The sequence below is a fragment of the Tasmannia lanceolata genome, unplaced genomic scaffold (genome assembly GCF_043159265.1).
Source record: "Tasmannia lanceolata isolate RefF3 unplaced genomic scaffold, GAP_Taslan_0.1 ptg000016l, whole genome shotgun sequence".
Lineage (NCBI taxonomy): Eukaryota > Viridiplantae > Streptophyta > Magnoliopsida > Canellales > Winteraceae > Tasmannia > Tasmannia lanceolata.
Genome location: NW_027518693.1, coordinates 3,471,355 through 3,525,799, shown reverse-complemented (window position 1 = coordinate 3,525,799; position 54,445 = coordinate 3,471,355). Strand labels below are relative to the sequence as shown.

The 54,445-nt window shown below is 38.6% G+C and overlaps 1 protein-coding gene across 2 annotated transcripts; it reads left to right on the top strand.

The window, feature by feature from the left end:
• The first annotated feature begins 15,134 nt into the window (after positions 1-15,134).
• Positions 15,135-46,487, top strand: RUG1 (Regulator of chromosome condensation (RCC1) family protein). 2 transcript variants are annotated; one of them, XM_077357026.1, is made up of 15 exons: positions 15,135-15,490; positions 19,069-19,145; positions 20,068-20,146; positions 24,724-24,783; positions 25,614-25,715; positions 25,864-25,957; positions 28,212-28,254; positions 28,374-28,419; positions 28,522-28,568; positions 28,717-28,819; positions 38,487-38,541; positions 38,663-38,729; positions 38,856-38,892; positions 39,075-39,171; positions 46,101-46,487. In XM_077357026.1, exons 1-15 carry the CDS (start codon positions 15,208-15,210, stop codon positions 46,138-46,140), a joined length of 1,230 nt encoding a protein of 409 aa, XP_077213141.1. In that variant the 5' UTR covers positions 15,135-15,207; the 3' UTR covers positions 46,141-46,487. The 2 variants fall into 2 exon arrangements, with proteins under 2 accessions (XP_077213141.1, XP_077213140.1); XM_077357025.1 differs by having other exon boundaries at positions 15,137-15,490; positions 39,075-39,154.
• Positions 46,488-54,445: the final 7,958 nt, after the last annotated feature.

Sequence of the window (54,445 nt, the reverse complement as noted above, 5' to 3'; positions counted from 1 at the left end):
ACTGCAGAGGGGCTGATGTACTTCACGTCAGAAGGATTCAATGGGGCTGATTGTGATGTACACTGCGGCTGGGTGTCCCAAGTACTCAAAAGGGGCGGATATGTCACTTCCCCTCTTCAGATTCTAAGCAGAAGGAATTGAAGCATGTTGGTTGGTCATGTACTACTTTCTATCTAATTTCAGCACAGATAGATAGGTATTATTTTTCTTTTCAGAACCATAGTCGTCTATATGACTATTTAAAAAGGAAAAAAAAACCCATAGCCTATGCTAGGGCAAAAGTGAAATGGGTCCATGAAAATAACAGCACATCGAATAAAACAAATTGTATTCATGGATTGAAGTACAAAGACTTGATCAGTATCTGTCATGTCTATTATATTTGATTCATTACATTGTTTCTTGAGACGAGGAAGAAGGAAAAAAGGAAAAAAGGAAAAAAAGAAAGACCAATCAGAGGTAGCAACAACATAAGGTAAAGAGCAGGCTGCTTTGCTCGCAATTTTTAGCATCCGCAGATTGGATAACAGGAGCAGATTTTTGGGTGCCTCATACTTGCCTGAGAACAATATAGCAGAACAAAGGGATCAGGTTTAATCTTCCTCCCCTTACAATCAAGCCTCTCCAAAGAAGATGAACTAGAAGTAGAAGATGAAGATGAAGATGATGAAGTCTTGGGAGTTTCTAACAATCCCAAATCGTGTTTAGTCTCATGGATGAGACAACGAATTGTGACCAAATCATGCATATCTTTCTCAGTACCAGTCATCCATTGTGCTTCCCTTATAAGCACCCTATGCATCACCGATTTGTATTTCATCCTCAAAAACCTTAACTCTGATAGTCTCTTCATACGCCATGAATCTTGATTGCAATGCCTATGAGAACGATGCTTACTGAATTCACGATAGCTATCATAACTTTTTCCACAGCAAATCCATCCCTTTGCTATTCCCATCTCCGTAAATCAATCAAAGCCCACAAAACTTTATTACCAAACACATACCATTAGTCCATTATTTATAGACCTCCAACGTCCACTGTTTGGAACCATCTCAAACTCCTGCTTTCACTCAAATTCCAATCGTTATCCAAAGAACTTTCTAATTTAGGAATCCTTACTCAACTATAACTCATTGGTGAACTTTCTAATTTAGGGCTCAAAGAACTTTCCAAACAACTTTCTAATTTGGTGCTCAAAGAATTTTCCGAGAAAAGCATTTTGAAGTTTGAACTATCGTCGATTTTGGAGGAATGATAGACTTAAGGGCGCCCTTCCCAAATCCAGCAACAAGGGTGCTCTGACCAATGGGAACGCCCTTATAGCTGCCTTTTTGCAAGGGCACCCTTCAATTTATCATTCCTCTTATTTTTTACAATGAAAACAATACGGCACGAACCCACTGCCACACTTGTACAGTGATATGTCCCTCACCTATTTTCTTTAGTCCCACCCTCATCAGATTAATCTAAACCTTTGATCAAGACGTATTTGAAAAAGAGTTTTTATATGATGCCCGGCCGTCAAATTTACAAGGGCAGGTGGCAAAACCCTGCCCACCATTTTCTATCTGGTCAAACCACCACCTTTTTTTAATTCTCTTGTAAATAAAAATCAAATGGGCAGGGTTTTGCCACCTGCCCTTGTAAATTTGACGGTCGGCCACCATATAAATTCTTTAAGTTGTTTTTTGTCCTTTTTTTTTGCACATACCTGAATCTTTCCTCTGTCCCGTACTCCCTTCCTTGTCAGATTCATCTAAACGGGGACTTGCAGGAAAAAGGTGTGCCTCTACTAAGGCTGTGTTTGGATTGCCCGTTATTTAAAGGGATATCATTATAATTAAAGCCTGTCTTGATAAAACTTGAATTGCAGTGGTTCAAATTACTTTCTTTTCATGCCTTAAACGAACAATATAAAAGTAAGAAGGGATTTGCTAGCTTCCATCATAGAAGGCATTTCTCCGATGGCCAATTGCATGTGAGAGCAGCCACCTCATGAATGAACACAAAATCTGCTGAAAAGTGAGCCCATGTGGCTGCTCTCACATGCAACCGGTAATCCGTGAAATGCCTTATGCGATGGATGCTAGCAAGATATTCTGCAAAAGTTTTTCTCTTTTGAACTTTCCCAAAAAAAATTATTGCAATCCAAATAGGGCTTAAAGGGAGTGCAGATATAAATTTCCATTTTAAAAAATTGTCCTACTCCTCTCTAAAATAGAATGAGGGCTGCTAGCAATGGATTTCATTTGGAAAATAAAGATGAAACTTGTATCGTGACACATGTGCAAGAAGACAAGTGAGTGAGCTCGAATCCCCACCAAATGCAAAAAAAACGTTGTAAACATGACCAGATCCCACCAAATTCCATTTCCGTCTAACCCGTATGGGTGTGGCTAGTTGGCAAATGTCATGGGTATGCTCCCCATTGACCCGTGTTCGACTCACCACGGACATACCCAATGCGAGTGGTTTACGGGTGATTGTGTGCATCAATGGGGAATAGTCCCGCACTAAAACTTCAAGTGGGGATACCCTATGTCATAAAAAAAATCCGTTTCCGCTTTTATTTTCCAAAAAAAGGGTCCTGTTTTGGAAGTGTTTTCCAAAGAGAATTATTCTCCTCCAGGCTCCAAAAACAATCAGATGGGTGCCAATGTCACTGAAATGTGTAAAAATGGAGGTGATACCACCCTATGGCGACGGCATTTTGGTGGTCGCAAAATAATTGTGGCCACGACAAAAAAAATGGCGTTGGCCAAATCTACCAATGACAATTAATCATATCAAGCTTTAAATTGACTCTAAATGTATTTTTATGAGAACGGTTAATTCTCAGTAGACACTTTATAAAATAAAAAATATAATTAATTCTTTTTAGTTATATCTATTGCCAATGGATTAATAATACCGTTCGCCCGAACCTGCTGCCATATTTTTCATTTAAAGAGGGATAATAATATTTACGCCCCTTTTGATTACTAGGACACCCAGCGTCAGTGTATCAATGACTAAAGGGGGGCTAATGTACTTGATGTCAGAAGAATCCAGTGGGTTTGATTGCTACGTACACTGGCGCTGGGTGGTGTCCCTAGTAATCAAAAGGGGGGTAAGTATCACTTCCCTTAAAGAGACGTCAATTATTAACCGACACGGTAAAAGGAAACTAGCAACAACAAATAACCGCCGCCCTTAAGCATTTTGATTTTGGTGCCAAATGTTACCGCAAATAATTACATTAGGAGAGACAATACCTTTTTTTTGAAATGGAAAGAGAGAGACAACACCTAATGGCTGTCGCTATAAAGTTTAAAGGCGACGGTTATTTTCCGTCACGGATTGTTTTTATTTTAAATCCAAACACACCGACAATAATAATTGTGCTGTGGGAATTGAGCGATTTTTGGCATCAGTTAGTTTCTGACAATCATCGCTCATGCTCATGGTCTAACGCTGCAGTCGACCCCTCCCGCGACGGATTCTGATGATTGTCGCCAATGGTCAGAAACTGCAGTTGAAGTCAAATGTAATGACTCTATTTGGAAATTGTCATACTAAAGACCATTTTTGCAAATAAAGGAAGGTAGAAGACTTCTTTTGTAAAAAAACCTAAAAAATAAGGCTGATGTTTGCACTACCATGTTTTGATAAAATGCACTAACTCATCTTAACTCTTCTCGAGCTTGTAAATAAATGCACAGCTCATCTTGTCTTTTATTATTTAAACAGCTTTCAAATGCTATTAACCTCTTAATAAAACAACACAAACAAGAACTAGTGCGGGGGATAGAGAATCAAAGAGAAACGCTCACCGAAGATGATGAATCCACTCCGTCAGGTCTTTAATTCTTGGAGTGAAACTATAACTACTGAAAAGTAAAAGTAAAGTGCGGAAATGTAAAGTAAATGCAAAGACAAGTTAAGACATGTTTGATGTTTGGTTCTAGGACCTCTCCCTCTAATGCAGCCGTTCTTTTTTGTAACTGTCCCCTGTAACTACTCACAACTGCCTCATGTCCTTAAGAGGGAATTTACTCTGATTGCTAACTTTCATTTTTAGATTTTAAACTTTAACTCGTTTAAAACTAAGTATTGCCTCTATCTTTTGAAATGAGGGGTCATTAGCACATAACTGCTTTGAGCTTTGATCCAACTGTCAAGTTCTCAACCAATGCTTCGGTCAAGCTTGGGTCATACTTGACCGATTTCAAATTCAAAAATGGGTGTAAACAACTGTTCATTCCAAGTATATTTCAAGAAACCACAACATACGTAGAACAACAAGATCTGAAGGTCACATGATAGAGGGATGTGCTGAGCTTGTCCTAACATCACTTCGATGAAAATAGAGCAAGAAACAAAAATCAAATAATTACGAGCAGAGTTTAAAGCAAACAACATTGAAATAGCAAATGAAAACAAGCATCGGAGGAAACGAAGATATAGCACACAGTGCCCATTCATCAGGCAAGCAGTCCAGCAACTTTAAAGGAAATAAAACATCATACAAGAAAAGTTACGATATAAAAATCACTACAGTTATGCCAAAAACTAGTTGTGCTTATGTGAAACTCAGTTGTGCAAGAACTTCTCTGAATGTGATTTTCCTCACCATGCCTTCTCTCTTATAATCTCTGTTCTCTAAGGCCATTTTTGGATCCCTGGAATATTAGTTTATCCAGTGATACGAAAGGGTGGAGGAGCGTGGGAGAGGGAGAGATTTGAGAGGGCATGAGTGAGGAGAGGGTGAGAAGTGACTCAAAAACAGGGAAAAGAAAAACTATGCTCAAAATTGAGTTTTATTTTTCCTAAATTTTCAGCCATTTTGAACCATCTCCTCACTTCTGCCCTCTCAATTCTGTCCCTCTACCGCCTTTTCTACCTCCCTTACCACTTAGCAAACCAATATTCCTTAAAAAAAAATCATGGTTGCCAAACATGGCCCAAGTGATTTTCTTCACCATACCTTCTCTCTTACAGTCTCTGTTCTCTCCACCGTTCCTGCAATACACCATGGTTTCTCCATCACCTTCTCCTTCTCGGACTGTTTCAATAAATGAAGACATCAATCACAGATCAGAATGTTTTTCTTCAAGCTTCTAACAGTACGAAGGTTTTTGACCTTTCTCTTAGCAGTGATGTCTACTCGACCTCGTCCTATTATCTCCATCATTCGGACAATCCTAGAGTCACTCTTCTCCCCAAACCATTGACAGGAGACAATTAGTTCCATGAAAATGACACCCAATACTGAAAAGTTGGAATCAATGAACCCGTGTTATATGTTGTGCTGGTAGTTTGAGACAGCCAACAGGTTTTCTGCATGATGTTGATGAAGAATTATTTACAATACAACAGTTGATACTTGGGGACTTGCAATGCAAAGATTTACTTGAGCTACATTGCGTAGGCTGGGTCTGTGGAGGTTTTCCCTTGTATTGACGAGGTCCAGATTTAGGGGTTTGGGTGTTTCTTTTCTTTCTTTCTTTTCATATTTTGAAAGGTGCCTCATATGATCAACTCTCTTGCTAGAAAGGGAACTGACTGACTCCTTTTTTTATAAAGGTGTTGTTTTGCTCTGCATTGGTAATTCTGAAGGCTATTCAATTTTGTGAGTTTTGTTTTGGTTCTTAGTAAGTGTTCTATGATCAATCAAGAAGCGAACAAGAAGTGCATAGAAAGAGTAAGATTCTAGTAGGTTAGGGAGGAAGGGTTAATATAGGTAAGGATTGCACGTAGGAAAGAAGAATTGGGATTAAATGGAATTAAAAGTTATAGGAATTTACAGTTTCACATGTTTAATTCATGCATATTTAATATTAAGTTTTTTATTTATTATAAAGATCCACATAATTTTCATTTAAACCTTAAAATAAATTTTCAAGCTTGAAATACACTTCTTCAACATTATTAGAAGAAGAAAATATTCTTTTAAGAAGAAATAACCACCAAAATAGGAAGTGTACTATTAATTAAGAGGAAACACATAGGAAGCGTATGGGAAGCGTACTTCCCATAAATTTGGGGGAAGCGAGAAGAACATAGCTTCCGAAGCGAGTTTCCAGGGAAGCGATCTTCCCATCCAACTAGAAAGTTTCCGGTAACTATGCTGAAAACAAGTTAGCATTTATCGACGGTTTCTTGCCGAGACCTCCTATCAATTATTCCCTTTTTCTTTCATGGGACCTTGCAAATGACATGGTCACTCTTTGGATCCTAAATGTCATTTCTCGTGACATCTTGGACAACATTCTCCATGGTCCTTCTACCTAAGATGTTTGAATCAATCTTTGTGATTGCTTCTCTCAAAGCCAAGCTCCATATATCTTTGAACTGACTCGTTGTATTGCTAAACTCCTACAAAAGAATTCCCCTGTTCTCATCTACTTAAGCAAGGTCATCTCCTACGGGGGTGAGCTCTCTTCCATCTTTGCTATCCCACTGTGTTCTTATGTGGGTGGGCTCTCTTCCCATCTCTGCTATCCCATTGTGCTCTTGCGTAGCTTGTAAATATGCCATTTCTTTTGAGCACCAATACTCTCATGCTGCACTGCCTACACTGTCTCCATGGGCCCATCATCCAAATATATCCTCAACAACCTTCAGTCTGTGACACCTCACCCACGCATTCCATGACTTTCACAGCCACTTATATTATCAACCAAATTCCTTCTCTTTTATTGCAGAATCGATCACCGTATGAAATTTTGTTCCTTGTTAAAACCAATTACGCATACATTTGATTTTATCATTTATTTGTTATGACATTCTAAAGTAATCAGAGTTACAAGTAGAGATAGTCCCGACGGATGTGGTGGGTGTGGTCCAGCGACCCCTTCCTGTTTCATAACCGCACCAAGATCTATGAAAACAACAGCACATCGTATAAAACAAATTGTATTAATGGATCGAAGTACAAAGACTTAATAAAGAAAAGCAGTATCTGTCTTAAATATACTATTTGATTTCATTACATTGTTTCTTGAAGAGGACGAAGAAAAAAAACAAGAAGAAAGACAATCAGAGGTAGCAACAGCAGCAGGCAAAAAACAAGCTCCTTTGCTCGCAGTTTTTAGCAGCCACAAACTGGATAACACGAGCAGATTTTTGGGTGCCTCATACTTGCCTGGGAACAAAATAGCAGAAAAAGGGGACTAGCTTTAATCTTCCTCCCCTTACAATCAACCCTCTCCAAAGAAGATGATGATGATGAACTCCGGGGACTTTGTGACAACCCCAAATCGCGTTTTGTCTCATGGATGAGACAACAAATTGTGACTAATTCATGCATATCCTTGTCAGTACCAGTCATTCATTGCGCTTCCCTTACAAGCACCCTATTGTTCACCGATTTGTATTTCATCTTCAAAAACCTTAACTCTGATAGTCTCTTCATACGCCATGAATCTTTAGTGCAATGCCGATAAAACCGATGCTTACTGAAATCACGATAGCTATCAAAACTTTTTCCCCAGCAAATCCATCCCTTTGATATTCCCATGTCTGTAAATTCTAGTGATCAACTACCAATCAAAACCCAAAAAACTTTATTACCAAACACATAGCATGAGTCCATTATTTATAGCGCTGCAAGGTCCTCTGTTTGAAACCAACTCAAACTCCTACTTTCACTCAAACTTCAACCGTTATCCCTGGAACTTTCTAATTTAGGAATCCTTACTTAATTATAACTCATTGATGAACTTTCTAATTTAGGGCTCAAAGAATTTTCCTAGAAAAGCATTTTGAACTATGATTGCTTTTGGAATAATGATAAACTTAAGTGCACCCCGGCAAAACCCGGCAACAAGGGTGCCCCCATTGGTCCAACTCCACAAAAGGCACACGAATATTATGAAATCGCGGAGACAAATTTAAATTTCAAGGAGTAAATGCACTTGATTGAGATTGGAATTGGACCGATGGGACCGCCCTTGTAGCTGCTTTTTTGCAAGGGCACCCTTCAATTTATCATTCCTCTTATTTTTTAATGAAAACTCGGCACGAACCCACTGCCACACGTGTATAGTGATATGTCCCTCACCTATTTTTCTTAGACCCACCCTCATCAGATTAATCTAAACCTTTGATCAAGACGTATGGGGAAAAATATCTCTTAAGATATCTTTAAGTTGTTTTTTGTCCTTTTTTTGCATATACCTCAATCTTTCCTTAGTCCCATCCTTATCTGATGCTTCTAAACCCTTGAGGGACTTGCAGGAAAAAGGTGTGCAATTACTAAGGGAGTGCAGATATCACCTTGTATTTCAAAAAATAGAATGAGGGCTTTAAGGGAGTGCAGATATCACCTTCCATTTGAAAAAATTGTCCTGATCCTCCTTAAAATAGAATGAGGGCTGATTTCATTTGGAAAATATTAGGAAGTTTGTGTGTCTTTAGGAAACATTTGTGTCTTTATTAGGAAGATTGACTCTTGTATTGGAAAGACACAAATGCTCTTGTAATATTTTATTAGTGTAATCTTAATAGTGTCTTTATCAGAAAGCCAGTAGGTTGTAGAAAGAAATCCCTTGTAGGAGATTCTATACTCGTCAATACCATTGCAATGGGATCGATTATTTCTGTACTTGTATATTATTCATCTTGAAGGAAAGAAAACTAGTAGACTTCCTAAATTTTACAGAAGATAGAGATGAAACCTGTGTCGTGACACATGCGCAGTAAGACAAGTGAGAGAGCTCGAATCCCCACCAAATGCAAAAAACAAATGCCCATTCCAAGTAATATGACATCCAGATCAGATCTCCAAAGATCCAATTCCAAGATATCGCATCACAGATTCCTTATAAAGTCAGCATGCATATAATGACAAGAAACCACAAAATATGTAGAACAGAATTTAAGGTCACATGATAGAGGGATGTGCTGAGCTTGTCCTAACATTACTTCAATGAAAATAGAGTAGCAAACAAAAATCAAACAATTACGAGCAGAGTTGAAAGTAAACAACATTGACATAGCATACGAAAACAAGCATAAGAGGAAACGAAGATATAGCACAATGTGCCCATTCATCAGGCAAGCGGTCCAACAACTTTTAAGGAAATAAAACATCATACAAGAAAAGTTATGATACAAAAATCACTACAGTAATGCAAAAATCTAGTTGCGTTTATGTGAAACTCCATATGGATGAGTGCAAGAACTGATTTAGTTTTAAACTCTATATACGTGCAAGCCCTTCTCAGAACTTGATTTTCTTCACCATACCTTCTCTCTTCTAATCTCTGTTCTCTAAAGCCATGTTTGGATCCCTAGAATATTAGTAGTTTATCCAGTGACGAGAAAGGGTGAAGGAGGGACGGAGAGGGTGAGAAGTGGCTAAAAAACAGGGAAAAGAAAAACTCTACTCAAAATAGAGTTTTATTTTTCCTATATTTTCAGCCACTTTGCACCATATCCTCACTGTTGCCCTTTAAATTATGTCCCTCTCCCACTCTTTCTACATCTCTTACACAACTTAGCAAACTAATATTAATTGAAAAAAGAATTCATGGTTGCCAAATGGGGCCCAAGTGATTTTCTTCATCATACCTTCTCTATTACAGTCTCTGTTCCTGCAATACACCATGGTTTCTCCATCACCTTCTCCTTCTCGGACTGTTGCAATAAACGATGACATCACCCCTTCAATCACAGATCAAAATGTTTTTTTTCAAGCTTCTAACAATGCGAAGGTTTTTTACCTTTCTCTTGGCAGTGATGTCCACTCGACCTCACCCTATTATCTCTATCATTTGGACAATCCTAAGACACTCTTCTCCAAACCATTGACAGGAGACAATTATAATAATTGGTCTTGTTCCATGAAAATGACACCCAGTACTAAAAACAAGTCAGTATTTCTCGATGGTTCCTTACCGAGACCTCCTATCAATTCTTCCCTTTTTCTTTCGTGGGACCTTGAAAATGAGATGGTCACTTTTGGATCTTAAACTCCTTTTCTCGTGACATCTCAGACAACATTCTCCACGGTCCTTCTGCCTACGATGTTTGTATCAATCTTCGTGATTTGTTCTCCCAGAGCTAAGCTCCATGGATCTTTGAACTGACTCGATGTGTTGCTGCACTCCTACAAAATAATTCCTCCATTCTCATCTACTTAAGCAAGCTCAACTCCTATGGGGATGAGCTCTCTTCCATCTTTGCCATCTCACTATGCTCTCGCAAAGCTTTTAAATCTGCCATTTCATTGGAGCACCAATACTGTCATGCTGCACTGTCTCCACGGGCCCATCATCCAAATATATTCTAAACAACCTTGAGTATGTGATGCCTCACCCACGCATTTCATGACTTTCACAGCTACTAATATTATCAGCCGAAATCCGTCTCTTTATTTGGATAATCGATCACCGTATGAAATTTTGTTCCATGTTAAAACCAATTACTCATATATACATTTGATTTTATCATTTGTTTGTTATGAAATTCAAATGCAGTCAGAGTTACAAGTAGAGATACTCTCAACGGATGAGGTAAGCGTCGTCCAATTGCAAAACCCTTATATTGGATAAGAAAATTTCCAGGTAAAACTTTTCAGATTTCTTAGCCGAAGGAATTAGAGCATGGTTGGCTGGTCCATGTACTATTCTCTATCTAATTTCAGCACTGATAGATAGATATTATGTTTCTTTTCAGAACCATAGTCATCTACATGACTATTTAAAAAAAAAACCCTATAGCCTATGTTAGGGCAAAATTGAATTGGGTCCATGAAAATAACAGCACATCGAATAAAACAAATGGTATTAATGGATTGAAGTACAAAAACTTGATAAAGAAGAGCAGTATCTGTCATGACAATTCTATTTGATTTCATTACATGGTTTCTTGAGAAGAGGAAGAGAGACAAACAGAGAAGAAAAACAAGAAAGAAAAACAATCAGATGTAGCAACAGCACAAGGGAAAGAACAAGCTCCTTTGCACGCAGTTTTTTAGCAGCCACAAACTGGATAAAAGGAGCAGATTTTTGGGTGCCTCATACTTGCCAGAGAACAAAATAACAGAGAAAGGGGACTAGCTTTAATCTTCCTCCCCTTACAATCCAAGCCTCTCCAAAGAAGATTAGCAAGAAGATGATGATGATGATGAAGTCTTGGGAGTATCTAACAACCCCAATTCGCGTTTAGCCTCATGGATCAAACAACGAATTGTGACCAAATCATGCATATCCTTGTCAGTACCAGTCATCCATTGTGCTTCCCTTACAAGCACCCTATGCATCACCACTTTGTATTTCATCCTTAAAAACCTTAACTCTGATAGTCTCTTCATACGCCATGAATCTTGCTTGCAATGCCTATGAGACCGATGCTTACTGAAATCACGATAGCTATCATAAGTTTTTCCACAGCAAATCCATCCCTTTGCTATTCCCATCTCCGTAAATTCTCCTCACCAACCATCAATCAAAGCCCACAAAACTTTATTATCAAACACATACCATTAGTCCATTATTTATTCTTTGAAACCAACTCAAACTCTTACTTCCACTCCAACTCCAACCCTCATCCCAAAAACTTTCTAATTTAGGAATTTTCATCGTCAGAATTCCCGATTTCTCAGCGACTGAGTAATAGTGAGGAAATCTTTAATCTTTATGAACTATCGTTATTTTTGGAGGAATGGTAAACTTAAGGGCGTTACAATGGTATTTTGCAAGGGCCGGGCCCCCTTCATATTATCATCCTTGTTATTGTTAATGAAAACAATAGATGTACGGCATGACCCACGGCCACATGTACAGTCATATGTCCATGAATATGACCTATTTCCTTTAGCGCCCCGCCCCCCCCCCCCCCCTCTCCCCTCGTCAGAATAATCTAGATCTTTGATCAAATCTTATGAAAAAAAAAGTCTCTTAAGATATCTTTAAGTTGTTTTTTTCTTAGGGCTGGCAATTAAACTCACGAAAATGGGGATCCACCCCGCCTCGTCCCGCACGGGCTGGAGATTCCCCGATTTAAACGGGATGGGGACGGGGATTGAAAAAATTCCCTGCGATGACGGAGCGGGGATGAGGATGGCTCCCGCCTCGTAATCCCTGTCTCTAATTTACATAGATATCCCTATATATCTTTCCCTTGAGGGACTTGTAGGAAAAATGTGTGCTAATATTAATGCTGTGTTTGGATTGCCGATGACAATTAATCATATGTAGCCGATTTACATAAATAATACCGTTGTTAATAATTTCCAGCATTGATTAAATCGTCTTTCCCGCCTGCAATTGCTTCCATATTTCCTGCATTCATTACTGTGCTTAAGCATTTTGATTTTGGCACCGAACGCAAATAATTACATTAGGAGCGACGGTACTAAATGGTAGGGCTGCAACTCGAGCCGGGTTTTACCCGACCCGCATCGACCCGACCCGAAAATAGCTTGGGTTAGGTTCAGCTTTCATGGGCTTCGGGTCGAGCCGGGTTGAGCATTCAAAAGCCCGCATGAATCTCGGGTCGAGCCGGGTTTGAAGGGGCCCGGCCCGACCCGACCCGAGTTACATAAGTTACAGTATGTACATTTTTTTCTATTGTTAGTTAAAAGTTAAAAGGGAAAACCCACGCACCCATTGTTATTGTACGTGAGTGTAATTTTTGCTTCTATGAGTTGAGTTGATTCAAGTGTTTGATTCAGCATTGTTTGATTACAGCATTGATTCAAGCGTAATGTGAGTGTAATCACATCATTGTTTGATTCAAGTGTAATTTCTACTTCTATGAGTTGAGTTGCCTTGCCAAACAAGAATTTTCCTTAAAAAATTGTGTCAACGTGAAAAAACCCAACCCGACCCGACCTGAGATTTATCATGGGTAGGGCCGGGTTTGGGAATCGTGGGTTTTCCGAAAAAAAACCCGACCCGACCTGACCCGAGATATTTCTCGGGTAGGGTTGGGTTCTCCAAAACCCGACCCGAGTTGCAGCCCTACTAAATGGCCGTCGCTATAAAGTTTAAATGAGCCGTTTATTTTCCGTCACGGGTTTTTTTATTTTAAATATGAACACACCGGCAACAATAATTGTGCTGCAGGAATTGAGGCGTCAGTTCCTGACAATCATCGCTGACAGTAAAAAAAACGACTCGGCTGGGGTCTGCTATATGTGCATGCAATCTCTTTTTCATATCAATATCTCTGGTAAGGGTACTTGCTTAACCCCATCTTACCGACCCAAGACAAAAATCATCGCTAATGGTCCAATGTTGCAGTCGAAGCCAAGGTTTTAAATTTAGACCAAAATCCGAAATTTCGGACAGGTTTCGGTCAACCCTAAAACCAAAATTGGGTAAACTCGAAATGTTATATAAGTCAAAATTTTGTTTTCCCTGAAATTTCGGTCCGAATTTTAAGGAAATTCTCCAAAAAAGTGTGGATTTTATTCTTTATTTAATATTTTTCTAAAATTTCAGCTAAAATTACCAAAATTTCGGTTTCGGTGAGGAACGAAACGCATTCCGAAATCGAAATTTGAAACCTTGGTCGAAGTGACCCAAGGAATTGCACATTTTCAGTGACGGTTTCTGATGACTATCGCCAATGGTCAGAACTGCAGTTGAAGTCACCTAGGGAATGATGACAAATTCGGTGACAATTTTTGAAATCTATCATTATAATTGTAAAATGGCGATTAAAAAAATATCGTCGCAAAAGATCATGTGTTTTAAGCAACCCGAAAGCTCATCTCTCTCTCTCTCTCTCTCTCTCTCTCTCTCTCCTTGATAACCCATCCGGTTGGCCATTTTGGTCACCCTATTCCAAGTAGAAGAAGAAGAAGAAGTAGGCGTGATTGAGACTTCCCAACAGTATGAGTAAGGAATGGGGTGGTACGCAGACATTAGTTGTTGATTTTTATCATAGGAGATTTATGGGGTTTCTTTTTGGAATAACTGTTGATTTGTTCATGGGAGATTTTCAGGGTTACCCCCACCGGCTTATTAAATGAAAAGAAAGATGATACTTTTAAGTATGAAAAGCATCATCCCTATCCTTGAGAAACACTAGATAGGGAAAATCAAATGACTCCAAATGATCCAAAAGAAATTGGGACCTACGAGCAAACCGATGGGGAAGAAACATCTCTCAAGCTCATCAAGGTCAATTTCTTGCTATCCTTCATCAATAATTCTAATGTGGAATGTCTTTGGATTCCAAAGAAATTTAATATGCCCCTTCCCAAACGGCTATAGTTAGGATGGAAGACTCCCCAATGTTCCAGGAGGTTTATCATCTTCCGATTCAACTTACTGAATCTCTGGCTCTTCCTCAACTTCTGGTGATTGCCTCCTTTAGATTATGAAATCCTAAGTTTTTCCAATAATGGATGGAGATCTAGGGTTTTAGCTAATCTGCGGTTCCTGTTCAAGGTTCCTATGAAAGAATTGGTCGACGTCAGCTCATGCATCCTTGGCTATATGGCAATTGCCCCAATTTCATCCTCAACGAGCTCAATTTCTTTTTTAATACTAACCATGGTTTTAAAATTCGACCGAAATTTCGGATTTTGTTGGGGACCGAAACCGAAATTTCCCAAATTTGATATTTCGCTAAATACCAAATTTTGGCCGAAATTTCGAGAAAATGGCATTTAAAAAAGAAGTTACAAAATTTCGGAATTTCGGTCCCAAATTTCGAAGCTTAATACCAAATTTCGGACCGGAATTTCGGATTTTGCTGAAATTTCAGATTTCGGTGGGGTCCGAAATAGGTACCGAAACCGAAATTTAAAACCTTGATACTAAGAAGGCATGAGAGGGCTACTATACTAAGAAGGGCTAAACGTAGTAAGGCGAGAGAGAGAGAGAGCGAGAGAGAGAGAGAGAGAGAGAGAGAGAGACTCTTTTTACAGATTGTGGAAGTCAAGTCCGTAAAAGGAGAGCAAATATGCAAAAAGGGGGCGAATTTACCACTCTGCGTTGTCTTAATCTTATTAGATTTGCTTTTGATTTTGACACGGTGCGACGGGGTCGGTTTCGGTGGAGGAATGCCTTCTTCAAAAAAAAAGATTTGCTTTTGATTTTTCTTACATATAGGACAAACTGGCAGGAGTGTCATACGTAATTCCAGGGGTCTCTATACAATCTCTCTAATTAAATTCTACCGAAAAGTCGGTAACGCCATCAACAACGAGATATAGATATCGGCCTTCTCTCCCTCATTCATGACCCAATTTCCGATTCTGCGATGTGGTGGAGGAGGTGCCTACAAGAAGCTTCCAGAGCTTCTCCCCCATTCACAAACCGATTAGGGTTAGGGTTAGGGTTAGGTATTTCTCGGAGATGGATTCAGAACGATTCATCTTCAGGAACAAGAAAGAGACTCGCAGCTCTGTGGGGAAATGGTGATTACGGGAGATTAGGGTTAGGAAGTTTGGATTCCCGATGGGAGCCTGCAATTTGCCCTGCATTTGATAACGACAGCCCTCGTGCTATTGCTTGTGGTGGAGCTCATACTCTCTTCCTTACAGGTAATTTTGCAGAGTTGAATTGTTCTAGCTGTGAAAATGATGTTGTTCCTGATTAGATTTTAGGGTTTTTTTATAGCTTTATTGGTTTCGTTTCTTCTTGGTTTTTGTTAATTGGGAACTTATAGAAACTTATAGACATTATTGTTAGTAATGAAGGATTTGTGTACGTTAAAACAGACATTATAATTATGATTTTTGGACACAGATTCGTGTGTCGAGTTTCAGCACGGATATGAAGTGTCTGACATGGCAACCCCGAAGAATCTAGAAATGGTAGCACACTCGTACACGTGCTATCATAATTTGCAACAGTATAAATACAATATTTATTTAATGAACTAATACATTTTAAGATTAATCAACTATAATCTAAACCAAATATAAGATAATCAAATAACAACACATTCATCAATTTAATCAATTCTCTCCTGTCGCCGGTATGCAGCGACAAATGGAGACCAGTAGGATATAACGAATATAATATTGGAATAATGAATGTAATATAGGATAAAAAAAGAGTTTATAATAAAAGAATAAATAATAATAAAAGAGGTAAACACAATCTTCAACAATAAAATAAAATGTCACACTTGACAATTGACATAGTACAAAAACGTGTCAACACGCCCACATTATGTCTGACACTTCTAGTAGTACATTTAAAAGTGTCGAAAGGTGCGGACACAGGTGTCGTGTAGGACATGGCACGCCATGCGTGTCAGCAATTAATTCAAAGTGCAAAGTACAGAGTATAAAGTAGCAAGAAGTATTTAATCAATGATGGCTTGGCGGAAACCACGCCAAAAAACTTGAGATAACTCCAATTTGTTTGAATTCTTACTAAAATAACTGTGATGAAAAACATTTTGTTCTTTTTTGCTTCTCAACACAACATGCACATAGAGGAATCCAAAATCCCTATCTTGAAGATAAACTAGCAGGAATTCTTTTGTTTCTATTTAAATAGCATTCACAACTAAGGTTTACTAAAGAGCAATGCCGCCAAATGATATTAGCAAGTGTGTTGATACTGATTCATAATTCTATCGTTACTCATTCATGGTTCAGGCTATTTCGCCACACTGGGCTGCTGATTCATACTATCAGTATGTCTTGAAAGTAGATTCATACATAGAGACTGGTGGGGATCATCTATGTGCAGAGAAGAGAACCACGAGAGATTTTTAATTGTGTGATGAGCACACATAACGCATGCACTCACGTCTAGGCCTCTAATTGAAGCTGAAAGAGAGGGAGGGGGTGAAACTATGTTTTGACAAGTTTGGCTTTTACCAAATTGTCGTATGGGACAAATTTTCTGTAACCGAAGGGGGGCCCACTGAGTTGATCACAAGATTTTGGAGCTTGGTTATTATTTCGTGGGCAGCCTTTGGTTATTTTTTAGGAAGAGTCATGTTAAGATTAATTTCAATTTAAATTGATATTGTTTTAAATTAATTGAAGTTGATTGGAGGGTTTCTATTTCAGTTTTTGTTTTTGATTCCTTTGTAGGAGTATAGGGAGAAGTTGACAACTCAAGATTGCGTGGGGTTTTGGTTTCCGATTTTGGGAAGGAAACTCACCATGCAAGTCAAGAGGAACTCTCTAGAATTCACGTGGATAGTCTATATATGTAGGGATATGGCCATTCTTTTATGATATGATTTTTTTAATGGCAGCTGATTTTATTATATAAAAGGACTGAGATGGTCGAGTACAATTAAAAAGACAACAAAAAGATGGATAAATCTACAACAAGAGAGATATATCATGGAGGGAGAGAATCAAACAAAGCCAAGACTTCTTTAGAAACTCCTTCTCTGGCTAGGCTATCCGCCACCTTGTTGGCAGAGCGACGAACATGTTGAAATTCCACAGAAAGAGAAGCCTTCCAATCAAACATTTCATTGAAGAGTCTATCGAACTGCCCGGGGCATTTCTGTGATCCATTTGGCCATCGGATAACGTTCAAGGGATCCCCTTCAACTACCATGTTTTCCACTCGATCCCACGCCAAAATTTTAAGACCTTGGTGGACAGTTTGCACCTCGTAGCATCCAGTACACTAATGAGGCCTGCAGAGGCCCACAACACCTCCCCAAACTAATTTCTAAGAACTCCGCCAATCCCGGACCGGGGTTTCCCAAGCTAGATTAATCAAAATTAAACTTGACATGACCCAATTGTGGGGGAGCCCACTCATGAACAACTTTTTGCTTATTTTATGAATAGCTGCACACTTCTCTCCAACCTGCCTAAAGGTCATAGGTTGATACAAAATTGAAGCAAGGGATAGCTTTCACCCACGAAATCGTCAATGTGATTACTTGATAAATAGGAAAGCAAATCTTTTAGAGACTACTTTAAAAACATCAGCATTCCTTTCTTTTCAAAGTGCCCAAATGGTGGTTAAGAAAGAGACATTCCATAAGATTTTTCTTCCATGGAACTAGAGACCACCCTTGAAATAGATCAATTAGCTTTTCTTGAAAAACCTAACATATATCAAATCTGTTTAGAAGTTTAGTGCATACTTCCCTTGCAACTTTAAAGTGCATAAGTGTTCCATAGTTTCTCCCGCCTCATTGCATAGAGAGCATTGATCTACAATGAGAATCTCCCTCCTTAGAAGGAAATCCACCGTTTGAATCCTTTGATGCAAAGCCACCCAAGCAAAGGTACATACCCTTGGTGGAGCCTTGATTGTCCATACTCTAGCGACCTTGGAGGACGCAGGGCATGCCACTAGGTGATGGTAAAAGATTTTCACTGTGAAATCTCCAGATGAACTCTATATCCAAACCCTTTTGTCTTCCCCATCTTGCTTAATGTAACCTTCTTCAAGCACTTTCAAAAGCCTAGCAATGGATGCAAGCTCCCTATCAAAGAAATTCCTTCTGAACTGAGGCTTCCAAATTACTCTATCTTGTCTTCTTTCCATGTAATCTTTCACAAAACCTTCCTTGTTTACTGCAAGCACATACAAGTCTATAAACATATCTTTCAAGATCCGATCATCGCACTATTTGTCTAGCCAAAAACGAATTATGTCCCCTGCATAGACTCTGAATTTAATACCTGCTTCAAACATACTTGGTTTATTCACAAATCATTTGTAAGTTTAGATTACAAGGAACTCATGTGTGATGCTTCTGTGATTCTCTTAAAGAAATCTTATCTTCTCCATTTTAGTACATCAGCAATGCTTGAATAATACTTCTTGTTGTGGAATGTTGTCATATGTTTTCTGTGTCTAGTTCAAAGTAAGAAAAAAAGTGGATGCGACGAACCCTGAGCTGCAGATTTGGTTGTTATGTTCATTTCATTTTGCGAAACTTATTTGAAATGATATTTTTTTTTTCTGTCGTCTTTTCCAAATATTTGGTTTGTATACAGTTTATTTCATGTCTTATTTATGTCAATCCTTCCTGTTTGTGAAACTTAATTCTGGCATTTGATGGACTGATGTCATTACTCTATAAATTAGTGAATAATTTTCTGTCCTGTCATTCTTTTTTAGTGTAGTTGTCTGCTTTCTTCTGGCTTTTAGTTTGTAAATTGTACCCTCTTTTGGACAGATAAGGGACGTGTCTATGCTACTGGTCTGAATGACTTTGGGCAATTAGGCATAGCATCTGAGAAAAAATATACACTTGTATGCTCATCTTTACCTTTTGATCAAATCTTTTAGTTTGGATATTGATGCTGTGCAGAATGTTTACATTTTTATCATTTTGTTGTTGTGTTCGGATCAGTAATCCAGTTTGACATGCTTTGATTATCATGAAAAATATGATTTGAAGCTGGCATTATTTACTCCAAACTAGTTCGTGCATAAACTATGTATATTTTTGGCATTATCAATCTCCAATATTTTAAAATTTTGTACTCCTGTTTTCGGTTATATTTCTTATTGCCAATCACTGTTAAGCCTTGAAATGACTCTCAATACCTTTGTATGAATATGTTTTTTCTTCATTTCAAAAATTACTTTCAAGTCTGAAGTCAAACAATTTGCCACTCACAGTAATCATTGAACGACTTTGTTGTTGTTATCGTGACGGTAATCTAGGAAAAAGTTAAAGTTTAACTGACACTTCTACCCATTGCTGCATGGATTCGGATTCGTGTCGAGGGTGGAGGGTCGTGGCGTTAGGGTTTTTTACCTTTTTATTAAGGATGATGGGCTGTGCTTTTATAAAAAAATTTAAGAAGAAAATGCAGGATTTACATTTTAAAGAGACAACGAGGTGTCGGATTCGCCGAAAAAACAGGATTCAGGTGGGGCACGGCTACGCCAAGAATCTGGGTGTGGCCCATGCGAATTCATGTCCGAAACGTGTGTCAGCATGGATTTGGCAAAGGGGGGCAAAAAATCCATGCAACAAAGCTTCTACATCATGAAATCATGGTTGCTTCTTTCATTCTTGTGGGGCATTCTTTGCCGATCGTATTAATGATAGATTGGAACACTGTTCACACTAGAAATGAATGTTTTCTTCACAGAGATGACAGATATTATTAATTTGTTTGCATCATTTTTAGATCATTCATTGAAACCGCCTACATGTTTGCAGGAGCCTATTGAAGTTTCTGGAATTCCCCAGGAAGTTATCCAAATTGCAGCTGGTTACCATCATTCCTCTGCTATAACCGGTGAGATGTTAAGGCACTGTGATGGGCTACTTCTCCTCTTCAATTTGGTTAAGCAATAATTTGACTGCATTTTCCTTCCATAACTGGCAACTGCAGACTTTAGGTGTATGATTTTGCAGACTATGGTTAGGTTTTGCTCTGGGACTTTGCTTTGCAGTTTATCCCTAAATATGATTGGACAGGAAATAATGGAGACATGCTAAAAATTTATCAAATTTATACTGAAAATATTTACAGAGACAACTAAAAGAAAATGTTTTACCAATGGACGGTTCTGTGCTCAGATGAATTGCCCAGATCACATCATTTCTACATTTAAAAAAAACAGTATCCCATAATACGCAGGGAAGTCCCACTTCTGTTCCGTCACATAATTTTCTCCATTTGAAACAAAATCCTAATAATCAGTGAAAGAATCCATTTGCTAATGTCTCAAACTCCTCATAACCATTTGACAGGACAAAAATGTAAGAGGCCTGTCAATCTTTTCACCATGAGATTCATCAGCTTACCAGTAGGAGGAATGCCCTGTGCACCATGAGATTCACCAGCATACTTTGTTATTATTATCAGTGTTGTTATTATTCATCTGCCCTCCCCAGACCATTCAATGGCGGGAGCCTCGTGAACTGGGCCGCTGTTTTTTATTATTTGATACATAAGTTGTGATTGAACCCATGATCTGAAGGTTCTAAGCCAATCACCTTCCAGTTGATTAATGGGCCCCAACGTGTCGCCAATCCTGCCAATCCATGTCGGCGATATGACCGGTACATGTTTCAGCCTTCAACTGGTATTGGTTCTATATCTTGAACCTTGGCTCTATCTCAGTCTAGCAAAATCTTGTTGGTGATACGAGAAAATGGCCTTAGTGACGAGGTTGTGTGTTGTCGTTTGCGATTCTGTTGACATTGGGTTTTGAAGAGTTCATTTTAGTTGCTGTTGGCATTGAAGATGATCTTAAGTCAGCTTATAACCTTGGATTTTCTGATATATGCCTGCGTTTTTTTTGTTGTTGTGGGGGGGTGTTGTTATGTTTCTCTCCTGGGTTGTGTACGGTAGGATTTTGAGTTCACACAGAGGTTACCTGCTGGAAAAATGCAAAGCATTAGCAAACTTCAATCTATAGTTCTCCCTTAACATTTCTAAACAAATGAATTGAGATCAAAACAATGTTTTTCTTCCTTTTTCCCCTTTTGGAGAGTTAACTTTGGTTTATTTATTGAGAAAAGCACGAATACATAACATGTAGGAGAAAAATAAGACTGCTTCAAGAGTGGGAGTGGATCCTTGTACATGGTTATTACTTGTAGTTGAAATTATATTTTCAACGACAATAAATACTTTCGTCCTAGGAAGCACGGGTACTCTCCCGGGTCTCCCGTACCCGTACCCGACACGTATGGGGTGCGGGTACATTCGGGTATGCCCTGGGTACGTCCTAGGTACGCACCTCCATAATTAAAAAAAATAAAAAGCATTTTTCCTGTACTGCGTGCGTGTCGGGTGCGTTGGGGTGCGCACCCACACGTACTCGACACATCATGCTTCTCTAATCTGGTTTGTAAACCCTTCCTGCTTGTTCTCTCTTGTTTCCTTTCCTATACTTAGTATTTACATGTAAACCATTTAAGTAAATAACGGAATACCCCCCATTTGGATTTATTAAAAATAGTTTCAAGACCCCAAATCTAAAAGGAAAAAAAGTCAACTCTCCTGTTCTAGTACAAAAATCGCAGAAAAAGGGTAGGGTCAAATTTTTAACTTTCTTAACTTCCAAACGGTGGGGTTTTTTTCAAATTTTAAAAATTCATAAAATCTATCATGTCCAAACATTATTAAATCCCAAAAGTCTGGAATAAAAAATCTCATAATTTGGTCTCTAAAAATTATTCATCTTGTCAGGCACTGGTCAACACAATGGTCAACACACTGGCGACAGACTTTTTTTCAAATGAATGAGGTATTGATGTCTCATGTTATGAAATATGGAACTTAATCACTTATGAAATGAAGAGTAATATTAGAATTTTCCATTTTGCTGATATTATTGTTATTTGATTGCTCTCCAATTATTTTTAAATTTTTTTTATAAATATATAATAAAATAATAAAATATATTATTATATTCGGCGTACCCGAACGTACCCGCACCCAGTTTTTTTGGAAAATCACGTATCCACGTACCCGTGTCGTGTCGTACCCGTACCCGTGCTTCATAGCTTTCGTCTGTTGTCTTCCTTAGAAATCCAGCATATCTACTTATATTGAACTACTGTTCTCTCAAGGTTTCATGTTTCAGTTTTGGTATACGTTTCAGTCAATATGGAAATAGAAACATGTTGGTTTCAAATGGAAATTTTTGTGGAAATCCTATAAAATTACAAAAACATAGTGAAACATATCCAAATAGTGGACATTTAAGTTGAAACTTAAGGAATTGATAGAATAATCACAAATACACAATAAAAACCATCACATGAGCAAAAAACCACCCATAACTGTTTAACAACATAAACCATCACATAAGAAAAAAACCACTCATAATGGTTTTACAACATCGAATATCTATTGACATGCATTGTCAGATCTGTCTAATAATTCAGTACATATCACATTTAACATGCAATTCATATAAATATTTATACAAAATACATACACCACATTTCACTTGCAATTCACATAAATACTTACATCACTAATACGCTTAACGGGTTTTGGTTTTGCTATGCATTTCGGTTTTAGTATCTGTTTCGGTGGGGATGAAAATGAAAACATTTCGGTCATTTCATCATTTCATGTCGGTTTCGGTGGAATTTTAAAACTATGCGATCTCTATCCACAGTCCACTTACCGTACATAACTAACATCCTTTTCCCTTTTATCCATCTCCTCATGCGGAGCATGATCATGGGAAGGATTATATTCTAGGTCTTCGTGAACACAACTCTCCTCTTCTTAACCGTGAATCTCATAGCGATGAAGTCCCCACATTAACTGTTGACTGTTGTATTTGCTGCCTAAGGTTTTTGGTCTCTTCATCCCTATCATCAATTGGAGGGTTTGTAGAACACTCATTCCTTGACTTCTTTTAGTAACCATACTCAACGCAACTCAACAAAGCCTTTCTCCCAAACTAGTTGGCGTGGGCTAAATGAATCCTTTGTCCCAAAGCCTTTGTAACCATGGTGTTGCTAATTTCACAACAGCACATCAGAACCCGAGGGTCTGATAAAGAAGGCATATGGTTGATTCTATAAAGAAACCAAAATCAATGTACCCACATGTTGTTACTTGGGCAAACGATAATCCATCTAAAGACGGGTTCTTTGATGTGTGACACTTGCTCTTACCCAGGAAGATTCTATTCTTGCAATCATTCCAAAAAGTGTAGAGGGTAGACAACAAGCTCAGTTCCCAAAGAACTTGCCAGAACGAGAACAAAGCCCAAGGATCAACTAAAACTGAAATTGATCTTTAAATGATCCACCTCATGCTTGAAAGAGAATATATTAGGGCTGCAACTCAGGTCGGGCGGGTCGGGTTTTCTTGGACCCCTACCCTACTCGAGAAATTATTTTGGGTCGGGTCGGGTTTAGTTTTATTTGAGAAAATCCTAGATTCATAAACCCGACCCTACCCAAGATAGTTTCTCGGGTTGGTTCGGGTCGGGTTTTTATTTTTTAGCTTAGGATAATTAATAATTTCAAAGATTGTAGAAAACGACAAATTTTGACGCCAAAAATCTCTAAATTTATATCATAAAGTGCAAAAATTTAAGAAAGAAACTATTATTTTTTCACATCATAGACATGATCAGCCAAATGAAAACAATTATATCAATATATTATAAAATAATTTGCCATGTTATTCAATAGATATTTAAGAAAGTCATAATACACCTATAAGAGTCGGGTCGGGTTTCGGGTTTTTTTTTTCTTTAAACCTTACCTGACCCAAGATTGGGTCGGGTTTTTCAACCTAAAACAGTACCCAACCCAAGACCCATGATTTCTAAAACCGACCCGGGTATTTTTGGGTCGGGTTGATGTGGGTCAGGTTTCAAGTTGCAGCCCTAGAATATATGCTGCACCACAACTCAAGCTAGAGGGCAATGGATAAGTTGTTCAATATTTTCCGCTGAAAAAGAACACAAAATCCATCAAATAAGAATCTGCTAAAGCTGATGTATCAAGTGCTCTACCATCCATATCTTATCAAGGCTTGAAGTCCAACAAAAAGCACTTACCTTTTGATGAGCAAGTGGGCATGCAAGGCAAGGAAGCAACAGAAGCATTAGGCTTTCTCTATACAACTTTTAAGAACTTTATTTATTATAAGTTATCTCACTTAGTGGTGTTTAGTTATTCCCTATTAACAGCTTAACATATCTTTGAACTGATTTTTTCTATTAATTGTTTATCTCTTTTTCTTCATGCACATTCATTCTTAGTACAATGCATGCTAAGGTTTGAACTGATTAATTGCTTACTTGTGCTTGTGTTTTCTGTCCTTGTTAAAGTGGTCATTTTCTTTTTCATTTTTTTTCTTACAAACGTTTGTGCGATCTTTGATAGTGGATGGAGAACTTTACATGTGGGGGAATAACTCAAGTGGGCAGCTTGGTCTTGGAAGAAGTAATATTGTCCTTACCTGCTATTAACCATGTGGTATAGAATTGCAACATTTTGTTTCCAACTGAACTATTTCTTTTGTTGGTTAATATTGTCCTTACCTGCTATTAACCATGTGGTATAGAATTGCAACATTTTGTTTCCAACTGAACTATTTCTTTTGTTGGTTAATATTGTCTGGACGATTTGAGGTAAAAAACCGTTAAAGTTGCCCACTTTTCACGTCAAATCACGTTATAAGGGGAGCGTGCACGTAATGCAGGGGGAGTGAAAATATCATCTCCATATTGTCCTTACCTGCTATTAGCCATGTGGTATAGAATTGCAACATTTTGTTTACAACTGAAATATATCTTTTGTTGGTTTCAGGTTTTGATTAATTGTTGGATTTTTAAAATGTTTTGATTTTCTATACATGTAGAAAGTATAGAACACGAAGCAGATATTGCCCTCAACCTTGTTTAAATTAATAAATTGCTTGAAAACAATAAAGTGTTCTACAGAATTCGGAAACTCTTTCTCTGATACTAGTATCACAATCGCTCTTTTATTTACTACTTGAAGGATCATATGCCATTTTTTTAATTCCCCTCAAAACTTCTATATTTTTCAATATTTAGAATCCCATCTTATTATTTACATGACTTTATTTTTTACGATCAGAGTTTCTTGTCCATCACAATCTATTTTTTCTGATACACTTGTCCTTTTATATGATTTCTCCTCTTTTCGATTCAGTTCTTTGTGTATTTTTGGTGATATTGGGAGTTGGAGCCATAGGAAACGTCTGTAAGAACTGGCAACTACTCATTTGCATTGGTACTGGTTTACAGAGGCAGAGAAGAAAATATACACCCCAAGTAGGGTCGAATGCTTGGCTGGAATCCATATGAAAATGGTAGCTTTGGGTTCAGAGCACTCGATTGCTGTCACAGGTGAGGATTTCAGAACTCTGAACCTCCCCAAGCCTTATAATGCATATTTTAATCACTATTCACGGTAATCAGTTATCCTTCAATGGTTGTGATCCAAGTCTGGGCTTCTGATCTGCGTGATTTGGTCTTTGTTTATTGTGTTACCTAGATGATGGTGATGCCTTGAGTTGGGGGGCAGGAGGCTCTGGAAGACTTGGTCATGGACATCAATCCAGCATTTTAGGATTTCTAAGAAGCTCAAGGTTGGGTTCTACTTTATAAAATATCAATATTCCTTCCCTTGTTTCTGTTTCTGGAAAATGATTTCAATTATCATCATATAAAATAAACAGCCAGACATCGTTTTTTTCGAGGATTAAAAATCTTCACAAAATAACCACCTGTGACAGTAAACAGTCTTCAAAAGGAGAACACCAAACACCGAACACTCCTCTATCAACGGATAAAACCGAGGCAATATGGTTGGATTCCGTATACAACAGTGATCCAAATGCAACAGGCCTATGTCTGGAAAAAGGTCCCACACAAGAGGAAAGAGACAGAAATCATGATAACTGTGATTTCAATTTTTTACATTTTCAAACACCTTTTGAGAAGTGAAATCCCATTTAAAAAACCTCCTACTTAATAGATAAAAATCAACTTAAAATTACTTGCACTGGTAGAACAACTTAGACAGTACGCTTCTTGCCCAAATCTGGGTGTCCAATTGCATGACTGCTGACATTGGCAAGACTTCCGAGACGACAACGAAGAAAAAATATAGAAACCCATGAACTTTCTGTAGTTTGTGATGATTTATGAGAACCTTGGTTGAGGATGAATTATCAGATCTAGTGTTCAAATGGTGTTGCGATACTATGCTGTAAACAAGATCTTGGAAAAGTAATTCGCTACCCACAATTGAGTTCTGTGAGATAAGAGGCTAAAGAATAAATTACAAGAACTGAGCCTTATTAGTCAATTAATTAGCGCAAAGTAGAAACTATAAAATACGAAGGAAAGACTGGTCAGCCCTTTATTTCTTCTGACAAGGGGCATGAAGGGATGTTTGCAAAAAGGAAGTCATATATGGATTGCAAGTCACTTTTTGGATTGAAAGTCTCCAATGTCCCAGTTTGTGAGAAGTCAGGGAGCCCTAATTGGATTTCAACAAAATACTGAGTATTGACTAGTGAGTAGTGACCATTCTCGTTAAGATAAGGGATCACTATCCGAATTATATATGCTGATATTATCGTCCTTATAAGTCTTTGGCCATTACATAATTGAAGAGGTATATGTGTACGGTAGAGGTTGCTTATTCCATCAAGGGGGACCTACTTGGAACAGTGTTTAAAAACACGGATGTGGTGCGGAACGTGGCCAAAGAACAGTGTTTAAAACGTAGTTGACTCGGCGCTGTCAATGTGGATGCGGTGGAGTTTTAAAACTATGCTTGGAACCATGGCATTAATCTGCTTAAGGAGACTAGAAATCTTTAGGTGAAGCTTATCAACACTCCCATGGAACCAAATCACCACAGAAAGGCTGATTAGAGGGGACTCTCTCTATTACATTGGTTATTCAATGATTAGTGGGCAAATTGAGAGATCTGATGATCACTGGATCAGATTTGGCACATTTAGTGGGTGTAGTCGGCCAGTTAAAATAGTTAAAATCTTCCCCATGGACATAGGCACTGCCGAACCACGTTTCCATGTCTCCTCCCCTTATGTTGATTGCCATTAGATATGTCAATGTTACTCTAGAGGGTGGATCACTATACCATATGTTCAATCAGCACATCAGTTAGCAGACTTCACAAAAACAATGACACGATCCCAACATGATTTTCTTATTCACAAATTAATGCTTCAAGACCCAGTGCATCAGTTTGAGGGGGATTGTGAAACATTGGCGACTTATATACAAAATTAATGGTCCACGGCAAGTTATATACCATATCATAAGCTGTATATAAGTTGTATGGATGAGACTTTGTAATCACACGTACATACAATAGTTTATTTTTATATAATTGGATAGGACTAGACTTCAATACATAAGGGCATACTTGTAATATGTTTGAAGTGAAGAGATAATTCTTGAAGGGGATAAAAGATTGAAATTTCATAATCGACTTGGTCCTTGTCTTATAATATTTATATAATTGGATAGGACTATACCTCAATACATAAGGGCATACTTGTAATATAGTTTAAGTGAAGTTTGAATAAGGAGAAGAGATAATTCTTGAGGGGGATTAAAGATTGAAATTTCATAATCGACTTGGTTATCGCTACCTCTTCCTATTGATGATAGCCCGTAAGAAGATGTAGATAAAAAGATGCAACCTGTGAATCATTTATATGGATATTCTTTTGTTCTTGTCATCGTTATTTTATTTACACCGTTGCATAAAACTTTGTTTTTGAATATATAAGAATTATTTTGTTAATAGAAACCTTGTTTTCTTATTATACTGAATGATTCATGAACGGTTTGTTTATGCAGTGAATACACGCCAAGGCTTATCAAGAACATTGAAGGGGTGAAGGTATTTTTGTGTTTCATTCTCTTGCCACTTTGATGATATTACCACAAAAGATTGTATCCATCTATAACTGGCCCATCAGTGACTGTCCAATGTCGATTCATTTTTTTATGGAATTGTAGGTTAGGAAGATTGCTGCAGGGTTGTTGCAATCAGCCTGCATTGATGGTAATTCAAATCCATTTCTTATTTCCCATAATTTCTTTGTGGCATGATTTTATGGCTATATTCATAAGCTTGCTTTCTTGAATTTCTCTGACACTTGTGTAGAACAAGGCTCTGTTTTTGCATTTGGGGAAAGAACGATAGATAAATTGGTACGTGCAGCAATACATCTTTTAATAGGGATAATCAAATTTATTTATTATTATTATTTTTTTGAAATAGCTCAAATTTATTCTTCTATTGATTTTTTTTCTTTTTGGTTTAGCTGATCAGTGCATTCTCGATGTGAAATTTTTTTAGGGCTTTGGAGAAGCAAACAATGCAACGTCACCAGCCATTGTCAGTGAACTCCCCTTTTCTCAAGAAGTTGCATGTGGTGGTTACCATACATGTGTTATAACAAGTAGTTTCTTAACTCAAAATAACTGGCACATGTTTCCTTTTCTTTTACAAGTACTTATATATCTCAAAAGAATTGACACACACACACACACACACACACACGGCCCATGCTATGAACAGGTGTAAAACAATAGGCCCCACCCTAACAAAGAAGAGGTGTGATATTGTGGGCCCCACCCTATGCATCGGCTTGGGCGGAGATCGTGGGACCCAACCCCATCAAATGTGAAGTAAAATGGTGGGCCCCATCCAATGCATGGGTTTGAGGGGAGTTGGTGGCACCGATCCTATCAAAACATGATTTCAAATGGTGGGCCTCACCCTATGCATGGATTTGGGAGGAAATGCTGGGCCCACTCGATGTAGAATTGTAGGCCCCACCACGTGCATGGGTTTGGGTAGAGATGGTGAGCCCTACCATAATCAAAAGAGGAGGTGAAAATGGTGGCCCCACCTATACTATGGGTGGGTGTAAAATGATGGATCTTACCATATCAAAACATGTTGTAAAATGATGGGCCCCACCCATACTACGCATGAGGTAAACAAAATTCATCATAGAAAGAACATGGTGTAAAATGGTGGGTAACTTGGTGGGCCCACCCTATGCATGGATTTGGGTGGAGATGGTGGGACCCATTCTATCAAAACATGGTGTAAAATGGTGGGTCCTGCCTAACTAAAACATGGTATAAAATGATGGGCCCCACCATATACTTAGATTTGGGTGGAGATGGTGGGTGCACTTGTAGGAGGTGCAAAATGGTGGGCCCCACCCCACTTTACTTCCCATACCCAGCTATTACAATCGAGGAGCTTAGGATAGAGGAGAGCAACTATAAAAAATGGTAAATTTGTGTCCGGATGAAAAAATAATACGGTGTTTTATAAATGATTAAAGATGCCGCTGCTAATTGTGTTTTTTTATGGGTCTTTATCTATGAATTATTTTTATTTATTTTTTGCTGATTTATGCAATTTGGCGGCCCGATTCCTGCCTTTTGTATGCGTGCTTATGAAAAAATTTGAACAGCAATCTGAATGAAGAAAATGTAGTCTTTTCCATTCTTTGCAACTTTTTGTAAATACTCTGCTTCTATTACTTTGCGTGGGAAATTTGAAGACTTGGGGGTTAGATTTTATGGCAATTTGCTACAATGAGATGTAATCTCTGGTTTCTAATGCAATCTTTGGTCTTTTTTTCCTCCCTGATTCCATTTTCATCTTTGAAAATCTGAAATTGAAAACAAAGAAAACATGCAATAGGAATTTTGCTAAATATAAAGGAAACCCTTAGTCTCTCTAGAATCCAAATATAGCAAAAGAGCCAGGAATGTTACTAAATTTAAGGTAAAATTCTATAAACATGAGAGACAAAGAAAGTGAGATTTCATCTTTTGGGAACGTAAAGCTATGACCAAAGAGATGAATCCGAGAAAGGAGAAGAAAAAACAAAAAAAAGACGAGAAAATGTGTTTTTTTATTTTTTGTTGTTTCCTTATTGTAATGACTCCTTTTCTCACACAGGAGAAGAGACTTCATCTGGGAAGAAGATACATCTTCAAAGTTTTCTCCATAAGGAAATCCAAAACAAGAGATCCGAAGGAGAGGCTTCTTCCAGGAAGAAGACGACATCACAATTCAAAAAAAAACAAGGAAGAAGAAGACATCCTTAAAGATCCATGAAGAAAAAGTCTTCCTCCAAGAGGAAGATACATTTTAAAAGCTTTCTCCTTCGAAAAAAAAGAGAAAGAAGTGATCCAAAAGAGAGGCTTCCACTGGAAAGAAGTAGACATCCTTGAAGACTTATCTCCTCTGGTAGATCTAAACATCTTTTCATAGAAAAAGGGATTTTCTCTAGGAAGATCCAGGAAGTTGGATATTGATGCCCAGAAAAAACCCGACGAGAAAACCAAAAAAACTTTACTGAAGATTGTCAAGCTTCTGATTAACGCTCCCCTAAACTTGAGGATTGAAAAATAAATCAGGCTGCTAGTTATGACACGAAAGAGAGGATTTTCTCTACCAAGAGAGTGTTTATCCTTGAAACCCAAAAGAAGAGTTCCAAAATAGAGTCTTTCTTCTAACTTCTGATTAGCGCTCCCCTAAACTTTAGGATTGAAAGATAAATCAGGTTGCTAGTTATGACACAAAAGAGAGGATTTTCTCTACCAAGAGAGTGTTCATCCTTGAAACCCAAAAGAAGAGATCCAAAAGAGGGTCTTTCTCTTAGAAGAAGACATCCTTGAAGATTTCTCTCCTTTGTGAGATCCAAACGTCTTTCCTTAAAAATAGAGAGGATTTCTCTACCAAGAAGGAAGATGGATATTGACAGAATGAAAATACCATATAAGAAAATCAAAAGAGCTGTACTGAACATCATCAATCTTCGAATGACTGCTCCCACAAAGTTGAGGATTGAAATCAAATCAGTTTGCAGGTTATGATACCAACAAACCAATTGTGGCATCCTTCCTCTCCAAGATAACTTCTCGAATGGATTTTTTTTCAAGATTCTCCTATCAATCTTTGACTAACTACGGGGGATCGTTATATCTACAAAACAATGAAAGACAGGCATGTTGCATATCACCTCACCTCACCAATTGACTTTCAAGTCATCCCACTGTTAGATGTGGGGATCATCTCTCCAATAGAAGTTCAGATTAACAACCCGATTGATCTCCGGATTGTATCTGCAGTAGATGTTCAACTGATCATGACAATTGTTCTCCATGCCATCACGACCATAGATTTGGACATTCTGAAGATGGATTGGTGTAGCTCCTCCTTCAAAAAGAATTACGGAAATAGTCACTTTCCATCAGAGATCTAAAAAAGACTAGTTAAAATAGAATCAAAATATATAATATGACTCAAAAGAGATTTTTTCTCCTGGATATTCTCTTTTTAAAAGAGCCGAAAAGATAAGCTTGTGAAGATTCTTTACAACCCAAAAGGGGTTATGCAACCGAGGGGATTTTTAACGAAAATGAATTTGTGAGAGAAATATTTAGATTGGAAACCTCTTGATGAATAATCAGATGTGTTCTATGTCTTTGAGAAATGTAATTAATGGTTGTTAGAGCCAGAAGTGTATGTCCCAACCAATTTAATAAAACCTCTTCTTGTAAGAAGAAAATTTGATTTAAATGTGCTTTATGTGTGATTTTATTTCATTCATAAAATTGTTGCGAACATTACATGCACGCTTATATATATATATATATATATAATTGTTAGAATAAGTCCAGGAGGGGCATTATAGTCATTGTATCTATTTCTATCTCTTAATATATAAATACTACAGTGAAGGGGAGCTAGCCCAAACTCACTTTTCTCATTCTCTCTCAACATGGTATCAGAGCCCTAGGGTTTCTGATCCTTAACCCTAACCCTAGCCTCCATCTTCTTCATCAACCCAAACCCTAATCCCTCTCTCACACCTAACCCTAACCCATCTCAGACCCCAACGCCTCCTCTCCCTCCCCCCCCCCCCCACCAGCCCCTCGCCCTCTTTCCCCCCTCACCACGACCCCCCTCCCCACCTCTCCAACCCCTCGCCCCCCACCCCACGACCCCCTCCCCACCCCATTTCCTCACCAGCCCTTCGCCCCCTTTCCCTCTCACCCACGCCACACCCCTTGTCTTCTCCACTCTTTCTCGCGCATTTCTTCAATTTTTTTTTAGAACTCTACTATCTTTCCACACCCCGTATTTTTGCAGCTCTAATGTGCTAATTTTTTTTTTCCATTCTCTTGACCTTTCTTCGCGGCTTTGTCTCATCCTCTCCATGACTTCGTCTCTTCGCTTATCTCTGGCTAACGAAGCCGCATTATGAGCCATTCCTTTGTCTAGTTGGTCCCTCGCTCACTCCTATCCGTCTAGTAGATCATGTGGGGGCTATTCTCTCTTAGTTCTTTTTTGTCACTATGGACCCTATTGTCATTGTGGATCCATCTCTTGGCATGACCACTGAGATCCGTGCCTCTCTACCCCCCTCTACTATCTCTTGCTCTCCCACCTTGGCACTTGTGGATGGCTCTTAGCCACAATTGACTACTGCCAAACTTGATGGGACCAACTACTACCAAACTGGAGCACATCATCTCACTCGTATTTGTAACACATATTCTGACTGGATGCGATTACGCTGTGGTGATTTGTCGCTTGAGATTCACTATGGCCAGTTTGTATCTCTATATCAGCAGCTTGATGTGTTCCTGCCTCTTACATCGGACGTCACTGTTCTTCGTCGACAACGGGAACAGATTCTTGTAGTTCACGACCTTGATAGCCTAGCCCCGAGTTTACTCATCTGCGTCATCAGATCCTTGGGTCAGGCACTATCCCTTCACTATCTGAGGCCTATAATCGTGCACAACAGTGTCTTGGTGAGTCTCCGTCGCGTCTCCATGCTGATAGCTCTGCACTCGCCGCTTATACGACTGGTAGTCGGCCTATTCGGGGCGGTGGCTCCTTTCCACGAGGCCATGGACGTGGCCGTGGTGGTGGCCGCGTTGGCCGAGGCCGCCCCTACTGTATACATTGTCAGCGTGATGGCCACCAGATTGAGACTTGCTACACTCTCCATCCTGATTTTCGACTGTCTCGCTTAACTCATCTCTCGACGGCCAGCCCCTCCGAGGTGCCTCGTCCCCCATCTTGTACTGTCGTTACACCTGCCGATGATGCCTTTACCTTCACCAGGACAGATTATGAGGAATTACAGCGCCTTCGTCAGAGTACTTGCACTCCTACCGCAATTTTTGCCCAGCCAGGTAGTTCACCCACGACTTTACTCTCTAGCTCCGTATCCTGGATTATTGACTCGAGAGCCTCCAATCACATGACTGGTAACTCATCTCAGCTTTCATCCTTTCGCTCTTTTCCCTCTAACTATCAGACCATTACTCTAGCTGATGGGTCTACTACCCCCATCACTAGTATTGGTATTGTGTGTCATTCCCCTAGTATTTCATTATCTTCTGTACTCTGTGTTCCTAAATCTCCTTTCAGTCTACTTTTTGTTAGTCAATTAACGAAAAACCTTCAGTGATCAATCTCATTCTACCATTCGTATTGTCTGTTTCAAGATCTTTCGACTGGGAAGACGATTGGTTCGGGTCGTGAGGTGGATGACCTTTATCGTCTTGATTGCAGCTCTGTGGACGCCTTCCAATGGCATTGTCGTCTTGGATATCCTTCCCTTCAGAGGCTCCAGCAAACGTCATTAGTTCTTGCTTCTGTGTCTTCATTCTAGTGCGGGTCCTGTGAACTCGGGAAGCACCATATGGTGTCTTTTCCTTCCCGAGTCGTTAGTCGAGTTGATAGTCCTTTTCAGTTAGTTCATTCCGATATCTAGGGACCTTCTAGGATCGCGTCAAATACTGGATTCAAGTATTTATTGATGATTATTCTCGTATGACTTGGGTGTATTTGCTCAAGGACCGTTCTCAGGTTTTTTCAGCTTTTCAATATTTTCATGCTGAAATAAAAACTCAATTTCATTGCAACATTAAATGTCTTCGTACTGATAATGCTCGAGAGTTCTTCTCAGCCACTCATGGCTTTCAAGATATCTTTCCTCTCATGGGATTCTTCATCAATCCTCTTGTGCCTACAATTTGCAGCAGAATGATGTAGCCGAGAGAAAACTGCGCTATTTACTCGAGGTCAGTCGTACCATAATGTTTTAGATGCGAGTTCCTAAGTCATTTTGGGACAATGCAATTTTAACTTCATGCTTTCTTGCGAATCACCTTCCATCATCTGTCCTTCGTGGCTCCTCCCCCTTCTAGGTCTTGTATCCTAAACAAGATCCTTTTCCCCTCACACGTCATGTTTTTGGGTGTGTCTGCTTTGTTCATCTCTTTGGTCCAGGTCGTGACAAACTTGATCCACGGTTAGAACAGTGTGTTTTCCTTGGTTACTCTAAAACTCAGAAAGGCTACCGTTGTTATAGTTCTCGTCTTCATTGGTGGTTTGTATCCGCCGATGTTACCTTCTTTGAGTCAGAGTCCTTCCACTCTCCATCTTTGCCTAGTTTGGCCCCTCTGGAACCCGAAGTGCCTATATCTCTTCCTGTACTTCCTGAGTCAGTTCCTCTACCGACCTCTTTACCATCTGTACCTCCAAGTCAGCCTATTGTTGTTCAAGATGGCGATTCAGTCCCTGTAGCAAATCCACCACCAGTAACAAAGCATTATCATAGGCGGCAGCGCAAAGATGGGCCTCCAACAACTCCACGTGAACCATCATCTTCACAGGCAGAGATTCCGGTTCCATTTACACAGGTTTCGTCTATCCCTTCTCCTGTCGTTCTCAGCGAGTCACCTATTGCTTCTCGTACTCGTTCTCATTCTAGTGCTCAGCCTATTTCTAATTTTATCTCTTATGATCGTTTGACTCCTACTTTCAAAAGTTCTGTTTCCTCTTTGTCTTCTGTTGTGTTACCACAGTCGTTACAGGAGGCTCTCGATCACCCAGACTGGCGTGCTGCCATGGACCTTGAAATAGGTGCTCTACACTCGAACCAAACATGGGATCTGGTTCCCCTTCCCTCTGGTGCTAAACCTGTTGGCTGTCGATGGGTATTCTCTATCAAATACTTGCCAGATGGTATTGTTGAGAGACTAAAAGCCCGTCTTGTGGCTAAAGGATATACTCAGACGTTTGGAGTTGATTACCATGAAACTTTCTCTCGAGTGGCAAAGATTCCTTCTGTTCGCGTTATTCTGTCACTTGCAGTTAATCATTGTTGGCATCTTCATCAATTAGATGTGAAAAATGCCTTCTTACATGGCGGCCTTTATGAAGAGGTTTATATGGAGCAACCTCAAGGGTATGTTGCTCAGGGGGAGATGTCCTCTTCTGTATGTCGCCTCAGGAAATCTTTGTATGGCTTGAAACAGTCTCCATGAGCATGGTTTGGCAGATTCAATGAGGCTGTTATGCGGTTTGGTTTGAGACAGTGCGCTGTAGATCATTCGGTATTTAGTCATCAGTCCTTAGCAGGGTGCATTCTATTGATCGTGTATGTTGACGATATCATCATCACAGGTAGTAATTCAGGTGGAATACAGAAGCTGAAGACCTTCCTGCAAAGAGAATTTGCTACAAAAGACTTGGGACGCCTCAAATATTTTCTTGGGATAGAGGTAGCATACTCCTCTCGTGGTTTGTCCCTATCACAGAGGAAGTATGTTTTGGATTTGTTGGAGGAGACATGAAATCTTGGCGTAAAACCTGTGTTTGCACCTATGGATCCCAATACAAAACTAGTTCCAGAAGAAGGAGATTTGTTGGAGGACCCTGACAGGAATAGAAGACTGGTGGGCAAGCTCATATATCTCACTGTTACTCGCCCTGATATATCTTATGTTGTGGGGGTAGTTAGCCAGTATATGAGCTCCCTACGTACCTCACACTGGAGTGCAGTGATTCAGATTCTTAAATACCTAAAAGGTGTACCAGGAAATGGCCTATTATTCAAACGACACGGTCATATGAGAATTGAGGGGTTCTCTGATGCCGATTGGGTTGGATCTCCTGCAGACAGAAGATCAACTACTGGGTATTGTACCTTTGTAGGAGGTAACCTGGTGTCATGGAAAAGCAAGAAGCAGGACGTCATTGCAAAGTCGAGTGCTGAGGCAGAATACAGAGCGATGGCGCACACAAGCACATAACTTATATGGTTGAGATCACTTTTGTCTGAGATCGGCATTGTATCTTCTTCACCGTCACAGTTGTACTGTGACAACAAGGCTGCCATCTATATTGCATCAAATCCAGTCTTCCATGAACGAACAAAGCACATCGAAGTCGATTGTCATTTCATTCGTCAGAGGATTCAGAAAGGGGAGATATGTACTGTGTTTACTCGTTCCGCAGAACAGTTGGCTGATATGTTTACAAAGCCATTGAATAAAGCAAAGTTGAATGATATCTGTAACAGGGTAGGAATGTATAATTTATACATTCCAGCTTGAGGGGGAGTGTTAGAATAAGCCCAGTAGGGGCATTATTTCTATCTCTTAATATATAAATACTATAGTGAGGGGGAGCTAGCCCTAACTCACTTCTCTCATTCTCTCTCAACATATATATATATATATATATATATATATATATATAGAGAGAGAGAGAGAGAGAGAGAGAGAGAGAGAGCCATGGCTTAAAATTTCGGTTTCGGACCCCACTGAAATCAAAATTTCGAATTTCGGACGAAATCCGGCGAAACCAGAAAAACATTATTTTATTCGATATAAAATTTCAGCCGAAATTTCGGTAATTTCAGTAAAATATTAAAATAATTAAAAAAAACAGGTTTTTTTTGTGAAATTTCGGGGAAAAATGAAATTTCGACCGAAATTACGAAATTTGGACGAAATAAAATACCATTTCGGGTATGAGTGATTTCGGTGTCGGTCTTCACCGAAATCCGAAATTTCGGATTTCGGTCGAAATTTAAAACCATGCATATAGCAGAATCATAATATTCACCTGTGTTGTGGGCATTAACAATGAGATCAAAATGGACTCAGTTTGCCTATTAATAGTGCCAAAAATGTAACATCATTCAACATTTCGAGAGAAAGTTTTGACTTTCTGTCAAGTGTTCCGTCTAGAATTAGATGAAAAAGTTCTTATTGCTGAATCATGTTTTCCCTTTCTCCTTTCTTTACTCCTTTGGGGGACAACTATGGTACCACCACCGTCAATATCTTAAGTTCAATGTAGATGGTGATGATGTTGACCATGACAATGACACTTCAAAGGGGCCGTACTCAAATGCGAACTGAAGGTCCCCAATGGCAGACCTTACTTGAGGAAACTGAAACCACCACATATTCTTCTTGGACAAGCAAGGGTCTTCCCTTGTTTTCCCTCCAGGGAAAGGGTTTCTACACCCTTAGTGTGGCCGGTCAATTGGACCAATTGAGAGAGAGAGAGAGAGAGAGAGAGAGAGAGAGAGAGAGAGAGTGTAATGGTTGGTCCACTTTCTTGCGCAACTAGATGCCCTTATCCACCATTTACAAGCGAGCAGAAGAAGAAAGATTTCTGCCTTAAATCATGCAAAAGCATCCCTTCACTGGAATGCAATAACTGCCATTTGTCAGCCCTGTTGTCCTCACCTCATGCAGCCTTTGCATCTGTCACTGACTTGCCCAAGATAGTGGCGGTGGTTACTAAAGGGAAAAGAAAGGTGGAAAACTTATACTAGAAATAAACATATTTCTCATTTAATTTAGATCGAAATCTTGTAAATAAAAAGAAGGTAAGTCTCTTTTGAACTGTGAAAAAAACAAGAGATTATGTTTTGTTGTTTGAAAACTCATAATTGGACAGGAACTCACCAATCTAAAACTGAGTCAACTCAGGCCAGTTAATGGTTAGTCTGAAAAAGAGTCTGAAAGTTTGTTATATCTGTTTAATGTTCAAGTACCTAATGACAGACCAGGTAAAGCAAATATGGCTTTTTGTGTTTCATTCATTTGGTTATGATGTTACCACTATCATTGACCTGCCCTTAAGTTTAAAAGTAACAATCGCTCCATGGAATGCTCTTGAAATTTTACTTACTGGCCGTCACTTAAGTTCTAGTAGTGCTTTGTGCATACAAAATGCAAGGATTCACCATATCCTGTTATGTGTTCATACAGGTAATAGAGAACTCTACACGTGGGGCTCAAATGAGAATGGTTGCCTTGGCATTGGGTGTGTGTCCTTGAATAAGTTTTGCAAGCACGAAGCTGGACTTCTTTCATGTATACTTGTTTTATTCAGTGGTTATTTTTCAATTCTGAATTTCAGCTAACTCAGATTTATTCAATCTCAGTTACACAGATGTTATCCACACACCAGAAAAAGTTGAAGGCCCATTGCTAAAACTTCCTGTATTTGAGGTTGGTTCTGCATTTTTCAATGCAAAATTGTCCTTGTGATATGAATATCAGTATGTAAAATTTGAGAATAACTCAGATTGTAATTATTTCTTAGCTTTCTTCTTATTTACTTCTCACATGTTGCAGGTATCTTGTGGTTGGAAACATACAGGTGCAATTTGTGGTGAGTACTCATTTCTCAAAGTCAAACTTCAACGAGAGTTTATAGTTACATCTGGACTGTTTTTCAATGTTCCAATTTATTTATTTCTTAAATTTTCATATTTATTATTACCATAAAAAATTCATAATTATTTCTTTTTCATGGGAATGGAAATGACCTGCACCTTAAATGTTGGTATGCAGGTGGCAATCTTTTCACATGGGGCTGGGGTGGTTCAAATGGAACATTTTCTGTGGATGGATATTCCTCTGGAGGACAACTGGTTTGCTTCAACCTCCTGTAACTATAGCTGAATAGCTTTGTCCAACTGGTCCTTCTAATGAAGTAGCCTAGAGATGATTTTATTATCTATCATGACTTTTTAGACTACTTTAGCTACATACTGCAAAATGGATAATGCACCTGCATTCAACACCTTAATATTGAAGTTAAAAATCCTATCCAAGACATACTTATGCCATATTCTAGTAACACAGATATGAGATCATAGGATATCTAAGTTATTCAATTTTCATATGATCTGAAACATTCCCCAAGGCATAACATGGTTAAATTCGTCAAATTCTCAGTTAGGTAAGATGCATGTTTGGTGAAGTTGTGGTTTAGAGCTGAGATAAATTTTGCAGGGATTCTGGTCCCTGCAAAATTTAGGGATTGCAAACTCTAGCGAGGTGGAAGTAAGGGCTGCTTATCAGGGTATCAAAATGTTGGATCGGGAGTGTTTGGATAAGTTGATGGTAGAGGGTGATTCAAAGAATGTAATTAGATGGCTTGGTGGTTTGGCTGTTTCCCCGTGGAGGTTTGTGGCCTTTTTGACGAAATTTTGGATCGTATTAGTGGATTGTCTGGTGTGTTCAGCATGTCAGAAGATCCGCCAATCGAATAGCGGATAGGCTTGCCAAAGAAGGGTGGGGGAAGTTGGGTTCGGAAATGTTCGATTACCTTCCCCTGTGATTGGTTCTCCCCCTCCTTTATTTTTCTTTTTCTTCCTTTTGTTCTTTTTGTTATCTCTGTGCTCTTGGGTGGACTATCTCGGTCTTCCCTTTTTATTGAATGAAACTGTTACCATTCAAAAAAAAAGAGAGAAAAGAGCTGACATAATTTTACGTAGTTAAGTTACACCTGCCATATTCTAGTAACGCAGGTACGAGATCATAGGATATCTAAGTCATTCAATTTTCATATGATCTGAAACATTCCTCAATGCATAAAATGATTAAGTTCTTCAAGGTCTCAGTTGAGTAACATGCATGTTTGGTGAAGTTGTGGTTTAGAGCTGACATAAATTTTACATAGTTCAGTTACATATCTAAATGTCCAAGTTCCATTTTTTTCATAAAGATGCCACTCATGAAGCTGAATGGTCTATCCCCTATTGTCAGGAGTTATATTTGGTCATATTGTTGCATTCTTTTGCTTACTTATGTGTGCATGGGCCCCATCATCACTTATGTCACTTCTTCTCTTTCTTGTCTCTTTCCTCACAAAGCCTAACCCTAGATTTTCTACTAGGTATCAGAGCAATCAGGCCTACTAGGAATCTTTTCTTTCTCACTTTGGTTGGATTGCAATTGGAAGAGGGAGACTTTTCTGATGGAGATTGTAGATCTGTCTGTATGCCTACATGCATGGCCAGCTCTACCTGTACGAGAAGATCTATAGGGTTTCATCCGAACTGGTATTGATAGTCAGAGCATGATTTGTAGAAGGCTACTGATATTGGCACTACCATGTTTTAATAATTCCACAAACACAGCTGGTCTTTTCTTTGTTAATTGCCTTCTGAGAGCTTTTTGGGAACTGTAATAACCTTTGACAGCTGTTTAAAAAAGAAAAGACCAGCTTAGTTTTTGCAATTATTAAAACATGGTAGTGTTGACATCAGTAGAAATATACAATTTCAGTCACGATAATTTTTTCTAAGGAAAAAACGGTTCTGATTAATAATACCTTTGTGATAATTGATTGCTGTTATGAAGTGCTTTATTTCCCTTTTTTGTCGTTCCACTGGTTCTCTTATATGATTGGATGCTTTCAACATCAGAAAATCAGCAACATGTCTGATAGTAGTGTCGTATGTGGGTGTCCTGCTATCTCAGGCGTGGTGATTGGTGTATCACAAGTGGGTGATCATAGGAATTACAACTGGGAGTTGTGGATTATCACAGTTAAGTATGATGAAAGTAACTATCTGGAATGGGCACAATCCACCCATATGTTTATTGGTGGATGAGGAAAACTGGGGTAAATTAATGGAAGGATAAAAGAACCAAATCAGTTAGATCCCATTTATGAGAAATGAGAGGAAAAGAATTTGACTGTGATATCGTGGCTGTTACATTCTTTGCTGCCGACAATTGATAAAGTATTTCTGTTCTTGAAGGACCCAGTTGAGGAGGCATATTCACAAGTGGGAAATTTTTTAGTTTTATCATTATTAGAGGGACACACCGGTCTATTCTACAGAGGCGCCAACATTTAAAATGTTGGTGGTGCAAACATGAATATTGAATTCCGTGTAGGTTTGAATTAGGATTCTGAGCATGCAAGGATATAGATTCTTGGTCAATATCCACCTCCCACATTGCCAAATCAACACTACTACTGCATACAGAACAAGGATAGTATGCGAAATGCCATGTTGCCTAAGTTTAGATAGGATAGATTAGCTCTTGCAATAGTTTCAGAGAGAGGCAATAGAGGAGGTGGGAAGAAGTTTGGTAAAGCTTCAGCTAATAAAGGTGAGCTGAACTGTGAGGATTGTTGGCATACATGACATACTAAGTAGACATGTTGGGATTCATATGGATGTTCGACTAAGTTCAACAATAGATTGAATATCTCTGTTGCACACACAGTCTGCATCCTGTACTATTTCTACAAGCCTTCAATCTAGTCCTGCAGCCATAATACATTTCGTCAGACTAAACCCCTCTAGGGAGATGAGAACATCTTCTAAAGGAGATCTCGAGAGTCTAGGCACGTGATGGCTCAACTTAAACGACCAACGGCCACATTCGCCTCCATATTTTCTCACAGAGTTACTTATGCATCAGCACACCTTCTCTCTTCTAGTTCTTATGGCCAATCTTGGATCACTGATTCGGAGGCCTCTGATCACATGATTGGTATTGTCATCTTTATTTTTTATTTGTACAAAGTTTGCTCATGTATGCAGCTATGCATAAAGTTAGAATAGCTGGTGGGATGTTTCCGTGGTAGCCGGAAAAGGAAATGTTCTTGCACCTCTTTCTTTGACCCTTTCCACAGTGTTATATGTTCTAAACTATGCATAAAGTTTGCTCATGTATGCAACTATGCATAAAGTTAGAATAGCTGGTGGGATGTTTCCGTGGTAGCCGGAAAAGGAAATGTTCTTGCACCTCTTTCTTTGACCCTTTCCACAGTGTTATATGTTCTAAACTTCGCTTCTAATTTTGTTTTGATAGTATTAGTATGAAAAATAAAAATTTGAATTGTTATGTAATGGTCTTTCCAACTAGTGTGTTTTTAGGATTTGGTGATGAGGAGGATTGGTTGAGGTCATGAGGATGGTGGTTTCATTCTCTCCTTGTGCTCTTCACAACACATTTCCTCTCTTCTTCTCCACTCTCGCATGTCCATTTTTTCATCCTTCACTCTAACTTAAATCATCAAGCATCACAATCCACTTTCTCTAATTAAAAATTAAACCCATCTTGTGCGAAGTCCACAATAAAGGGACCGTTCAAGTCTATCATAGGTTTGAGAGTCCCCAACTTAAGGAGCATACCTTGAGAACTGCAAACTTTGTGGAATCAATAACTTCGTTGCCCATCACTATTCCATCAAGATTTTGATGACCAGATACAAAACCACTATAGTTAGTCATGATCCTTTTGCTCTTCATAATCAAATTGGCAGAATTTTTGGCACCTTCAATATATATTTAACACTAGAACTCTCCATAAGAACCACAAAGCCTAGCTTGGTGGTCCACTCAGAAACCAAATCATCATTAAGAGCATTAATTGTAGTCTCCGGAATGGAAAAAATAACAGCTTGTGCCTCCGCAAATCGGGACGGACTAGGAGATAGGGTCCCCCTTCCCAAAAAAATAATAATAAATAAATAAATAAAATAAAATAAAAATAGCGCTTGGGGTTCAAATCATTCACCTTTCCTTTCCCTTTTACATTGCTAGCATCAAAGAGATTGTTATTAAGGGGAATGCAATGAAACATACCTCTATTTGTCGCATGATCTTGAATCACAAGGTCGACACACCCTTACCTTTTTGGCTCAAATCTGCAGAAGAGTCCCTGGAACTGTCTGGAATGAGGGGTTAAGGTGCACCACATCATGTGGGCCATCCATGAATTCATCAGCCTTCACCACCAAGCGACAGCCATAGGTTGCATCGATTCTATTCAAGGGACAGATCCTGTTCTTATCAAACACGAGACTGATCTAACAATCATGTAAACCTGAGCAGATCCACACTCCGTCGTCATCAAAGTGATCCCTATATGCTGCTCTCAAACCGGCCATTGAATCGCTGCCTGAACCATAGGTTCTGGACCAAGACAAACAGCAATGGAATTTCTGGACATGATACCAAAGCTTAACAACGCCTATGGAGGAGAACTGAGCTTGAATCCATAGTAAAACTTGTCCAAACATAATGGACTTGGACCAGGGCTGGACCAAAATAATGAGGCCTAACTCCATCTTCATAGTCCAAGGTGATGGTTTATTTGAAGATAGCCCAGTAGGTTGGAGTAAGAAAAACTATCATCATACCTAGAGGGCCCACCATATACTGTTGACCGACTACCAAAAAATACCTTATGGCTTCGCGTTGATGCCATGGAGATGCCAGTTGTTGGTTGCCAGCATTGACACCAGACTGTCAACAATTTCTCTATTTAGATTGATATCATACTTAATTTTAATCTTGTTTCTATTCTGCACGAGAACTGTGCAGCATCTGAAGGACGGAGCCAAAGTACCTTCCTGGCAATCGGATCGTTGCCAATCTTCAATGATAGAAGAGCCAATAAAAGATCCTGCGGGCAACGAGGAACAACCATGGGATTCGGTTGATCCAGAGAGAACATGGTTTTCCTCCAGAGCCATCTTTTCTTTTTAAAATTTTATGAAAGCTCTCTTGGCTTACACGCAACCCAACTCAATGCTGGAGCCCTCCCTTTATGATATCTGATGTTTTATCCTTGAGCTTGAAGCTATGGCTGTACTGAATCCCTTCAATCTTCTCTCATCCAAACCTTGTGCCTTGACTTGGGTTCAAATCGATTAGGGTTTGGATTTAGGTTTCATTTGTAATCTACTTTGGGAGAGAGATTGTTCAAGCTTCATTGTGTAAATCAGCCCCTAAAGGGAGGCAAAAGCGAGCATATATCTTCTTCAATCATCAAGCTTTGTAAAGGTGGAAGGGCACCTACGTTTAAACCCCTTGGAGTTGCAAGACTCGTTGTATGTGGCTCGGATCCAGCCCTTGTGGAGGATCAAATAGTGGAACACCTCAAGGAGCACAACTTATGAAGAGTGGAGTAGGCCTTTGGGTTAAATTCCGTACCACTATAAATCCGGTTTACATTTTCTCTTCTCTCATCTCTTTCCTTATTTACTTATTTGTGCTTATTGTCTATCATTTTGATTTCTAGTTGTCTAACCATTTAACCAAAGATTAATAACAAGGGATTAAGTTTGAAAGTTGCAAATAAGGTTAAAGTTTTAATCACCAACTAATTCACCCCCCTCTTGGTTGCCTAGACTTGTAATTCGGAATATCAATCCCTTGTTGGATGAAATACTTTGCCGCAGAAAAATGGATAGGGAGAAGAAAACCAGGATGATAAAGAAGAGTAAGTACATTTACCATAAATGCCAAATCTTGATCACATCACATTATCAGCGACAGGGTCGAACACATTTTTTTATTTATACAATTTCAATTTTTAATTATTTTCTTACTAGAGATATGTACAGCGTACGGATTCTAACAGGAGATCGGACAAGGCTTCTTTTGGCTGCTGAGGATCGCTTTGTGCTTGACTTCAGTCACTACCTTTTAGCCTGAATGGATAAAGAAAGACCATCAATGAGCTCGGTACCAAACAGGCACAGATAAGGAATCGTGCATGCAAAACAAGGGAGGGCATGCCATTATTACATAATGGACATGGGAGTTCCCTTGTTGGATGTGATTTATGCTAGAGCACATATGATAGAAATACTTTGCCCCAGAAAAATGGATAGGGAGAAGAAAACCAGGATGATTAAGAAGAGCAAGGACATTGTACCAGAAATGACAGATCTTGATCACATTGTGAGCGACAGGGTTGGACACATTTTTTATTTTATATATTTTCAATTTTCAATTTTTTTTTTACTAGAGATAGCCTTGCTAGTAAAGCCTTAAATGAACCAAAAAGACCCAATCATTATGAAGACTTGAAACCCAAAGATTTTCTAGGTTGGATTTTGTCGTCACTGATTCTGTTTCTTCTTGTCTGCTAAACGTAATCTCGAGCTGTCCTCATCTTCTCCATTGCTTAGATGTGATCGCGTCCTTTAGTTTTCCTCTTCTTCGGTGATGATCTGATCGGCATTTAACATACCATTGAGCTTTTGAGCACTCATATCTACTATGATTTTCATCTATGAAACTGGGCCGTTCACATGGTAGAAGCATTGTAGAGAATTGTAATCGGTGTGGTTTAAAACTTCCCTCGAGACGTTTGGCCATATCTTTGGCATTAAGAAGTGAACTCTCTCTTTCATGACCTTGAGAAGTGTCTATTTGAGAAGTGTTTTCAGCCACTATGCTATTCAAAGCATCGTGAAAAAATGATATATAAAGTGAGTATCTCCCCTTACAATGTCACTTCTCCATAAGTGATCGAGGTTCTCTTTTTAATATTTCAAACATAAGCTACTAGCTACCCCAAAAATACTCGTGTATGTTTATTTCATGTCATTCCTTCATGTGTGCCTGAAGTTTGAAATGCAACTCTTTTAAGTTTGATAATTTTTAGTAAAATTCCCTCTTAGACAGTTGAAGATTTTCCGTAATATATTTTTTTTGAATGATTATTTTCCTTGATAAGGTGATTATTTTCTATGCTTGTTTTGTTCTAAGTATAAATAATGTTCAATTCTTGCTTGTTTCTGACATGTAAATGTGATATTTGACTTCAATACAGGGGCATGGGGATGATGTTGACTATTATGAACCTGCGATAGTGAACTTGGGCAAAAATGTGAAAGCACTGCAAGTATCATGTGGGTTCAATCACACAGGCGCTATATTCGAGTATTCTGAAGATTGAGAGGAACTGAGACTCCAGCTTCCCATCATCGCTCTGTATTGCACCTTCTATATATCTTCAGTCTCTAATATTTGAAGAAAAACGACTTTGATATAAGCATAGCATACCTTTCTCAAAAAAAGAAATAAAAATAAAATAATAATAAATAAAAAGAAAAGCATCACATACCTCTAAATGTCATAGCAACTTGGAAACTTTTCCATTCATATTCATGTACTACTTATAATAATAATAAAGGTATCTTCATTTATCTTGTTACAATGTTTTTTCAATCATTCCATGGCTTATAACCATAGAACAAAGAAACCATCTTTCTCCATGGAATTGGATCATCTGTCTTGCAAATTTGTTTTGCACAGGTTATTGGTCAAAGATGAAGGAATTTGATTCCCAAATACAAGTACAATTCTAGAAATATGGTCATGACATTTATTTCTTTTGCTTCATTATGTCGATTAGGACATGGGTGTGTGGTTGGTTGCACAAAAGCTAGGATGTCTTATGGGTCTTGCTTGGCATTTGGGTGCCACATCAGCAAAACCCCCTTGTTTGGTTCCCAATATAGTAGTGAAATCCATGGAGACTACCAGTAATGTCTCCTGCTTAATTCAAGCCAGAAACCACAAAATGGTGGAATTTGCTTGGATTTCTTGGCAATGATACCTTTTCTTTATCTCTTCACTCTCTGTATCTCTATTCTCCCTCTATATTCGTAATGAAACTCCCTACCACTACTCTACGAGGTTGATAACCAAACACTACTTGTCACTATTCTACGAGGTAAATCCAAGGCTTGTCTCCTCCCTGTTGACTACTTAAACCACTACTCCGCGAGGTAAATACCTGCAACCAAACGTTCAAGGCGCTTGATTGTGATCAATGTTCCTCCATATCAGTGTTCTTATGTAAGTCCTTCGCATCCATTTGCTTTGCCCTGTTGGGTCTACTTAAATTTCTTTTCGGAGTACTACTCTTTTGATCGAACCGTTTCAATGCCTGCTGGTCTCACTGAGTGACTTTTGGGTGCAATCTTCGGCTATGATTCTGCGGCCGCATGGATGACCTGATCCCTAAGTCGGGGGAAGTCCAGCTTCATTAAGATCTATAAAATAAAGCTTGCAATATGGCCAAAATATGTGACTACACAAGACAATTTTCTAACGTTGTACCTGTAGCATCTGACAAATGATCGTAACCTTTCATCTCAGCCACCATGTGGATGGGCCACAGCCCAAAGATTACAACAATCTTCAAGTCAATAGCATACAAATGCATGGTCTTTAAATGATGGTTCACATTCTACAGGCAAAAGTTACACCATTCGTGCTAAAAAATAGGAAAAGGGTATTCCCCTGCGTCGCGATGTAGGTGAAACGGCCTCTAAAGACAGACCTGAAAAATACTAAAGGGAAATGTTATCAGCAGTACCATAGGATGATCTAAACCGTCCATTAGATGGGCCACAGCCTAAACAGGTTGTGCCTCAAAAATCATTTCCATAGGTTGATCCTAACCTCCGATCTGAATGTTAGAGGGTTGATGCTAACCCTCTATAGATCGGAGGGTTAGGATCAACCTATGTAAATAATATTTGGAGCACAACCTATTCAGGCTGTGACCCGTCTAATGGACGGTTTGGATCATCTTATGGTGAGGGCCATACAGTACTTTTAATAAAGTGAGGAGAGTTACCATAATATTATAGGTAATCACAATAGAGTTCAACAAGGCAGAAACTCACATTACCATTAATGATAATAGGCAATTTTTAGAAGTTCATAAAGTAAGCCACAGCCCGGGATCTTCGTAACATCGGGAACGGAGATCTGGTGTAAGATGAATGACAACAAAAATCAACGGTTTAGTTTCTCTTGGAGGAACCCTAAATGAGGATTGGTGGATCGAGGGCCTAGGATCGTCCGATCAATTTGTTGTCAATGGTATTTGGCCAGACTTACTGTTGCCGTTAGAATTTAACAGTAATGAACAAGAAAACAAGGCAAAATTAGGGCTAATAAGTGTCTTTTAGGAACGAGAGTAAAAGTCACTTTATACTTGGGATATTTCATCAGAATATTGTGAGGATCAGCTGTACTAGTTTAGGTTGGACCTACCTTCGACTATTCTTGAGTCTTGACAATTCATATTGTGGGCCTCAGCCATGTTAGTTGCCCAAAATCGATGTTGACTAGACGAGGGTTAGTTTGGACTTTTTCCACTATTCTTTTGTACATGCTTGATTAAAAGGCTAAGATCATCCTATCAATGTGTTCTTTTGGGCCTTTGGTGATTCAACATAGGGCCCACTATGTAAATGTTTTAAGGTCCGGATATATCGGCCATGTTAGCACCCTGTCGCTGAATATTATAAGGCAAGTGATAATTTCACCCCCTTTTCTTACTTGGGACAGCCCCCCATTGTATTCATGAATCATTACTGCTCTTTTACATAAGAAATCTCGAAGAAAACAATGATACAAATGCCTAGCTAGTTCTACAATCGTAGGATCTGGACCACATATCATGGATCGACGACTGCAGTTTAAGACCACACCCTGATCAGACAATCAAAATAATCCTACCATTGAATGTAGATCATCTGCTTTGTGAAGCCCAACAATCAAATGGTCAGGATCATCCAATCCTTGTGACATTCGCAAAGTGGGCCATCCTCATTTAGGACAGTCTGTGTAGCCTCTTGTCACTATCTTCCTCCTGTTGGAGGGTTTTTTTTAATCTATCTCTACTCTCTAGATTAATTGCTCTACTTTAATATATATATATATATATTTTTTTTCAGAATTAAAACTGTTCATCAAGAGGACCCACTTTTGATGGACCATGCATCAAAATTCTCCCTATAATCGAATGATCGTGACCATCCAATAAGTTTACATTCTCACACTGAATTCATACAATCAAAAGTGGTGTAAATATCAATCTTAGGAAAAGACAAAGGGGGAGGAAATGGTGGCAAAAGGGATGGAAATATCATGTACCTTAATCAAATTGATTATAAGAAACTAGGCACATGAATGAACATAACCTAATCCTATTCATTTTAGTAAAAAAGGAAGAGATGAGTGCAGGGAGATTTGAAGTTTGAACAAAAGATATAGAGAAAAGAGGAGATGGATTGTGAGGCTTTAAAGGCGAGACAAATATTAAAGGTGAAGAAGTACAAAACAAAAGAGAAGACAAATAGAGTCAAAAACATGTCTACGTGAAATCCGCATGTCAATGTTTCTTGGCATAGGTGGTCAAGTAGGACAAACATGACTCGTGACTTCTTCTTTGTTTTTGTTTTTTTGTTTTTAAGACTCTCATCTCAGACCACTCAAGCAGTCAAGTAGGACAAACATGCAATCAGAAAACAGAAAGAGAGATATCTTTCTCTCAAACATAGAGAAATTACATCCTCCCCTTGTTTTGATAATGGCACTTCAAGTATTTTTTATGCAAAAGGCTGAAATGACTGGCTGTTAAGACTTGAGACCCCTTCCTTAATTACACACACTTTTTGTGCACTACTCGTTGAAAAACAACGTAGATGATTTAGTGATGATTAGAATAACAATGATGAACATGCAAAAACCAGGATGATCAATGAGGAGTGAACTTGGATCTGCTTCCAATAAGCAAAACAATTTGGGCTACAGTGGCAGAAGGTTTTCTCCTCCTCTCATAGGATTTTCATTTATCGGTTTATTATGATTCGCAAATGAGAGTGGGCTATTCGTTTAAAACATCCCCCTATTGTTGGAGAAAATGAATGGCGGAGATGGTGGAGATGTAGATAGAATGAGATGCTTTAAGGCGTGTAGTTGCTTTCCTTAAGACGATATTCACGCCACACATAAGGGAACCACGAATTCGCCTCCAAGATACAATGAAGCCCGGTGAACCCTTCACCAAATGTTTGTCAACGTTTTGCACTGAACGGAGACAACCCTGAGTCACCTTCAGAATTCACCCATTTGAGAAAATATACGAAAATCCACTTTGGGAATTTGAATTCCAGAAATTCCAAAGCCATTTCAAACTCTTGAAAGCCTTTCAAAACCATTTCAAAACACATCTTATTTTGAAAATACTCTAACACCTTTTACCACATTCGGCGGTTGCGGCCCACTTTTTAACCAACAATAACATAGTTACACTTGTGTTACATGTCCGTGATCAAATCTATTGATCTGACTGGCAACCAAAATTCAGATCGGAAGCTATTGAGAACACATCGATCTGATTATCCTAGCCCTTTATCCATCAAGTCTTGTTTATAGTTCTGTCGCAAAAAGCTAAACCTTTGATTTTTTTTCCCCTTTATCTTACATATGGGATGTCCGTTCGGCATCGGACCAAGATCATAACAGTTGCCTCATGATGTTCTACAAGATCAATCGTCTCGATTGCACATGCATGTCTCTTTGCGGGACCCAACAATGAATGTCCATCTAGTCATTGTCTTTGATGAATAGTGCTAAAAAGATGATGTTTGTCATGCTCCTTCCTGACCGATGCTACTTGGGCCATTGTCCCATGTATACATGATGAGATCTCTCGATCTGGCCAGAAATTATTACAAAATGCCATTAAGAACACTTTGGTCAGATGATCCTAGGTCCTTGATCCATCAAGCATTGTTTAGGTTTCCCCCAAGGAAAGTTAAACTCTTGATTTTTGTAGTCCTTTATCATACTCATGGGATGCCCATTTGGTCTGGACCAAGACCATGTGGGTCATCACCTTGTAAACAAGATCAACGGTCTGTATTGTAGACACATATCCCTGTGTTGGACCCGAAAAATTGTCCACACATATCCCTGTGTGGGTCACCCTCGCACTAACATGTTTTGATAATTTCAGTCACTCATTTTGTCTTTTATTATTTAACGAACAGTCAAAGGTTATTTACAAGGTTATTACAGTTCCCAAAAAGCTCTAAGAATCCAATTAAAAAAGAAAATACAAGCTGAGTTTGTGCAGTTATCAAAACATGGTGGTGTCAATATCAATAGCCTTAATTTATAATCTCTGATAACTTACTCAATATGACTCAAACTAAGAACCACCAATGTTCCTATGGTGATAATTTATACTTTCTTATTTCTCATACTTAGTACAAAAATCTAGTGATATAAGAAAGTACATTCTTAGGAAATGTTGCACAAAGTATATACGGGTGAACATTAATGTTGTTCAAAGCCCATACTATATGTAGATACATAAGAATTGTTCTTCATGCAGTCTCTTCAGTGGAATCCGTTGTGGTGGTTGCAATAGCCTAGGATCTGGCATATAATGACAGTGGAACCAATGGCATATACGGGCAAGACAATAGTACCAAATTTCCGTCTGGCAGTGATAGTATGAGGTTGCCGAGTTTTCTCACTAAAGACGGTGGGCAAGGCAAGCACAAATAGTCGGGTGAATGAAGTGCCATGGGGGGTTGTTGAAATAGCTTATATAAAATGCGGTCACCAATATTAAGTATTAGAGATCTACTTGTATTCAGTGAACTTCCTAATAGATACTTTTTGGGCCTGCTCATGCAATGTGTATATGAATGGACCCATTGATGCAACTGGTGGCGGCAAATTTGATTGAAAAATGCATTGATTGAATGACCCTAGGCCCCAGATCCATCAAGCAATGTTTCTGGTTCAACCAATAAAAGCCAAGTGGTTGATTTTTGTAATCTATCTTAAGAGATGCCCATTGGGCATGGAACCAAGCCCATGTGGGTTGCTTAATAGTGTCAACGTTTTACAAGACCCCCATGGGGTCCAAAAATTGATGTTAGCGTTGATCCTTATCGTGGCTATCTACGTAGTCGTTCTCATTATAAATACGAAAATGATTTTTTCCACTCCCCTCCTCCAGCATTTCCACTCCATAATTTGCTAGCCTGGACACGAAAATGACATAAGAGTAGACAAAACAAAAGAGATGAAAATACGAATATTTTTTAGAAAGACAAGCAAAGGATGTGGAAATGCAGGAAAAGGTGGTCGATATCACTCCCTATAATCAAATAAAGAAATGGGAAATGATGTCTCCACCCCTTTCCTCAGCATTTCCACCCCTTTCACTAGTCTTTTATTGAAAATGACTTAAATTTCACCATACGACAAACAAAAGGGTGGCAAATGTAGTCACTTTGTAGAAAAAGGCAAGCAAAGGGAAGTAGACATTCATGGAAGATGGGGAGAAGAATAGTGGAAGAGTGTACAATAGTGTTTGGTAGTGCGTCAATCCTCGAGAAGATTTGTGGAAGCTGTAGGTGTGCTATCACGAAAATAGAGAGTGGAATGGAGAGAATAGATAATGAGACAAGAATTTTCTCCTCTTCTTCCACCAAAATGATAAAAGATAGGGAGAAGATTGGAGGAGGAAATATTTCCGCCACGGAGGAAAAAAAAGCAATTACGACGTCTAGAAGGAGTCAAAGGGATCCACTTTCAATGCAAAATGGCAACCAAACATGCATTGGATTAGTGAAAGATCAGATGATCTCCTTACTTTGACCCACCAAACAGGACATAAAGATAATCAAATAAATAATAAAGGCAATTGATATCAGCATAACCATATTTTGATATTTTCAATAAACCATCTTGTCTTTTAATATTTTAAAGTGCTGTCAAAAGATTATTATATTTACCAAACAGTTCCCGTGAGCCATTAAAAATGAAAAGACAAGCTGGGTTTGTGCAAATATTAAAATATGGTTGTGCTGATATCATTTCCCTAAATAATGATAATATCATTTCCCTAAATAAATACATCTACACATGGTGGCAAAATAAAGGAGGTTTACTGTTTCCTTCTCAAAGAAGTTGTCATCTCTCTCATAGAGGATGTTCTCATTTTCCAAGAAGAAAGGTCAGATCCCTCTCATTCAATTAAATGCTCTCTCTCTGACCTTTTTTTTCAAAAAAATTTGCTATCAGATGAAACATCTGTCATGGAAACACTGCCATATCTGTTCAGGAGCTTTCTATAAACAAAACTAACCTTCTAACACCATAAAAGCATCATAAATACAAAGCTTCTTTCTATCTGCCCTTATCCTTCACACACCATGCAACCGTGGAATTTGCTCATTTTCTCGTTAAAATCTATGTGTGGCATCTCCATTCACTTGCACCACATTGTCACTAGCGTCAGTGACTTAAATGAACCCTCATGCCAAATACACTAAACAAAACAAAGAAAAATCAATTCTGAAGTTACATTTGGTAGTCTCAGTTCAGAAAGATCAACCCATTGAATGCCCCTCTTATTTTTTGTACTGATTGAGCAAACCATTTTCATCAAAAGGAATTTAATGAATTTCCATTTTCTATATTCATTTCTATTGCTCATATTGAAAACTCTTTTTTGGGCTAGTGGTTGAGTACTCATTTAAATAAAAAGAAACAGATTTAATCTGTTACATTTCTTCCATGGCTGCCGGCTGGCTAGTTAAAAAGCTCAACCCATTGAATACCCTTGATTTTTATTTTTTTTGTACTGATTAAGGAAACCATTTACATCAAAAGAAACTAGTTGAGTTTCCATTTTGTAAATTCATTTATATGGCTGATATTTAATTATCTTTTTTGGAATGGTGGTTGAGTACTCATTTACATCAAAAGAAACATATTGAATTCCCATTTACTATACATTTCCATGGCTAACTTGGAAAAAGAAGATGATGACATATATTGAGTAAGTTTTTCTTTATTTCTTTCTGGAGCTGAAGGAGTTCCCATCTACATCAAAATAGATAAATACAAAAAAAATAAAAAAATAATAATAATCGGCTTAAAAATTACAAGGAGAATAGATTACAAAATCTACCACTAAACATTGTTAAATAAATGGGTTTCTCATAATATAGTGATTCACAAAATAAGATGAAAAGGTTCTTTTTTGTACTGAATGAGTACCCATATACATAAGAAGAAACTGATTCATTTGCCGCTGCAAACTAGTACAAGAAGCTGAGGATCGACTTTGAATATGCTTTTCTTCGGAGCTGAGAGAGTATCACATTTACATAAAAAAATAGATCAAGATATAAAAAATATATGATAGGAAAGTAAGAAAATTTACTAAGGCAGGAGATTACTGAATTGATCTCTAAATGTCATTAGATAAATGGGTTTCACCTGATATAGACATACATCAAGGATTCCATTTATATATCCACAAGAACAGATGAAGAGGTAAAC

What these genes read in the sequence shown, in the direction of transcription:
- RUG1 (XM_077357025.1), top strand. Translation starts at nt 15,208, where the DNA reads ATGTGGTGGAGGAGGTGCCTACAAGAAGCTTCCAGAGCTTCTCCCCCA. An exon ending in CTGAGAAAAAATATACACTT is followed by an intron (nt 19,146 to 20,067) that starts GTATGCTCATCT and finishes ACATGTTTGCAG; the next exon opens with GAGCCTATTGAAGTTTCTGG. An exon ending in AAAGAACGATAGATAAATTG is followed by an intron (nt 28,569 to 28,716) that starts GTACGTGCAGCA and finishes AAATTTTTTTAG; the next exon opens with GGCTTTGGAGAAGCAAACAA.